Genomic DNA, 72,089 nt, shown 5'->3' with positions numbered 1-72,089 from the left:
GCTCTGTTTGACTCAATGCCCAGGCGTATCAAGGCCGTTATTACGGCCAGAGGTGGTTGTTCTGCGTACTAATTTCTCAGGATCTATGCACCCAAATTGCGTGAAAATGTAATCACACGTCAGTTCTAGTATAATATATTTGTCTAATGAATACCCGTTTATCATCTGCATTTTTTCTTGGTGTAGCAATTTTAATGGCCAGTAGTATATAAATGGGACTAGACTTTACATTTTTACTTCCAAAGACAGTAGCTGGTGACGATCAGTTACTGGTTCCATAATTTTGATGATACCAGTGCTATTGTATTTGACAGATAACTACAATAAGGCAAAACCTGTTCGCTGTAACGCTGCCGCATTACCAGGGAAAATATAATTTTGTAACATTTTAAAAGCAAATAAATCTACTCGGCTCACAGTCAACATTGTTATTACAGTACATGTTTGTGCAGCAGACTCACAACACTGGACTGTAGCCTGGAAGAAGAAAAAGTGGTTCTCTGTATGGCATAGCAAATGTAAGGCTTCCTGTCTTACTAAGATCTGGATGAATATGCATGCAAACTTCAGGTTTTACAACTGAACATTGATGAGGATGAATAAAAATACGATCAGTAGTTGGGGGAAAGTGATGGACAGTAAAGATTCAGTTACCAAGGATGGAGACAAGCTGTTGCTTCGATAGAATATGGAATTGTACGAGTATTGCAAACTCAGAGAAAGATAAGTGGATCAAGATTGGATACTAACGAGGGACAAAGTATAAGACAGTGAATATGAGAGATGGAACACTTCAGCAACAACCACTGAGTTCTGCCAGAGTTACCTTGTTGATTCGCAGCTCCGTATGATAAACAGTTCTACGCGCATAGTCGTTTTCATTGCCTGCAGTGCGAGACAGTCCTATCCTCTATGTTCTGCATCATCTACACAGTATGGTCAAAAGCAATGCGCTGGATTTCACGAGAAGCAGACACTCCAGTAGAAGAGTAGCAGGGAGTGTTGTGTTGATAGGAGATAAGTAGCAACAGCAGGATGGTTTGGTGACGAGAACTCTGACTTTAAACATGGGCTGGTCGTTGGGTATAATCTGAGAAAAAATCCATCAGGGTATTTGAACGCATCTAAAGATGCCAAAATCGGATGATAATATTATTGCGATATGGAAACGAGAAGGATGAGAGACTGCCAAACAAACACCAGTTAGACCTCATGCACTGTCGAGCATTGTGCAGGATGGTTGTAAATAAACGCGTGAAATCGACGGAAGGAACCACTCGCGAGTTTAAAAGCGCTATCAGCAGTCTAGCTAGCAGAGTGACTGGGCTTACAGAACTTAAAATAATGGGGTACAACGGTAGAACAGGTCCTCATAAACCGTAGAAATCTTTAATGAGTGATAAACTGGAGAGCTTCTGTAAAGTTTGGAAGGTAGGAGACGAGGTACTGGCAGAAATAAAGCTGTGAGGAAGGAGCGTGAGTCGTGCCTGGGTAGCTCAGATGGTAGAGCACTTGCCTGCGAAAGGCAAAGGTCCTGAGTTCGAGTCTCGATCCGGCACACAGTTTTAATCTGCCAGGAAGTTTCATATGAACTTGAGGTGGTGTAAAGAGCTTCGCCACTGGGAAGTGTATAACTAGAAACAAGTGATTTGTAGTGGTGATTCATGCTGTACACTGTGGCAAACCGACGGAGGGTTCAAATGACATCACCAATGAGTGACGAGATTTCCCCAGCCGTCCCCACTGTCCAACAAAAGCTAACTGCCCAATAAATAAAATGCGTGAAAATTCGAATTTTGGTGAGAAATTCAAAAACGACGGGAAATTAAAAAAAAAAGCCCCGATATCGCTAGTGTATTTCCTTCCAATCCTGTCGAAAATGTGTGTGAATTCCTAAGGGACCAAACTGCTCAGGTCATCGGTCTCTAGACTTACACACTACTTAACTAACTTACGCTGAGAACATCGCACACACCCATGCCCGAGGGAGGACTTGAACCTCCGGCAGCCGGCCCTAGTGGCCGAGCGGTTCTAGGCACTTCAGTCCGGAACAGCGTCGCTGCGGTCGCAGGTTCGGATCCTGCCTCGGGCATGGATGTGTGTGATGTCCTTAGGTTAATTCTAGGGGACTGATGGCCTCAGGTGTTAAGCCCCATAGTGCTCAGAGCCATTTTTTCAGCCTTGGACGGGAGGGGCCCTGCAATCCGTTACATGGCGCCTCAAACCGCGCGGCCACTCCTGTTGAACTATTGTCCTAAGCATATTTTGTCGGAAAATTGTGTCGATTTCCATAGACTGACGTTTCGTCTCCGGGTCGTAATGGTGAACCCACGTCTCGTTTCCTGTCCTCGTAACGCGAGAGGAATTCCTGGCAAATCTCAAGTCCGTGCGCTTTCATTACAGGAGTCAGCATCCGAGGCACCCATCTTGCACAGATCTTCTGATAGCCAGGCAAAGCCATAATGTTCAAAAATGGTTCAAATGGATCTGAGCACTATGGGACTTAACATCTGAGGTCATCAGTCCCCTAGAACTTAGAACTACTTTAACCTAACTGACCTAAGGACCACACACATCCATGCCCGAGGCAGGATTCAAACCTGCGACCGTAGCGGTCGCGCTTAGAACCGCTCAGCCACAGCGGCCGGCAAAGCCATAATGTGACCCACATGTTCTTGTGAAACGCCGATTGTGCTTGCAATTTCTCTCTGAGTGATGCGATAATCGTCCTGAATCAATCTGTGAACGTTTTGCTTGTCAAACTCGGTGGTTGCTGTCACAGAACGTCCAACTCTTTGTTTGTCACGCAGGTCAGATGTTCCCGCCTCAGTATCTTTAAACATACTCGCCCAACGACGCACAGTACTCACATCAACACATTCACCATAAACTGCTTTCATTCTCTGATGAATCTCCTTTGGGATAACACCTTCTACTGCCAAGAATTCAATGACTGCACGTTGCCTACATCGCATTGACCGATAGTCTGCGCATGGTTCCATACTTTACACTGTAACAACTGAATCATTCAATGCTAAGGCTTCCCGCCATTTAGAGCTGTAGAGAAGACGCTACGGAACACGCCAGTACCTGCCGCATACCAATGCTGCCAACTGTTGAAGAGTTACGAATGTGGAGGCATTACTTTTCAGTCAACCCTCGTAGCAACCAGTTTCAGAGGGATGTAGGTTGCAGTAGTTATTCGGAGATTAAGAGCCTATCACGGGATGGAGTAGCACGGAGAGCTGCATCAAACCATTCTTTCGACGGAAGATCAAAACAATATCAGTAATGAAGGTTCTCGTTAGAATCTGGACAACGGTACGGTCGTAAATCTTTACATTTTGGGGAGATCAACTATGTCAGTAAATGGCCCATGGCACGAGTTTGTCTTGCCACTACACTAGTCACAGCTGTAATGCCTACAGACACATCAGAACTACGTAGAACAGCGTTAGTATGACATCCGAAGCCAAGATGGCGGTCCAAGATCGCTGGCAGACTGGCTCTATGACGTCAGAATCCAAGCTGGCTGATGTAGAATACTGTGACAGGTTCTATGATGACAGAATCGAAGACTTGCAATACTGCAACATACTCTATGGCGTGAGATTTCCTGAGACAAAAGGTGTTTTTGCAAGCCCAGGCCTGTCTGCAGGACAAAGTATGCCAGTCTGCTGACCTACTTCTCATGTTTCCCGACCTAACATCCACTCAGAGATGTGTGTTCACTGCGTACTGCTTTCTCAGCGCGTACGTCATACAACATTGTAAGCCTGCTTCTCCTCTAAGTTTAGACCTTTCCACCTTATGTCCTTAGCACCCCACTGCGGAGGAAAGGATCCTCCTGACCCAACACCATCGCTGGGATCAGTCTGCCTGCACCAGCAGACGCAGGTGGGCTGGGTCCGGTAGCGAACAGAGACCGCACCGCATATGTCAGGGAGGACAAAAATAAGAGTGGCTGATAAGAATGGCTACGTCTTCAAAAAAAGGTTATTTTATCTGATCGATCAGGCTGTGCTAGGATTGCTTGCAGTCTCGAAACAGTAAAAATGGCGTTTAATAAAACAAAATATGTTGATATTGAATATAAATTTAGGATTTAGGACGTCTTTCCCGAACGTACTAGACAGTATTGTTGCCCTCTACGAAAGTGAAACGTGAGAGGTAAACAATTCGGACAAGAAGAGAATAGAAACTTTCTAAGTGCGGCGCTCCAGAAGAATGCTGAAGACTGAGTGGGGCGAGCGGACAACTAATGAAGCCTCCCTATTGAATGGCATCGGACAGAAAAGACATTCATGGAGGAACCTGACAAAAACGAGGGCCCAATAAACAGGAAACATCCTGAGGCAACACGGAATTATGACTTCGGCAATGGAAGGAAGTGTGGGTTGGGGCGAGTGGGTTAAAATTGTAGAGGCAGATCATAGCTTGATTGCTGAAGCAGATCCAAATAGATGTGGGTGGCCGGCCGTTGTGGTCGAACGGTTCTAGGCGCTTCAGTCCGGAACCGCGCTGCTGCTACGGTCGCAGGTTCCTGCCTCGGGCATGGATATGTGTGCTATCCTTAGGTTCGTTAGGTTTAAGTAGTTCTAAGTCTAGGCGACTAATGACCTCAGATGTTAAGTCCCATAGTGCTCAGAGCTATTTAGATGCGGGTCGCATAGGTCACTCAGAGAAGGACAGACTTGCGCAGGATACACATATGCATATGCATAAAGTATGAAGAAGAGCAGATAGAAGAGGTTGACAGTCTTAAATTCCTGGGATTACAACTTGATAATAAATTCAGTTGGGAGGAGCGCACCACAGAACTGCAGAAATGCCTTAACAAATCTGTATTTGCAATTCGAGTGTTAGCAGACATAGGCAACATAAAAATGAAAAAGCTTGCATACTTTGCCTACTTTCATTTCATAATGTCATATGGTATAATATTTTGGGGTAACTCTTCAAGTCAAACAAAAGTTTTCAGAGTCCAAAAGCGTATAATACGTATTATTTGTGGAGGAAATTCACGGACGTCCTGTAGAAACCTCTTCAGAGAACTGGGTATACTAACTACTGCCTCTCAGTATATTTACTCCTTAATGAAATTTGTCCTAAATAATTTATCTCTTTTTCCAACAAAAAGCTCAGTTCATACATACAATACCAGGAACAAAAATGATCTGCTCAAGGACTTAAAAGCACTTATTTTAGTTCAAAAAGGGGTCCACTACTCAGGAACACTCATCTTCAATAATTTGCCAGCAAACATAAAAAATTTAGTTACAAATAAAGATCAGTTTAAAAGGAGCCTGAAAGAGGTGGCCAACTCCTTCTACTCCATTGACGAATTTTTTAATAGAAACAAATGATGTATTGTATACACTCATATTATTGGTTAAAAAAATTGACATATTCTACATCCACGAGGATCTCCTCAACACGGATCTGTGGAACGAAAAACTAATCTAATCTAATCTAAAAGTTGGCTTTCGGGGCTGTAGCAGACAAGTCTTTGGATTGGAGACCACAACAAGACCACTGCTTTCATCTTGCAAAGCTAGCTCAATTACATTTCTGTAAATAATGATCACAAACTAATAAAACTGGCCTTGTATAAAAGTGTCCTGTATCATTACGCGATTAAAAAGTATGTATGAAAGAGCTAAGCACAGAATCACTGTTTGTGTGGGTCTTGGTGCTCGGTTCCTTTCTGACCTAGACACGCGTGCTTTTGGTCTAACCCGAACAACCAGCCATTTGCACAGCCTTTCTGACACCTGTCTTACTATAGCCATGTTACAGTATATTAAGCACGATTTAAATGATGAACCGCAGCTGGTGCCCAGGCAAGCTGTGCGAGTCGATTAATTCCTTTTGAAAAAGATTTTAATTGGGCAGAAATTAATGCTTAGCCAACACCACTATTTGTACGAGCACCATTCGGATTTTATGTGCCAAAACAGTCATTCTTAAACAACTCCGGTCTGTGGATGTTCGTTCTTCTACATTTTCAAGTCGATAATACATCTGGCGTGTGGTGGAAAGGTGATGCTTCTGTTAACGAAATACGGGGTGAACATTGATAAAATCGATAAACTGCAGTGACGGACTCCTGACTGGCAATGGAAGGAAAAAGGACCTCTGAACACGTGTCCGGAAATGCATCGTTGCCTCGGTAGACGTCGCTGACGAATTAAAGTTCCTCTGACCACGTGCCGTGTGTTTCTCATGTGTTGCAGGCTGTGTGATTGAAGCAGCGTACTGTAAGCTGCAGAATGGTCCGGTATTCATGTCGGGAACGAGCCTAAATGGTGTCAGTGTACGACCAAGAAGACGGAAACGGTCGAGAGGCAGCACGGCTATACCGAAACAAGTACGCTCACAATCGCCAACCACATTACACAACATTCAAGTGTTGGGCGTTTGTGTGATCGTCGGAGCACATCAGCAAGGGTTTTAATTCTAGCATGTCGACAGCAGCGGTCTTCTTGGACGTGCAGAATGCTTATGATAAGATTTGGCAGGACAACCTGGTGACGAAAACGACCATCCCTGACATCTACATTAAGATTGTGGATGATTTCCTGCACCAGAGGACCTTCCTCGTTGCTCGGCGGGGAAAGCGCTCCAGTGTACGCCACATGTCGATGGGTACCCCTCAGTGCTCTGTGTTGTCCCCTCTTCTTTTTAATGTCTATGTCAGTGACATCCCCGTCATCAGTCACTGCCATTTGGCACAATACACCGATGACACTGCACTTTATACGACTTGCCACAATCCTGATCGACTCATTGCTCGCCTCTAAAGGCAAGTGGATGCAACGGTCACCTGGTGTCACTCTAATAAGATGGCCCTCAATGCCGCCAAAACTACGGCAGTTTATTTCAATAAACGGCGCCCTATACTCCGCCACAACATTTCAAACGGGAGCGTCTGGGTCGTGGGCCCAAGCTACCAAGTATCTCGGGGTCTGCTTGTATTAGAAACTTTTCTTCCACCGCCACGCAGAATACATCGCCCATAAAAGGTTAAAGTTGACAAAGGCCTTGTACCCGCTCTTCTCCAGCCGAGAGCTGAATTTCGATACCGAGCTCCGGCTATATCACTCCATCATCCTACCCTCACTAACGTATGATTCCTCTGCGTGGGCCACGATTAGTAAGTCCCGGATGCTGACGCTCCAGCTCCTACAGAATAAAGTTCTCAGGTGGAGGCTTCACGCCCCTCCTCCCACCAGGATTGTCACTCTTCATGAGGAGACAAATACGGCCCTTCTCAAGACGGCCATTCTCCGTAAGGCTCGCCAACTATACAGTAAAGTGGATGCCCTGCGTGACACGGTAGCTGCAGTACAAACCATCGGTACCACAGTTCCACGGCGTTGCCACTGAGACCCCTTTCCGCCCACAATCCTGGAGGACTCGGATTCGGGCTATGATAGTCCCAAAACGACCACGTTTTTCGGTCCGTTTTCTTACAGTCACTAGCAGTGACTTGCTGGTCAGAGGAGTGCGAGTCATTGTTAGAGCAGTATGAGAGGAGTGGGGAGGACGAGACTGCAGAACGACTGATCAACACTATGAACGAGGAACGTAGGAACAGGTGGAAGATGGCAATGGAGAATCTGGACTTTACCCATTCTAGCAGGAAGAGCTGGGGTCTACTACGGAAACTGGGTGGTGCCACAACACCACGAAGATCGGCCGTGGGTGTGAGCCCATCCGAATAGCGACTGCCATGAAACAGACCTCCAAAATACGCCTGAAGACTGAGGAGAAGAAAAGGATCTCCAGGAACCTAACCAAGGAATTAGCCAATAATCCAACTAATCTAGATATTGTCAAAGCAGTAGACGTCGAGGAGATTACCCAGGCCCTAACACTAATGAAAACAGGAAAAGCAGCCGGACCCGACGAATCCTCCCAGAATTTCTGAGGGAGCTGGGACCCATTGGGAGGAAATGGATGGCCAAGCTCTTCACGGAATGCTTTAAATCAGGTGCACTCCCGAAGTTACGGAAAGAAGTTAAGGTAATAGCGGTACTGAAACCAGGGGAGGATGGAGATAATCCAAAGGACTATAGACCGATCTCACTGCTTTGTAAATTATTTGAGAGAATATTACTGGCCAGACTAGCACCATACAGTGAGGCGAACCTCCCGGACTATCAACCAGGGTTCCCTGTGGGAAGGAACTGCTGTGAACAAGTTTTGTCCCTTACAATATATATAGAGAAAGGCTATCATAACAAGCTGAAAACGGGCCTGGTATTAATAGATCTTACATCAGCCTATGACACTGTCTGGGCCGAAGGACTACTGCTCAAGCTTACTCGAACTATCAAATGCAATCAGACGTACACATTACTAAAAAATATGCTGACAGGCAGGAAGATCAAGGTCTATATCCATGGAAATAGCAGCAAAACCATGGTCATAAACAATGGCCTGCCACAGGGGTCAGCCCCGACGCCGACCCTTTTTAATTTATACATATCTGATATGCCGAGCGCCAGGTCGCGTAAATTTGCGTATGCGGATGATCTGGCCATCGCATACCAAAGCAAAAATTTCGAAGATCTTGAAAAAACATTGAATGCGGACCTTGAAGCGCTGAACACCTACTACCTTAAGTGGCATTTGCATCCCAACCCCAATAAAACGACCAGTACCATAATGTACCTTAATAACAGAGCTTCAAGCAGGAAACTACAGCTTTCCCTGAATGACCGGCATATCAGACATGAAGATAAGCCCAAATATCTGGGAGTAAAATTAGACCGCACACTAACGTTTAGCTCCCATCTGGAAGACACCAAACAGAAATTAAAATCTCGAAATGCCATTATGTCTAAACTGGCCGGAACATCATGGGGGTGCGGAGCTAATACACTAAGGACGTCAGCATTAGCCCTCGTGTACAGCGTGGCTGAATATTGTTCACCAGTCTGGGCGAAAAGTGCGCATGTAAATAAAGTAGACACCCAATTGAAAGAGACGATGAGAATTATCTCAGGCACACTTAGGGCTACCCCATGTGACTGGCTCGCAGTCCTTGCCAACATAGAACCCCCTGATATAAGGCGCTCTATGGCGACCTCAAGAATATATAGGAAGATCGTACACAATTCAGAACTCCCTATACACCAAGACTTATCACCCATCAACAGGCTAAAATCTAGGTCCCCCTTTTGGAAGATTGGCAGGGAATTACAGGACTTCGACCCAAAGCTAGCCTGGGGGGAATCATGGCGCAAAGGGACACACAAGAACCAAAAGCTTATCGATGACCCCAGCAAGAAGATAAATGGTTTTGATCTCCCTCGGAAGCTCTGGGTTGCCTTAAATCGCCTTAGAACAAGCGTGGGAAGATGCAAACATCTAATGAATAAGTGGGGACTTGCGGAGAGTCCCGTGTGTGAATGTGGTGAAATCCAGACAATGGACCACCTACTGGTGTGTGAAGTGGTAGGATATAGTGGTGAACTGAAGGACATACATTACCTGCCTGACCTAGCCATATATTGGCTCAAAACTATAAGTAGCATTGTGTAGTGTTGTAATTTCCTGGTAGATTGTAATAACACTGTAATATTTGCCTTGTGTATGCCGAACGAATAAATAAATAAACTAGCAGTGGCCTGTTCTTGTCCAGCCACTTTTTTCCTTTACCATAGAGTTGGCGCATTACTGCACCCCTCCTCTGTCCTTCCACCATCGGAGGGTGGTACGGAACTTAAAGTTCCACCGCCACACCCTCAAATTGCTATGCTCAGCTGTTATTCAGCCGTTGTTTTGAGTCTCCTCTCACTTGTCCACCGATACAGTTGGATCGGTGACGCTGTGTATTAGTAAACTGAAACGGAAAAAAGTGTGATCGTATAGCCGTGGTATCTCTCAACCGTCTCCATCTGCTTGGCCGTACACAAACACAGTCTCGGCTTGTTCCCGACATGAATACCGGACCATTCTGCTGCTTGCAGTACGCCGCGCCAATGACACAGCCTGGAGCACACAACGAAGACCGTGGCAACGGTGCGTTTCTCGACAGATGTTCATAGGACGTTTTTTCTCCATTACCAGTCAGGAATCCATCCCTGAACCTTGTCGGTTTCATTAATGTTCGCCCTGATTACACCTGATATGCTGGGTAATGTCAGAAGCTAAGTGAGCCTCTCTGCGAACGATAGTATTATCTATAGAAAGATGACAGCGCCGGCAGTAAGTAGAGAACTGCCGGAGGAGCAGCAAATGTCAGATGATTGGCGCAGTAACTGCAGGGTGGAGGCGGACTGTGCGTACACCATGTCTGGCTCAAATGGCTCTGAGCACTATGGGACTTAACATCTGAAGTCATCAGTCCCCTAGAACTTAGAACTACTTAAACCTAACTAGCCTAAGGACATCACACGCATCCATGCCCGAGACAGGACTCGAACCTGCGACCGTAGCGGTCGCCCGGTTCCAGACTGAAGCCCCTAGAACCGTATCTGGAGCACCGGGTTCGGCAGGGTATTGAGACGAGCCCTAGTACAAACTGCAGGCATGTGGCTCGCTAGCATGGAATAAGCCAAAGTATGATTATGTGTATCCCACATGACGACCGCCACTGTCCCTGTCACTTGTGATCCCATGGAGGCCACTTTGAACATCTACATCCATACTCCGCAAGCCACCTGACGGTGTGTGGCGGAGAGTCCCTTGAGTACCTCTGTCGGTTATCCCTTCTATTACAGTCTCGCATTGTTCGTGGAAAGGAGGATTGTCGGTACGGCTCTGTGTGGGCTCTAATCTCTCTGATTTTATCATGGTCTCTTCGCGAGATATACGTAGGAGGGAGCAATATACTGCTTGACTCCTCGGTGACGGTGTGTTCTTGAAACTTCAACAAAAGCCCGTACCGAGCTACTGAGCGTCTCTCTTGCAGAGTCTTCCAGTGGAGTCTGTCTATCGTCTCCGTAACGCTTTCGCGATTACTAAATGATCCTGTAACGAAGCGTGCTGCTCTACGCTGGATATTCTCTCTCTCTTCTATCAACTCTATCTGGTACGGATCCCACAGTGTTGAGCAGTATTCAAGCAGTGGGCGAACAAGTGTACTGTAACGTACTTCCTTTGTTTTCGGACTGCTTTTCCTTGGGATTGCTCCAATGAATCTCAGTCTGGCATCTGCTTTACCGACGATTAATTTTATATGGTCATTCCATTTTAGATCACTCCTAATATCTACTCCTAGATAATTTATGGAATTAACTGCTTCCAGTTGCCGACCTGCTATATTGTAGCTAAATGATAAAGGATCTTTCTTTCTATGTATTCGCAGCACATTACACTTTTCTACATCGAGATTCAATTGCCATTCCCTGCACCATGCATCAATTCGTTGCAGATCCTCCTGCACGTCAATACAATTTTCCATTGTTACAACCTCTCGATATACTACAGCATCATCCGCAAAAAGCTTCAGTGAACTTCCGATGTTATCCACAAGGTCTTTTATATATATTGTCAATAGCAACGGTTCTACGACACTCCGCTGCGGCACACCTGAAATCACGCTTACTTCGGAAGACTTCTCTCCATTGAGAATGACATGCTGCGTTCTGTTATCTAGGAGCTCTTCAATCCACTCACACAATCGTCTGATAGTCCATATGCTCTTACTTTGTTCATTAAACGTCTGTGGGGAACTGTATCGAGCGCCTTGCGGAAGTCAAGAAACACGGCATCTACCTGGTAACCCGTGTCTATGGCCCTCTGAGTCTCGTGGACGAACAGCGCGAGCTGGGTTTCACAGGATCGTCTTTTTCGAAACCCATGCTGATTCCTACAGAGTAGATTTATAGTCTCCAGAAAAGTCATTATACTCGAACATAATACGTGTTCCAAAATTCTACAACTGATCGACGTTAGAGATGTAGGTCTATAGTTCTGCACATCTGTTCGGCGTCCCTTCTTGAAAACTGGGAATGACCTGTGCCCTTTTCCATTCTTTTGGAACGCTACGCTCTTCTAGATACCTACGGTACACCGCTGCAAGAAGGGGGGTCAAGTTCCTTCGCGTACTCTGTGTAAAATCGAACTGGTATCTCATCAGGCCCAGCGGCCTTTCCTCTTTTGAGCGATTGTAATTGTTTTTCTATCCCTCTGTCATCTATTTCGATATCTACCATTTTGTCATCTGTGCGACAATCTAGAGAAGGAACCACAGTGCAGTCTTCCTCTGTGGAACAGCTTTGGAAAAAGACATTTAGTATTTCGGCCTTTAGTCTGCCACCCTCTGTTTCATTACCATTTTGGTCACAGAGTGTCTGGACATTTTGTTTTGATCCACCTACCGCTTTGACATAAGACCAAAATTTCTTAGGATTTTCTGCCAAGTCAGTACATAGAACTTTACTTTCGAATTCATTGAACGCTTCTCGCATAGTCCATCTCACTGTCGTGACGTGGACGCGATGCAGCTCTGTACTGTGTCCCCGGACGATTTTCTGTATTTGCATCCATAACGTCTGTTTCCGGACACATGTTCATAGAACCTTTTTTCCTCCAACCGTTCCTGCAGTTTGTCGGTTTTATTAACGTTCACCCAATACATGTGGGCGAAACCGACAGTACTTCTATACACTAGTTACAGAACATCAAATAACTACTAACTCCACAAAAAGTGAACTTTAGGGCATTCCGCTCCGGGTGGCGCTGCTAATCGATACATGAATGTTTTTACTAACGTGCAGACGATCATCACTGTAGATATGACATTTGTCAGCCATATTTCGTCATGAAAGTCAATCACACATGCGCAAAAGTGTCATGCTTTGCAGTATACGCAAGTACACAATAAAAATTTCACTCTGGCACGGAACACAAAAGCTTCCAAACGATAGAAAACACAATTACTTTTGTAGGGGAGAGTGGAACAATTTTCGGACTTTCGGCGCTAGGCAGCCCTGATATAAAAGTTTAATATATCTTCCTACTCCATTTTTAAATAATGGCATTCGCTTTGTATTTGCTACAGTTTTCATTGAAATTACAAAACTTGCCCCGCAAAATAAAGGTGTTTGCAAGTGTGAAAAAAGTACAACATTGTCATGTACCTATTAACAAATATTCTACCGAAATTTTTAAAGCGTTTCGACCTACAAAACCTTGTCAATACTGTATTTAGTACCAGAACAAAATTGTCACTCTGCAGTGGAGTGTGTACTCATATGAAACATAGAGGCAGATTAAAACTGTGTGGCGGACTGAGACTCGAGTTCGGACCTTTGTCTTTCTGAGGCAAGAAGTCTACCGACCCAGCTACCCAAGCACGACTCACAACCTGTGCTCACAGCCTTACTTTCGCCAAATCTCGTCTCCTACCTTCCAAACTTCACAGATGCGCTCTTGCCAAAATTTCAAGACTGACACTCCTGAAAGAACTTAAACTGAGCAGAAGCATTATCAAGACCACAATATAATTTGAAACTGATCATGTTGAAAAGTAACACAAATCTTCATTTCAAAGACAGGTAAAATATTAAGTCATTAATTTGTAAACATCACATGTTCCCTGGTAACAGTCCTTCTTCTCTTCCCACCTACAAGGTAGTACATTACCGACGAAATATGATTTAATCAAAAATGGTTCAAATGGCTCTGAGCACTATGGGACTTAACATCTATGGTCATCAGTCCCCTAGAACTTAGAACTACTTAAACCTAACTAACCTAAGGACATCGCACAACACCCAGCCATCACGAGGCAGAGAAAATCGCTGACCCCGCCGGGAATCGAACCCGGGAACCCGGGCGTGGGAAGCGAGAACGCTACCGCACGACCACGAGATGCGGGCTATGATTTAACCGCCCACACGTTATGTAAGTAGTTTCACAAAATTATAGAATTTTATTTGCCACGAAATTCTGTGACTGAAGAACTAATTATATATTACAAATAGCTTTAATACATTATACATCGCTTACGTATATATTTGGTTGCTGCATAAATTTGTAGCGTTTTTCATATGTTGAGAAAACACAACAGAAACACATTACAGAGACTTTAGTCATCAGTAATATATTCTCCTTCAGTATTTACAACAGCCTGCCAACGTTGGAGTAACATTTCGATTACGCTATTGTAGAAATCACGTGGTTGTGAGGTGAAGAACATGTCGACCTATGTTCGGAGCGCGTTTTCATCCGGAAAGGTAGTTCCTTGAAGGTTGTTCTGTACAGAGCGGGAAAGGTGAAAATCTGAGTGCGTCAGATCAGATGAATAAAGTGAGTGTGCAATCACTCCCCAACCCAACGCCCATATGATGTTTTAGAGTGACTTCACGCAGTCTTCCTGGTCATTGTCCTTGGATTGCTCTGCAAGAGATCTGAGTGACTGATCATAAATCTCAGCATTGATGATTACACCTTGGGGAAGCAATCAGTAGTACACCACACTGCTGCTGTTCCACTAGAGGCATAACATTACCTTTTGTGGATCAGTGCAGGTGTTTGTATGGACAGTTTCTGCTTTGTTTGGGCTCAATCATTCCTTTCTTTCTCTTATGATACCATAAAGTTTATTTTCCCTTCTTTCTTTCCTTGGCCCTTATCCTGCACCAACGCGGGGTCGGCCTTGTTACTATTGATGTGGCAGTATTAGTGACAGAGTGTGACCAGATGCCCTTCCTGCAGCCACCCCAAGCCCTCTGGTAAGGAAGTAGTGTACCCCAGCTGTCTGCGTCTAATGTAACCCACGAAATAGGGCCAACGTGTCTAAAGGTCTGTGAGTCGTGTAACTGAGGCGGAACATGGGGACCAGCCCGGTATTCACCTAGCAGGATGTGGAAAACCGCCTAAAACCCACATACAGGCTGGCTGGTATACCGGCCCTCGTCGTTACTCGGCCGGGCGCATTCGACCCGGGGTCGGCGCGCCTACCTGAGTCCAGGGAGCAGTGCATTAGCGCTCTCGGCTACCCTGGTGGGCTATAAAGGTTCTTTTCCTTATGCTGCCATAAAGGCACCATTTCTCGTCAAAAGTGATGGTAAAGGACAGGGATAGTTGGTGTAGTTAACGAGCCAACAGATGACGAGCAAGCAGAGTTGCACATATGCTCACCTCCTTATTTTTGTGATTTTGGCTTCGAACAAGCGGTAACCATACACCCGATTTCTGAACATTTCCCATCGAATGCAGATGTCGCACGACGCTGGAATGGGCACAGTTTGTCACATTTGCCATTTCTCGAGTACGCTGACGTGGATTGGTGCGTTTATGCTATACCCCGAAGGTCTTGCTGAACGTGGAGGGTCACTAATGTCAAAACGATCCTCCTTAAGGCGAGATAATCATTTTCTTGTGTTGCTCTGTCCAATGGCATTATCCCCATATAGGGGGCCAATGTTCCTGGCCCATTTGCTGCTGTCACCCCTCTGCTGAATTGAAACAGAAGAATAAATCGGAAATATTCTGATTTCTCCACTTGGCACTGCATTTTCTAGTTTTCACAGCTCCGCACACTATCTTCAAATGAGAAAATAACGCGTAAACGCACATAGCAACATAGCAACTGACATCGCAACATGGAAAACAAAAATGCTGCGAACTTATACACTAACCTAATAGTACTAGAAATATTTACAAATACTGCACGGAAAGCAACCTCATGTGCAGCAACAACAAACACTGTAGAAAATGGCGAAATCTGTTCACAGCAACTCCAGTATGAGTTCCTTCATAATCAGTCCCTAGACTAAAGTATTGAGCATTAAAATCACGTGTGTTCATATGTACTCTACCCTACTGGTACAGCCATCTAGTCTGCTGTATTTAGACAGGTGCCTCAAAATGACTACGTCAGTACACTTACCGTTGCTGCCAATCAGTCCCCAGCCACTGACCAAAGCAGTCTGTCCAGCGAAGGTGTCATTGACTTCCGAAAAAGAAGGTAGCGCCACCACGTTGATGAAACCTTGAGAACAACAAGTTACAAGTCATGCTCTATTTGGATTCGCTAAATGTGGAATAGCATGTTTAATTAAAGACATTGAATGAAATACCAACTGGCAAAGAAAGGGGAATGGGTACGAATGTACGTCACCACATAAAATGACTCTTTTTTTCTGTGATATGAATGACGCGAGCTGAGGTGATTTCTGTGAATAACTGAGACGACATAAGATGCGCAACACCAGTACAATATTTGCGACAGAGCGCAGCTCCCGACCCAGAGACGATAAATGTTGCAGGTAGACTCTCTGATAGAGTAACACCACGGTGGTAAAAAAAAAAAACGAAGGCAGATGGCGCTATGGACTTTTGCTGTGCGTTGTTTTGAAGCCAGAGTGGACGGGACCTCCCGCCATCTTAAATAGCCCGAAACATTAGCAGACTGCTGTTTACGATTGCTTCTTGATCATTACTTCTGTCGTGTGCACGCAACAACCGTTTTAAATACTGAAAATTACAGTGCTTGTGTCAATAATATAATGCTAGGAAGACAATTTTGAAAGCTTTTCTGTTTTTATATGTGTACTTGCACTAGTAACACGATACATTAGGTCTCGTTAAAGTAACTACTTGTTTGCTGATATATTTCGAGAAACCAGTAAAAGAAGGAAGTGATGATGTGAAAAGGATACTTTCATAGTCCATTTAATTCCACTTTTAGTGTATCTGTATCGAGAACAAATGAATCTAGAACTCCGAAACCAATGCTTATTGGTAGTGCTTCTTGTTCGTTATATTTTCAGTTCTCAACTAGTATGCACAGCCAAAGCGGAGGTTACCATTGAATAATCAACGAAAGGATAACGTTCTACGAATCAGGTCGTGGAATGTCAGAATCTTGAACGTGGTAGGGAAACTAGAAAATCTGGAAAGGGAAATGCAAAGACTCAATCTAGATATAGTAGGGGTCAGTGAAGTGAAGTGCAAAGAAGACAAGGATTTCTGGTCAGGTGATAGGGTAATATCAACAACAGTAGAAAATGGTATAACGGGAGTAGGGTTCGTTATTAATAGGAAGGTAGGGCAGAGAGTATGGTACTGTGAACAGTTCGGTGACAGTGTTGTTCTTATCAGAATCGACAGCAAACCAACACCGACAACTATAGTTTAGGTATACATGCCGACGTCGCAAGCTGAAGATGAAGAGATAGAGAAAGTGTATGAGGATACTGAAAGCGTCGTGCAGTATGTAAAGGTGGATGACAATCTAATTATCATGGGGGACTGGAATGCAGTTTTAGGGGAAGGAGTAGAACAAAAGGTTACAGAAAAATATAGGCTTAGACAGGGAATGTGAGAGGAGAATCACTAATTGAGTTCTTTAACAAGTTTCAGCTAGTAATAGCGAATACTCTGTTCAAGAATCACAAGAGGAGGAGGTACAGTTGGAGAAGGCCGGTTGATACGGGAAGATTTCAGTTAGACAACATCATGGTCAGACAGAGATTACGAAATCAGATACTGGATTGTAAGGCGTACCCAGGAGCAGATATAGACTCAGATCACAATACTGTAGTGATGAAGAGTAGGCTGAAGTTTAAGACATTAGTCAGGAAGGATCAATACACAAAGAAATGGGATCCGGAAGGACTAAGGAATGACGAGATAGGGTTGAAGTTCTCTAAGACTATAGATACAGCAATAAGGAAAGCTCAGGAATACAGAAATACAAGCCGTCGAGGAATGAAATAAATAGCAAGTGCAGTACAGTTGAAGAGGAATGGACATCTCTGAAAACGGCCATCACAGAAGTTGGGAAGAAAAACATAGGTACAAAGAAGGTAACCGCGAAGAAACCGTGGGTAACAAAAGAAATACTTCAATTGTTCGATGAAAGTAGGAAGTACAAAAATGATGCGGAAAGCTCAGGAATACAGAAATACAAGTCGCCGAGGAATGAAATAAATAGCAAGTGCAGGGAAGCTAAGACGAAATTGCTGCAGGAAAAATGTGAAGACATCGAAAAAGAAATGATTGTCGGAAGGACAGACTCAGCATACAGGAAGGTCAAAACAACCTTCGGTGACGTCAAAAGCAAGGGTGATATGTTATTAAGAGTGGAACGAGAATTCCACTGTTAAATGCAGAAGAGAGAGCGGATAGGTGAAAAGAATACATTGAAAGCCTCTATGAGGGGGAAAATTTGATGTCATAGAAGAAGAAAAAGCAGTCGATTTAAAAGGTATGGGGGATCCAGTATTAGAATCAGAATTCAAAAGAACTTTGGAGGACTTAAAATCAAATAAGGCAGAAGGCATAGATGACATTCCATCAGAATTTCTAAAATAATTGGGTGAAGTGAAGTGGCAACAAAAGGACTATTCACATTGCTGTGTAGAATGTATGAGTCTGGCGACATACCATCTGACTTTCGGAAAAAGATGATCCACACAATTCCGAAAACGGCAAGAGCTGACAAGTGCGAGAATTATCGGACAATGAGCTTAAGAGTGCATGCACCCAAGTTGCTTTCGAAAGTAATATACAGAAGAATGGATAAGAAAATTGAGGATGCACTAGATGACGATCAGTTTGGTTTTAGGAAAGGAAAAGGCACGAGTGAGGTAATTCTGACGTTGTGGTTAGTAATGGAAGCATGACTAAAGAAAGACACGTTCATAGGATCTGTCGACCTGGAAAGAGCGTATGTAAAAAGGTGCACGATATTCAAAACTCTGAAGAAAGTAGTGGTAAGCCGTAGGGAGAGACGGGTCATACACAATAAGTACAACAGCCGAGAGGGAATAATAACAGTGGACGACCAAGAACGAAACGCTAGTATGAAAAAGGGTGTAAGACAAGGATGTAGCCTTTCGCCCCTACTTTTCAATCTGTACATCGAGGAAGCAATTATGGAAATAAAAGAAAGGTTCAGGAGTGAAATTAAAATTCAAGGTGAAAGGATATCAATGCTACGATTCGCTGAAGACATTGCCATCGTGAGTGAAAGCGAAGAATTACATGATCTGCTGAACGGAATGAACAGTCTAATGAGTACAGATTATGGATTGAGAGTAAATCGAAGGAAGACGAAGGTAATGACAAGTAGTAGAAATGAGAAGAGCAAGAAACTTAACATCAGGATCGATGGTCACGAAGTAGGAGATAAGGATTTCTGCTACCTAGGCAGTAAAATAACGAGTGACGGACGGTGCAAGGAGGCCATCAAAAGCAGACAAGTAATGGCAAAAAGGGCTGCTCATAAACCACACATCACGCCGATAAATGCCAAACGACGCCTGGCTTGGTGTAAGGAGCGTAAACGTCGGACGATTGAACACTGGAGAAACGTTGTATGGAGTGACGAATCACGGTCCACAATGTGGCGACCCGATGGCAGGGAGTGGTTATAGCGGATGCCCCGTGAACATCATCTGCCAGCGTGTGTAGTGCCAACAGTAAAACTCGGAGGGGATTGTGTTATGGTGTGATCGTGTTTTTCATGGACGAGGCTTGCACCCCTTGTTGTTTTGCGTGGAACCATCACAGCACAGACCTACATTGGTGTTTTAAACACCTTCTTGCTTCCCTCTGTTGAAGATCAATTCGGGGATGGCAATTACATCTTTCAACACGATCGAGCAACTATTCATAATGCACGGCCTGTGGCAGAGTGGTTACACGGCAATAACATCCCTGTAATGGACTGGCCTGCACAAGGTCTGAATCCTATAGAACACCTTTGGGATGTTATGGAACGCCGAGTTCATGCCAGGCCTCACCGACGAACATCGATACCCCTATCAGTGCAGCAAGGCCTCAAGAATGGGCTGCCATTCCCCTAGAAACCTTCCAGCACCTGATTGAACGTATACCGGCGAGAGTGGAAGCTATCATCAAGGCTAAGGGCGGGCCAACACCATATTGAAATCCAGCATTACCGATGGAGGGCGCCACGATCTTGTAAGTCATTTTCAGCCAGGTATCCGGATACTTTTGATCACACGGCGTAAGTCACCTGGTATCTTCAGTCAACCAGGTAACGTAAGTAAAAAACGGCATACAATGTATTAAATTAACCGAGAACAGAAAGAAAAGCAACTATGGTGTATACTAAAAGCAAGCTCTGAATCTCAGACAGCATACATCACTTTCCATAACTGCAATCATGTGACTGTCACTCATTCTCCACGCTCTCTCTCGAGTTCTCTTTCTCTCAGCGGTATCCATCTCTCTCTCTCTCCCTCTCTCTCTCTCTCTCTCTCTCTCTCTCTCTCTGTCTCTGTCTCTGTCTCTCTCATCCCCATCTTTCCCTCTCTCTCTCTCTCTCACACACACACACTCTCGCTCTCTCTCTCTCACTCTTTCCCTCTGTCCATCTCTCTCTCTCCAATTCTTTCTCTCTCTCTCTCTCTGTCTATCTCTTCTCTTTCGCTTTCTGCATCTCCCTCTCTCTCTCTCTCTCTCGCACCCCTCTCTCCCACCCTCTCTCTCTCTTTCTCTCTCTCTCTCTCTCTCTCTCTCTCTCTCTCTCCCTACGTCTCTCTCTCTCCTACCCTCTCTCTCTGTTTCTCTATTTCCCTCCCCCTCCCTGCCTACCTCTCTTTCAATCTTTCTGTGCGTCTCTCTCTCTCTCTCTCTCTCTCTATGTCGTTCTCTCTGAAGCACGAACGCTACGTTAATACTGTTGTGTGACACTCACGGTTTAGAGGAGCTTCCGTGGGCAAGAGTAAAACAGCGACGTTGTAACTGGCATACCACGCGTCGTACTACGGGTGCACTGCGGCCGAACTAGATTCCACGATCCAGGCCGTGGTCTCGGCCGCCGTCGGATGAATGCCTCCCAGGCGGATGGACCACGTCTTTCTCCTGCGGAAGCAAATTTCCTACTTCATTTGCGAAGCAGACTAGCGATGCTACCAATTTTTGTGTGTGCCTCATGTTAGTCACTGCTAGGGACTTTCAAAAGAAGCTTAAAACTTAACTCTCCCTGTCAAGCTGTATTAGGAGTGTTTTTGTATACCCACAGATACGCTCAAACACATAGCAATGTTAACGAACTTAATTAAACTGTATTCTTCTGATTTTAGTAACATATTAACTTTTTTTGTAATCAAGCACTTATCAGTCGCATATTTACGGAGCGGTTCAATTATGCCAAAGATAGCCCTTTGCAAAAGAAAATAAATGAAGGAATACCATTAAATTTCTGTTCAGTTTCATTGTTGCCATCATTCTTGAAAATTTTGGGAATGGTAATATACATCATTTTCTTGACCGCCTACAACATATAATACATTTTCATTGTCACAATTCGGATTTGCAGAGGGTTTAGAAAGTCAGTAGGCTATTTACACAAACAGCGTGAATATATCTAATTCATTTGAATGTAGACTACAGGCTACTGCTATGTATTTTGATCTGTTAAAGGTATTAGACGAAGTGGTTTAGATCATACAGTATAACTCTGATACAAAACAGGGGGTTTCACTGGGAAAGAGACTTGTGCTATCGGCCATCATACAAGTGGGAACTAATTGCATGTGCTTTCCCACATGATTCTACCTTACGTCACTTAAACAGTCCTGTCAGAGGAACATCTGCAACTAAGCATTATAACAGAGGTTGAAAATACCGCTACAGCAATAAGGTTCTTCTATTTAACACACGACTAGTTTCGGTCTCTTATATGCCCATCTTCAGGTGTCGTAACTTGGTTCTGTTACCCCGAGCGATGCGGTGGACGGGTACAACACGCGGTGTGCAGATCTCTGCGCTCGTTGATAGCACACCGCGTGAGTGCGCGAGAGAAAGTAGCGCTCAGTTATTAAACTCTGTCACATGGCGAGTAGCCAATAGTAGGATCTGTGGACTACACGAAAGGACGTTAAATTGAGTATAAGAACGGAACTGGACAATAAGCTTTGTGAAAGTAAAAGCGTACGAAGTTTGAATGTCTATAACGAAGTATAGTAATGGACCCTAGTCCTTGCTCTAATATCTATGAGTCACGAACTATAAAAATCACGGACATTTTAGTTGCCGTAATTGCTGAGAGTAATTGTAGAATCGACCCTCCTTTTCTCTGTATACAAAAAGCAGTCATTCATGATCATTTAATTATTATTAAAAGTTGTTAATAAAAAACTAAAGTGACTTCCACAATAGCGTGTGTATTAGTTAACGATAATCATAGGAAAGTTGCGAAGTGTATCTCTGGTTGATGGAATGTTCGATTATGAAATATCACAAATCGTAAATTGTGACTTAAAAGCTATTTAACATTTCATTTCCAATTCGACAGAAATAATACAAAATCAGAAACAGTGCGGAAACATAGTAATGTCGGAAATAGGAAGCTGAAATAATAACTAACATCCAAAGACGTTATTAACTATCTTGTCTTCGGTAACGCAGCAACAAATGAAGGGTAATCGACTGTGCAAAAAGTCAACATTGATTATTATTATGAGAACCCGAAATTTAGTCGCCGTTACAGTGAAGATGTTTGTGGCTGCTCCATCGGATGTGCATATATAACGAAACGTCGGGAATATACAGCAGATAACAACATCAAAGTCTTACGTCAGAGAAGTCGACAACAGCAAATAGACGGAGCGCGGCTACAGTTTCCTGATCGTAGGTATTATTAAGTATAACATTAATGTTATGTTTTTGTGTGTTCTGATGGTTAAAACAAAAGTTGATGAGAGAAACGTTTGCTCACTGTAAGTTCTGATAATGATGCATGGGAAAATGGCCTACACATGTTTTATGAGAGATATTATTTTTTACGTTAAAACATAGGTTATAATATCGAGTATTATGGAAACATCAACTTAGTAGTAGTTCACACACTATTCAAACATACATATGCGTTCGTATCAGGTTGCTAATCAAACTATTAAAAGTAAGTATTTAAACTGTCCTATCTCAAATATCCATTTTATCCTATGATTTTTATTCCTGAAAATGCCTCAATTACAATTTTCCTCAGACAATGAACAGTGACTGTTACTCACTTGGAAGACGACGAAATTTATGTTGCTTCATGATAATCGACTACAGAGACTGCTTTTATTTACTTAGAAGAACTAAATTACGTCACTGCAAGTACAGTTACTATCTTCTGTGACGTCCAGAAAAGGCTTAATTTTTTTTTATTCTGAACAAACGTATTTTATCCAACCAAGGGTAATAAGCGCTGACTTTAAGTTATTCATTTTTTTTAGCAAAGGAATTTTATCAGAATACAAATTCAGAAAAATGACAACATTACATTTATTAAAAATGACAACAATATATATATTTCATAGTTTCGATATTGTTATTTCATCATGAGAGATGAAAATAATACAAAAAGAGGGAAAATAGCAAGAAATTGAAGAAAACTGGTGTGGCGCAGGGGCAAGAGCACTCAGTGCCAATTCGTTGGCTTGTGTTCACTTCTCACTGCAACTTTTTTCTTAATTTTGTTTCGTTCTCCACTAAGTTAGATTGTTAATTGTAAAATCTTAATATATTTAGATCGTTCAGTTTACATGCATACAATTAATTTATTCACATTAGTTATGATTATTAGAATTTAATTACATAGTGTATTTACACGAATTGTTTTAAATGATACGTTTCTGATAGTTGCGATTTCAACCATTTCCTGACCTTTTTATTTTCATTGACGACTTCACACTGTTGTGTAAATTAACTGTTTAAATAGATTAATTAGAGACGTTAAAGCGATCATAACTAAATAGTACCTACCGATCTTACATATATAAACTGAAGTGTTTATTATTGTTATTGGTGTTTTGCCCTTTAAGAGCGCAGTTGGACTAAACTACATGGCCAATTCCTTTTATTGCCTTCCTTTCTGCCCAAACTTCCCTCATTCGCTCGCTGTGTTTCTGTTTCTGGTCCTCTGTCCATGCTTGTTGTCGGCTTCGTGTCTTCAGCTTAATCTTGATAGCATTTTTGGTTGCCCATATTTCTTTCATCTTCCGGCTGTGATCTTGCTTGTGTTCTTCGGTCCATTTTACGCCTGTTCGTTTATCATAGTGTATCTCATGTAGTTTACTTTTCTTAATGATGTTTCTGGATTTTATTCTGTCGTTTATTGTGTCTGCTGTTATGTTGAGTTGGTTCAGGTCGTTTTACGCCTTTGCCACCCAATTGGTGTATCTAGTGATTACCCAGTCAAATATCTGTTAGGTCAGTCTGTATGATGGCTTTCTGTAAATGTGTCCATACAATTGTAGTCTGCGTTTTCTAATCTTTTCTGTGATTGTTTCCGTATGTTTGTATAGTTCCTCTGTAGGTTTCTTGATCCATATTCCATTGTTGTTAGTTGCCCCAAATATTTTCCTAAGTATTTTCCGTTCTATTTTTTATAGTTGTCTGATACGTGTATGCCCTAGGATTAGTGTGGTCTCTGCTGCATATAGTGCCTCGGGGAGCACCACCGTCTCGTAGTGGTGTAATTTGGCATTTTGTGAGATAGACTTCTTGTTGTAATGATTCCACACTACTTTGTATGGCTTGTCCAGTTTAGTTTTCCTTTATTCGTTTGAGTCTCTATTACGTCCGCTCATTTGTAGTGTTTCACCGAGATATTTGAAGTTTTGTAAATCGTACCGTACTTTGTGCTCATAAACGGTGTCTTTTCGTAAGAGATCTGTAGTCCAGTTTTGGAAGCGATTTCGTGCAGTTTTTCAATAGCGTCTTTTGTTTCGTTTATACCTTTCGTGACAATCGCTAAATCGTCTGCAAAAGCCAGGCATTTAATCTGTAGGTTTCCTAAGGTTATCCCCTGTTGTGATGTTTCCCATTCTTTTATTACATTAGCTAACACTACATTGTAAAGGGGAGGTGAGAGGCCATCGCCTTGTCGGACACCTGTGCGAATTTCAAAGGGCTCTGATAGTTCCCCACAGAACTTTACTTTGGAAGTCGTATTGGTCAGGTTTGCTCTATGATAGTCCGTGTTTTGTTGTCTTCTTTGTATTCTGCTAGAATTTTGAAGAGAGCTTTCCGGTCGATAGAGTCGTTCGCCATTTTGAAGTCGACAAAGGTAATGATCATGTTCTGTTTGTGTTGTAAAATCATTTTCAGGTTCCAAATTAGTTCCGCACAAGACCGCCCTTTACGGAAGCCTACTTGGTATTCCCCAATCAAGTGGTCGGTCTGGCATTCTAGTCTGTTTAGTAAAGCTTTAGAGTGGATCTTGTACGTGACCGGTAGTAGGGATATTCCTCTGCAGTTGTTCAGGTCAGTCTTGTCACCTTTTTTGTGTAGTGGGTGTATCAGGGCAGTTTTCCAGCCGTCAGGAATTTTCATGGTCTTCCAGATATCTTACAAGATCCTGTGGATGATTTTGGTGAGTAACTTGATTATTTCTTTAACTTCTTCTAGCGTTGGAGGTTCACTATCTGGATTGTACGTGATCGTTTCTGCCATCATTTCTTCCATAGGGGGGTCTGTGTTGAGGATTTTTTCAACTTATTTTGCCAGAATGTCACAATGGTTTTTGGTATTGGTTTCTAGGGTTCCAAACTCATCTGTTTATATATATTTATATTATAATTAATAGATTAACGTTGTGAGGACGATTGCAGGACATGACAGACAAGTTAGTTGTTCCAAAATACGCTACTGGCCATTAAAATTGCTACACCACGAAGATGACGTGCTACAGACGCGAAATTTTACCGACAGGAAGCAAATGCTGTGATATGCAAATGGTTAACTTTTCAGAGCATTCACACAAGGTTGTCGCCGGTGGTGACACCTACAACGTGTTGACATGAGGAAAGTTTCCAACCGATTTCTCATACACAAACAGCAGTTGACCGGCGTTGCCTGGGGAAACGTTGTTGTGGTGCCTCGTGTAAGGAGGAGAAATGCGTACCATCACGTTTCCGACTTTGATAAAGGTCGTATCGTATCCTACCGCGATTGCGGTTTATCGTATCGCGACATTGCTGCTCGCGTTGGTCAAGATCCAATGACTGTTAGCAGAATATGGAATCGGTGGGTTCAGGAGGGTAATACGGAACGCCGAGCTGGATCCCAACGGCCTCGTATCACTAGCAGTCGAGGTGACAGGCATCTTTTCTGCATGGCTGTAACGGATCGTACAGCCATGTCTCGATCCCTGAGTCAACAAATGGGGACGTCTGCAAGACAACAACCATCTGCACGAACAGTTCGACGACGTTTGCAGCACCATGGACTATCAGCTCGGAGACCATGGCTGCTGTTATCCTTGACGCTGCATCACAGACAGGAGCGCCTGCGATGGTGTACTCAACAACGAATCTGGGTGCACGAATGGCAAAACGTCATTTTTTCGGATAAATCCAGGGTCTGTTTACAGCATCATGATGGTCGCATCCGTGTTTGGCGACATCGCGCTGAACGCACATTGGAAGCGTGTATTCGTCATCGCCATACTTGCGTATCACCCGGCGTGATGGTATGGGGTGCCATTGGTTACACGTCTCGGTCACTTCTCGTTCGCATTGACGGCACTTTGAACAGTGGACGTTACATTTCAGATGTATTACGAGCCGTGGCTCTACCCTTCATTCGATCCCTGCGAAACCCTACATTTCAGCACGATAATGCACGACCGCATGTTGTAGGTCCTGTACGGGCCTTTCTGGATACAGGAAATGTTCGACTGCTGCCCTGGCCAGCACATTCTCCACATCTCTCACCAATTGGAAACGTCTGGTCAATGGTGGCCGAGCTACGGGCTCATCACAATACACCAGTGACTACTCCTGATGAACTGTGGTAACGTGTTTAAGCTGCACGTGCAGCTATACCTGTACATGACTTCCAATCTCTGTTTGACTCAATGCCCAGACGTATCAAGGCCGTTATTAGGGCCAGAGGTGGTTGTTCTGGGTACTGATTTCTCAGGATCTATGCACCCAAATTGCGTGAAAATGTAATCACATGTCAGTTCTAGTATAATATATTTGTCCAATGATCACCCGTTTATCATCTGCATTTCTTGGTGTAGCAATTTTAGTGGAGAGTACTGTACTTCGTAGGCTACTAGAAAATATTTCGATCAACGTGTTCCCTTCTCCTGGCCAGTTAGGCGAAGTTTTGTAAGAACTTTAAAGGGTCGCCTGTCCGCTTACAGTCACAGAGTTGGAGCCAAATGGGTGAGACGCATCCCCCACACTCCCCTTGTGAGTCGCAAAGCTACGCCACTCTCTGGACGGCCTGTACAGGTGCTCCGGGAGCTGCTGTCTCGACTCACCCCTCCGTGCAGTGCGCCGTGGTGAGCACAGCAGCGCTGGTGACAAGCGAGCCCGCACACACAGACGTGCCGTCGGCGATGACTGAAGCCTGGTGCGGGAACTGGCCGACCCCCGCCTGGTTGCCGTCCACGATGCGGACGTCTCGCTCCTCAGGTGGGGCCACCGTGCCTGAAACAAGACGTGACGCTTTGTTTCAGTTCCGTTGTTCAAAAATGTTCAAATGTGTGTGAAATCTTATGGGACTTAGCTGCTATGGTCATCAGTCCATAAGCTTACACACTACTTAACCTAAATTATCCTAAGGACAAACACACACACCCATGCCAGAGGGAGGACTCGAACCTCCACCGGGACCAGCCGCACAGTCCATGACTGCAGCGGCTGAGACCGCTCGGCTAATACCGTGCGGCAGTTCCGTTGTGCTCTCCGATCTTTACGTCAGTCCGAGACGTATTACGTTGGTGGATAAGTTCGCAGCGATCTTGTTTTGCGTGTTGGTGTTACGGTTGCCGTGGGTTTATCCAGGGTTTACTGTCCTCAGAGTCACTCTTTACAGAATTGCTCGGTGACAAACGTGAAACGCCCGCCAAACCCGCTGGGCAGAACAGGTAATTAGGATTGTCGAAAGCGCCAAATAAGTTTGGTGTCCGGTTGAACTTCTAATTGTAATTTATTGTAAATTAATAACACTGTTACAACCAAACCGGCACATAGCCGCACCTTTACCGAATGAAACTCTTTCACGGCTGAAGGCCTCCAAACGAGAAATCTTAGCAAATCAACAAGATAAAAATCCAATTAAGGTAGCAATAAAATAATTTAAAAATCACAGCCAAGTAGATATAACAAACATATGCAAGATGCCATACCAAAGACTGAAGGCCACCATTAAGATTCAAAATTTTAGAATATATTAAAATACACTTTTAAAGACAGAAGGCCACAATGTTTAAAAACAAGAAATCATCAAGATAAAAATGCAATTATAAAGCAAACAAAAAAAAAACGTATCACGGCTAAGTAGAATGCCTCAAGGCAAAGCAGATAGAACAAACGTATGCAAGGTGCAATAACAATGTCTGAAGGCCACGATTAAGTTTCAATATTTTAAAAAATATCACCATAATCTTTTAAAGGCAGAAGGCCGCAATGTTTAAGCTTGAAAGATAAATTAAAGAATTAATTTTGCAAATTTTTTAAGAAAAAAGAAAAAATAAAACATAAGCCTTACATTTTAAGCAGCTGAAACAGATAAACTCCGGTGGCACTCAGAAGCCTCCAGGGAGGTCAGTTTGCCCTCGTTCACCTAGGATAGACAGGTGGTGAGCCAAACTACACTTGATCCGTCGGAACCCAACCAGGGGACAGCCACGGACCGACCGACACAACGACTTGCATCCCGTCAATCAGTACATGAGAACTCAAACAGAACAGGCTACAAACGTGATAATCCACAATGGAGTATGTATTAGATGTCAAAATTACACACCATTTTGGACAGCGACAACAGGTGACGAAAGAACGCTGCCTGAACTTACGTTAGTGGCCAGGGTAGGTAACCAGAACACTAACGGCCACTAGGCAGAAAATTCCGCTGGTACAGTGGAATTTGAAACACGGTAATATAGTTAACTTCATCCAAAATAACACTGCCTGAATTTACGTCAGTGGCCAGGGCAGGTAACCAGAACACTAACGGCCACAAGGCAGAAAATTCCACTGGTGCACTCGAATTGTAATCAACAAAAATAGTTAATTGCACCGCATGGCGGCTCAATTTCAGCAGTAGAAACACTCAGCGTTGATCACAGGAAAACCTCCCCAACAGCAAACCACCGAAACGAACCACCACAACGCGAATGGACTTGGCTTGGATAGTTGAAACCACAACTTTGACGTCCTGGGCCGGTGAACCACGAAGCTCGTAGCGATCGGACAGCTCCATACACGCTCCGACACTGCGCAGGGGCTGCCAGCGGCCCCAGCCGACTGCACCGCGTGGACGTAACTTTCCTCATCCGCAACAACCGACCGACTCACTCCAGACCCCGTAACCGGAAACTGTATGCACCAAACCAAAGATGGTACACGGCCCAAATATCGATACACTTCAGTGCTGCCACACGGAGAAGGAAGAAGAACCACGATGTACCCGCGACAAGGGCGGGAAACCAAACACAGATAGACAGCGAAGTTCACGAAAACGCATAGTTGGGAGTGAACACGGCTCAAAACGTAATGATGCCACACTAAAAACTTTGAGAAAGAGGCATCTAAAGATGATGGTTGCAGACATAGGTTGGGCTCCTATGAGAACGTAGCAATAACAGTTATTTCTATGTGAAGAGTTTCTTTGTAAAGAGCACACTGCTTGTAATCAGTCATAAATGAAGATTCATCTCTTGTGATTAACATTATTTCTGACTAAAGATCAAAGTCACATGACAATAAATACTGTATTATACTATAAAAGTTGTCCGTAGTAAGCCACTTCTGTTGGATTTGAATCATGATTTATTATTTTGTAATTAAACCGGGTTTTCAAAACTAAGAGAAATTTAAAAATTGCTGCTTTTCCTATGAGATACAAATTTGTAAAGGTAATTTGAGTTCACATATAATTATGAATTTTTTGGCCAGAAGTAGTTGCTGGCATTAACATGTGTGATGTGTGTTTCTGGGGATATAGGGAGTGAGACAGGGTTGTAGCTTATCCCCGATCTTATTCTATCTGTATATTGAGCTAGCAGTAAAGGAAACAAAAGAAAAATGCAGAGTAGGAATTAAAATCTACGGAGAAGAAATAAGAACTTTGAGGATTGCTGATGTCATTGTAATTATGCCAGAGACAGCAAAGGACCTGGAAGAACAGCTGTACGGAATGGACAGTGTCTTGAAAGGAGGATATAAGATGAACATCAACAAAAGCAAAACGAGGATAATGGGATGTAGTCGAGTTAAATCGGTTAATGCTGAGGGAATTAGATTAGGAAATGAGACGCTTCCAGTAGTAAATGAGTTTTGCTCTTTGGGGAGCAAAATAACTGATGATGGTCGAAGTAGAGAGGATATAAAATGTAGACTGACAATGACAAGGAAAGCGTTTCTGAAGAAGAGAAATTTGTTAACATGGAGTATAGATTTAAGTGTCAGGAAGTCGTTTCTGAAAGTATTTGTATGGAGTGTAGCCATGTATGGAAGTGAAACGTGGACGATAAGTAGTTTAGACAAGAAGAGAATAGAGGCTTTCGAAATGTGGTGCTACAGAATAATGCTGAAGATTAGACGGATAGATCACGTAACCAATGAGGAGGCACTGAATAGAACTGAGGAAAAGAGAAATTTGTGGCACAACTTGACTAGAAGAAGGGATCGGTTGGTAGGACACATTCTGAGGCATCAAGGGATGACCAATTTAGTATTGGAGGGCAACGTGGAGGGTAAAAATCTTAGAGAGAGACCAATAGATGAATACACTAAACAGATTCAGAAGGATGTAGCTTGCAATAGGTACTGGGAATGGAAGAAGCTTGGAGAGCTGCATCAAACCAGTCTCTGGACTGAACACCACAACAACAACAACCGCTCTAATGTTACTGCCGTAGTAACTATTATCTACGGCATTTTATTTCAGTTTGACAATGTGCACCAGATTACTTTTAAGCCCCGTGCCGTTTGCAGTAAAACAGTCACCTTGATATCTGAAGTAGTGAGGGTGATGGAATACGACATACAGAAACCAGCACGTTTCATATGTGATCAATCATTTAAACAAACAAGTCCCCCTGCAGCGACAGTTATGTCACAAGGGCATACATGTTCTGCCTCACCCTACGTCATATTGTACGCAAAAGGTTGCTTGCCAGTTGGACACAGAGGAATTTCTGATGTCGCAGTGGCTAACAGTGTCTCTCCCAGGCGAGAAATCGAAAAGACAAGTGCGAGCCGGAGCCATACAGGTAAGGAGCCTTGAAAATGCACACGAATCAAGTCCAGAAAAAAGTGCTGCATCTTCATGCCTCAAGTATGTGGTCCGAGATGTATAAAATATAATAAAGAAAAAGTACTCTTCAAACATTATACGGATCAAGTAAATAAAACTTCTAGGAAAAAAGTAACTGTAAATGACCTCAAACAAAACTCGAGTAAATAATGTTATAACGTAAAATGGGATTAATCAAATATTAATTTTAACTCAAAGAACTGCGCAGTGTTAGACTGGTCAATGGGAAGGTCAGATTGTATACCAATTACGTTCCTGATGCAGTAACTCCTTACTAAACAATTATGCAGGGTGGTCCATTGATCGTGACCGGGCGAAATATCTCACGAAATAAGCGTCAAACGAAAAAACTACAAAGAACGAAACTTGTCTAGCTTGAAGGGGGAAACCAGATGGCGCTATGGTTGGCCCGCTAGATGGCGCTGCCATAGTTCAAGCGGATATCAACTGCATTTTTTAAAAGTAGGAACCCCCATATTTATTACATATCCGTGTAGTACGTAAAGAAATATGAATGTTTTAGTTGGACCACTTTTTTCGATTTGATGGCGCTGTAATAGTCGCAAACGTATAAGTACGTGGTATCACGCAACATTCCGCCAGCACGGACGGTATTTGCTTCGTGATATATTACCCGTGTTAAAATGGACCGTTTACCAATTACGGAAAAGGTCTATATCGTGTTGATGTATGGCTGTTGTGATCAAAATGCCCAACGGGCATGTGCTATGTATGCTGATCGGTATCCTGGACATCATCCAAGTGTCCGGACCGTTCGCCGGATAGTTGCATTATTTACGGAATTCAGCCACGTGTGAAACATCAACCACGAACTGCGACAAATGATAATGTCCAAGTATGTCTTTCAGCTGCTGTCGCGGCTAATCCGCACATCAGTAGCAGAGAAATTGCGCGAGTATCGGGAATCTCAAAAACATCGGTGTCGAGCATGCTACATCAACATCGTTTGCACCCGTACCACATTTCTGTGCACCAGGAAATACATGGCGACGACTCTGAACTTCGTGTACAGTTCTGCCACTGGGCACAAGAGATATGAAGGGATGATGACACATTTTTTGCACGCGTTCTATTTAGCGACGAAGCGTCATTCACCAACAGCGGTAACGTAAACCGACATAATATGCACTCTTGGGCAACGGAAAATCCATGATGGCTGCAACAAGTGGAACATCAGCGATCTTGGCGGGTTAATGTATGGTGCGGCATTATGGTAGGAAGGATAATTGGCCCCCATTTCAACGATGGCAATCTAAATGGTGTAATGTATGCTGATTTCCTACGTAATGTTCTGCCGATGTTACTACAACGTTTCACTGCATGACAGAATGGCGATGTTGAAGGATATTGGTATCGTGAACCACCGACAACGCCTGACAACAAGCGTCAACACATTGTCAGTGCATGTGCGAACATTACGGAAGGCGAACTACTCGCTGTTGAGAGGAATGTCGTTACACGTATTGCCAAATGCATTAAGGTTGACGAACATCATTTTGAACATTTATTGCATTAATGTGGTATTTACAGGTAATCACGCTGTAAAAGCATGCGTTCTCAGAATTATGTTCACAAAGGTACATGTATCACATTGGAACAACCGAAATAAAATGTTCAAACGTACCTACGTTCTGTATTTTAATTTAAAAACTATACCTGTTACCAACTGTTCGTCTAAAATTGTGAGCCATATGTTTGTGACTATTACAGCGCCATTTATCACAATCACAAAGCGAAAAAAAAGTGGTTCAACTAAAACATTCACATTTCTTTACGTACTACACGAATATGTAATAAAAACAGCGGCTCCTATTTAAACATAAAAACCCAGTTAATATCCGTTTGACCTATGGCAGCGTCATCTAGCGGGCCAACCATAGCGCCATCTGGTTTCCCCCTTCAAGCTAGACAAGTTTCGTTTATTGTAGTTTTTTCGTTTGACGCTTATTTCGTGAGATATTTGGCCCGGTCACACTCAATGGATCACCCTGTATACAACCGCTAGCTCGACGTAGCATCCGTCGCCAAAAATTCGAAATGTACACAGGTGACATCAATACTCAAGAAGCGAGTAACCACTAAACTACCGGCCCATATCATTAACGTGGATATGCAGCATGATTTGGAATATACATCGTGTTCGAACACAATGAATTACCTCTAAAAGAGTGGTTTGCTGATTTAGGAAACGAAATTACCTCTTCACTCACACGAAGTATTGAGTGCTAGTGACAAGGCATTTCAGTTTCATTCCGTATTTCTAGATTTCCAGAAGGCTTTTGACACTGCATCACACAAACGACTTGTAGCAAAATTACGTGCTTATGGCATATCGTCTCAGTTACGCGACTGGATTCGTGATTTCCTGTCAAAGAGATCATAGTTCGTAGTAATTGGCGGGAAGCTATCGACTTTACCAGAAATGATTTCTGGTGCTCCCCAATCTTGTGTTATAAGCCCTCTGCTGTTCCTTATCCAAACGATTCAGGGGAGAATCTGAACAGACGTCTTAGGTTGTTTATAGAAGATGCTGCTGTTTATCGTCTAGTAAAGTCACCAGAAGGCCAAAAACATTGCGAAACGATTTAGATATCATTACGATGAGAAAATAGGCAGTTGACCATAAATTATGAGAAGTGCGAGGTCATCCACATGACTGCTAAAACGAATCCGTTAAACTACGGTTACATGATGCATCAATCAAATCTAAAGGCCACAAACTCAACTGAACAAATCTAAAGACCACAAACTCAACAAAACACCTAGAAATTACAATCATGAACAACTTCAATTGGAAAAAAATACGTAGAAAGTATTGTGAGGAAGGCAAACCAAACACTGCGTTTTATTGGCAGAAGGCTTAGAAAATGCAACAGAACTACTGGACAGACTCCCTACACTACGATTGTCCTTCCTCATTTAGAATACTGCCGCGATGCGGTGTTCTTACCAAATAGGTCTGACGGAATACATTGGGAATGTTCAAAGAAGACCAGCACCTTTTGTTTTACCGAAGAATAGGCGAGAGAGTGAGTGCACGGACATGATACAGAATTTGGGATGGACATCACTATTTCTAGTTGCGGCGGAATCTTCCCACGAAATTTCAATCACGAACTTTCTCCTCCGAATCCGAAAATATTTTGTTGACTTCGGCCTACATAGGGAGAAATAATCATAGTAATAAAATAAGGGAAATCAGAGTTTGCACGGGAAGATATAGGAGTTCGGATTTTCCACCCGCTTCGAAAGTGGAATAACAGAGAATTATTGCGAAGGTGGTTCGGTGAACCGTCTGCCGGGCACTCAAGCGTGATTTGTAGAGTAGCCATGTAGATGTAGACATAGATGACACTGGTCGATGTTGAAGCAAAGTCTAATCCAGAAGCAACTCTGGCAGAGGCCGACGTGACGTCATCGTCTCAACGGAGGAGGGCGGCGTACATTTGACTGGTGGCCTTGAATACTGCGATACTGTTGAGCGCAATGACTGTGTTGCGAAAGTACGCCAAACAACTTATAACAGTGCCATGCAAATGCAACTCTGCAGCCACAGTATCTTATCTTTTCTGCCCAAAGCCGGCCGGAGTGGCCGAGCGGTTCTACGCGCTTCAGTCAGGAGCCGCACGACAGATACGGTCGCAGGTTCGAATCCTGCCTCGGGCATGGATGTGTGTGATGTCCTTTGGTTAGTTAGGTTTAAGTAGTTCTAAGTTCTAGGGGACTGATGACCTCAGAAGTTAAGTCCCATAGTGCTCAGAGCCATTTGAACCATTTTTTTTTCTGCCCAAATAACTGCTCAGGAAATGAGTTAGCCAAATCTAAATGCGGGCATCACTATTTGAGACCGTGTGGGGCGGTAATGATAAGCAGTGGCTGTTTGGGCACCCCCATTAATACCGCATTTCATCTGGGACATCACATCAAGATCGATATAGCTAGCAGCTATATCTGAGCCAGCAAATTAATTTCGCACCGTATTACACAACAGCGATAAAGGAATCTTTCCTCGATTTCTCACAAATTCCGCCATAAACAATCGAGCTTGTTCAGGAATGTAGGTGATATGGAAACCATCAGTTAACTTTGTGATTGTAAACACAAATAAGGCAATTTATTGCTATAAATTTGATGAACGTTTTTCCGTAACAACCATATTTTTTCTCTTATCTTTCAAGATTATTTAGAGTATTTTGTTGTTCATGTGTAAGATTCTCCTGCGTGTGAAGCTTTCCAGACGATAAGTTTTGTCTTAAAGATGCACGTGTTCTGGGCACTGAATGACTTTCTCGAAAAGTCAGTTAAATTCCTTATTAAATAAGAAGAGTTTCTTGGAAAAAGTACTTTTTAAATAAATAATTTGATGTTGACATATTGTCTTATTTGTTCTTTCAGTGAATTTTTTTTTCCCATATTTCATCATCTTTGAAGTGAAACATCTGTCGATTCCGAGATAATATTTAGAGAATCCAAGTTAACCTACCAAATGTAGTGTAATAACAGAGTTGTTTTCTGTTTTGCGCCTCCTTCAGCTGTAGTGGTATGTTGCACGTCGAGCATTGTGAAAAGTCGACCAATCAGCCTATTTAGAATATTGTATGTTCTGCGAATTAGCCTAAATCTTCATCGGCCTTCACATTTAACTCAGTGTCACGTTATCCGTTTTAATTTATTGAAATAAAACAGGTCGATAATGAGCACGCCGCAAAAAGGGGTCACATGGCAGGGAGAAGGTGGAAATGAGACGTCACTCCCTGGGATGCGCCCTGCCTCTTGTGTTTACTTGCGAATCTCAGCTCGGAGAAAGGTTTCTAACTGTAGCATGATTTCGGAACAACAGGCGGACATCATTAAAGCACCACTGTTAATGTTTAAGACCGAGTCACGTTCAATTATGTATCAGTTCTCAGCATTATACGCTGCTTACACCAACCACTCAACAATAGAGCACGAAAATCACTCGACAGAACATGTTCGCATCAATGAACAAGATCGTTCAAGAAATAATAATGTGCGTACAGTTTTCTGAGCCATTTTTGAACTAAATTTTCTGCCAGATTAAAGCTGACAGCTGTGCGAAGGAAACGGACCAAATATGAATTCATCCTTACGGTGCAGTTTGTTGACGACGTACCTGTCTAACTAAACCTAACAAGATCGAATTTGTGTTTTTAAGGAATCTAAAATATGTCCATTGATGGCCTTAATATGCACATAAACCATAGGACAATCTATGTATTGGTATGTGTAGGAGGTGGAAATGGTAAATTTGCACAAGAGCCTCCAGAGGAAAAGCCTGAATTTTACTTTCTCGAAAGTAGAATAGATCAAGAAGGAAGGGTCAGGAAAGACACAGTAACAATAAATCCACAAGCAAAGCATCCTCCGTTCAGACTTGATGCATATGCAGATATTACAATTTTTTTTTATTCAAGTAAGTGCCGGTTTTCAAATATTTTTAAAATCGTAAATTCTGTCCGCAATTTTATTCTTAAAAATATGTAAGTGGGTACTTAACATTGTTTACTTGCAAACTACATGCACTTAACATGCGTTACCACTGACTCATCACCGTTTACTTGCTGGGCGAGTTACGGAATATTGCTGTGAAGCCTTCCAAAAACAGAAATTTAGAAAGTCCAATAATTATAGTAAGGTTTGGATTACGACGTTATGAAATAAAAAAGCACTCCATCATCAGGCCACATGTGGTCCACCGCGACCACCCGACCGCCGTGTCATCCTCAGCAGAGGATGCGGATAGGAGGGGCGTGTGGTCAGCACACCGCTCTTCCGGTCGTTATGATGGTTTTCTTTGACTGGAGCCGCTACTATTCGGTCGAGTAGCTCCTCAATTAGCATCACGAGGCTGAGTGCACCCACAAAATTGGAACAGCGCATGGCGGCCCGGTTGGTCATCCATCCAAGTGCTGGCCACGCCCGATAGCGCTTAACTTCGGTGATCTTACGGGAACCGGTGTATTCACTGCGGCAAGGCCGTTGCCTTCGTTATGAAATAACGAATTAATCTCACAAAGTAACCTGTTATATTAAGAATGTCCCTTAATATTTCTGCCATTTCAGCTGAAGTTATACTCATCATCCCCCAATTTGCCCAAATCGTCCCTGAAATGCGTTTCCCTGGCACAAAAACCGCACAAGTTACTAGTACAAACTCTACTACCAACAGGTTTTTGACACTTACGACTGTTCACATGCACACATCCTGACAAATTTAATCGGAAGTTGGAGACAGAGCTACCATATCCCGGGTTATCATGGAGCTGTCTGCTAGTACGAGTAATACACATCACGTTCAACGTTTTGCGTACAAGAACTCTCTTTCTCACCGAACGTCCATTGTTTACAGCCTAGGTCTTCATATTTCGCCCACATATTTGTTGATACAGCATGTAGGGGACGGAGATGACGACAATGCGCCGATTAAAAGCCCTCTGTCATGTGATGTAAAGTAAGTGTTGGATACCAAGTGGAATGGTCGAGCAATAACTGAAGAAACTTTCAACCAGCCAATAAGAAAAAAAAATGCCTCCTGAAGAACGTTATAGGCAGAATGGTACTAGCAATGCAATGCTGACTCGAAATCGACTTGACTGACCTCGTACCCTGGTGAGATCGACAGTGAGTAACCAAAAGTCAACGATTATAAAAAGATTGTAGTAGTTAAGTAAGTTTTTTACACATCTTTCATCTTAATGGAGCAATCTGTGTTGTATCAAGTTGGTTCACCTCTTCCTCACAGTCAGATCGAAGATGTTCGTGTACAGCGAGTAGATAGCGCGGAGAGAATTTGTACTGGTCACGCGCTGGTCTGATCATTGCTCAAAGTTAGAGCGAGACACGCGAGCAAAGAACGTCGCTATGGCTCGACAGCGACTAAGCGTCTCCACCTGCAGTTAAACGGTCGTTTAAACGCTATGGCGTCGCGGTGTGGCGGTCTTTTGGAGGGCTAAGAAGAAACGGAGCCACCCACGATGATAACACGCGGGAACAATTGAAAGAAACTGAAGAGAAATATCATTCCCTTACATTCTGTTCTGTTCCGTTCTGTTCACTTCGAATATGTTGTTCTGAGTAATAAGAGATTGCTCACCTACCGCCGTAAACGTTAAATACGAGAATAACCAAATACAGAAGAGTTCTGCAGAAGTGGTTACGTCATTTCGTAGCTGGTTTATATAGTTCTAAGCTCTCTTACATGGCTCAACACTCTGCAACCGCCAAAGAAGTACCACGGTACAATTCGTGGCACAGCATGACAAGTCCATGGCATCAATAAAACGCGAGAAGACGACTAAAATTCTTAAATAAGATAAAAGTGTTCGCGAACAACATCGCTGTAACAGATCTTTAGTGAAGTTGTTGGTTCAGTTTTTTATATACGAGGGTCGTTCAATACGTAATTCCGCACTTTTTTTTAAGTCATTAATATACATGGACAAACCTCCTTAGTGCTTCACATTAGACGGTTGTTCTGTGCGCCAGTGAAGTTTCAAACCGTTCTGGCAGATTGCAGATCCGTAGTACAGCGTCAAAATGGCGTCTACGAGGGCTATTCGGAAAATAAGGAACGATAGGTCGCGAAATGGAAACCACATCGAAAATCAAAACTGTTTTATTTCCAACGGTTAGCTACACCTTCCAGCTACTTCTCTACACAGTCACCGCTCAGACTTAGACATCTGTCGTAGCGTTGTACCAACTTTTCAATTCCCTCGTTATAGAAGACAGCCGCTAGTGCGTTTCGACAATTTTCTACTCTGGACTGCAGCTCGTTGTGTGTGTCAAAATATTGTTCATAGCCAGAGGTTCATTTGAGCAGAGATGAGCCTCAGGGGTAGACAATTACGGGCTGTATTGTGAGTGATCAAACACTTCCCATCTAAAACGCTGCAGGAGCATCTTCATTGCCCCTGCAGAGTGCGGCCGAGAATTGTCGCGTAAAATGAACCGCATGACTTATTTTATGTGGATTGCATAGCTTCAGACGAAATCTTTCGCCAGGCCCTCATACTTGGCGGGAGACGCTAATTTCTAGCCATCTTTACGTTCTCACTGTGAGCTCAGAACTAAAAAGAGCGACATGATGCGATCGACGGGCACACTAGACACAGTGCCCAATGCATCTGTTCAAAGCTTCTTCACATTTTCAATGTATTTTTCATTTCGCGACTGATCGTTCCTCACTTTCCGAAATACCCTTGTACATTTTATTGTGTGCAGAAAAAGAAATTCTGGTGAATGTGCAGAAAAAGAAATTCTGGTGAACATCCATAAATGTTTGTGTACATTGTATGGCGATGCTGCAGTTGATAGGAGTATAGTTGAGCGCTGCGCGGGATTAGCCGAGCGGTCAGGGGCGCTGCAGACATGGACTGTGCGGCTGGTCCTGGCGGAGGTTCGAGTCCTCCCTCGGGCATGGGTGTGTGTGTTTGTCCTTAGGATAATTTAGGTTAAGTAGTATGTAAGCTTAGGGACTGATGACATTAGCAGTTAAGTCCCATAAGATTTCACACACATTTGAACATTTTTACAGTTGGGCGGAGAGTAAAGAAAGTTACAGCTTCAGGAAATGCAGAAACAGAGTTCCATGATCAGCCACGTTCGGGATACCCTCTCATAGCCACTGCTCCAGACGTGCTGAATCTTGCAGATTCCATTATTCGTCCTGACCTTCACATCAGAACTCAACAACTGGCTCTGCAGTTGTAGGTCAGCATTGGAAGTGTGCCTGCAATGATTGAGACTCTCAGATATTCAAAGAGGTGCTCACGATGGGTTCCACGAATGCTCACAGTGTACCACAGGATTCAAAGAAAGGCCATTTCATCTGAATTGTCAGACCGTTTTGAGACCGACGAAGAGGCGTTTCTGTCACGAATAGTCACGGAGGACGAAAACTGGGTGCACCACTTGGCCCCGGAAACAAAGAGGATGTCCATGGAGTGGCATCATCCTCATTCACCATAGAAGAAGACATTCAAGACAACCCCCTCTGCCGGAAAAGGCAGTCTTCTGGGATTGTGATGGCGTCATTCTCGTGTTCTCGTGGATGTGATGCCAAGAGGGTCAACCATCAGTTTAGAGGCATACGTGAAGACTCTGATTAAACTCAACAAACGTTTCCTAAATATTCGATCGGACAAGAATCCAGCAGATATCTTGCTCCAACTCCATAATGCACGCCCACACACAAGTCTGAGAACTCGGGAACACATCGCCAGGTTGCACATCACTGCCTCATCGACGCTACAGTCCAGATCTGACACCCTCGGACTTCCAGCTCTGTTGGCACTTAAAGATTCTCTGTGGTGAACGCACTTTGAAGATGACGACAGTGTCAGTCATGCAGTGGAAACATGGCTATGCTTACAGGACAAGGGCTTTTACCAGTAGAGAATACATGCTCTTCCACAACGTTGGCGTACCGCCACAGAACATGATGGAAAAATGTGACATACACAAGTCTTGTTGATGTATGATGTCACCAAATTCTGACTCTTAACAACAAATATATTCTGTGAAAAACAAGTGGGGCATTACTTATTGAACGACCCTCGTATTACTTGAGCTCCCTTTTAACATTTCACGGTGGCTTAATCCTGCGACAAGATTGACCCTTTTAACACTCCTGTACGACTACATAAATGGTGTGGCGGTCAATGTGAATCAAGATGTCAGATGGCGGGAAATTTAAAAATTAAAGATGGCGTATGGATGGAAATTTAAAAATAAAAGATGGAAATGGTGGGAAACTTAAAAATTAAAAAAAAGGTGTTAAAATTAAAAATTAAAGAATGAAGATGGCAGGAAATTTCAAAATCAGAGATGGTAGATGGTAGAAAGTTTAACAATCGAAGATGGGGATGGCAGTAAATTTAAAAAATGCGAGGTTCTGTTGGCGGAAAAAATATATTTCAGTTACCAAAATTGCAAAAAAATGCAAGATGTAAGGGACAGGAATGATTTTCATTGCAGTGAAACAGCCAATGACAGAGCGGTATGTTTTTTGCCAAAACCAACCATATTCAGAAGCATCCAAATATATAGCAATAACTACACAAAGATTCTTCAGGCACGTTTTGAAACGTATTCGATGATTTATCAAATTTTTCATAATCACCCAAATCACACCAACATACACACACACTCAGACGCACACACACACACTGTTTTGTCGAATACTGTACTCTCATTTATAAATGAGACTGCTTTTATGCTTTGCTTGTTTCTAAATTTGATTTTTATGTAAAATGTTGTACTGTGATGACAGTAAACATCATCTCTTTCTCTCTCTCTCTCTCTCTGTCGTTTCATACTCCAACAACGTTAATCTCAAAATATTGCACAGCCTCATCATCGGAATAGATAATCTATATACAAAATTCGCTATAAAGAAAGATTACATTCCATAGAAAGTGATGTACATACTTCGTTAACTGCTTAATTTTATATGTACCATTCAGCATAGACTATTATACACATTGTATGTAAGACATTCTAAAGGTGTTAATGACTGCCAGCTATAATTTTACAGCCGGCCGGAGTGGCCGAGCGGTTCTAGGCGCTCCAGTCTGGAACCGTGCGACCGCTACGGACGCAGGTTCGAATCCTGCCTCGGGCATGGATGTGTGTGATGTCCTTAGGTTAGGTAGGTTTAAGTATTTCTAAGTTCTATGGGACTGATGACCTCAGAAGTTAAGTCCCATAGTGCTCAGAGCCATTTGAACCATTTTTTTTTTTTATAATTTTGCATGTAACATTACAATCTACAATTTACAATTCTTCATACACAATAAAGTTAATCATCATCATTATCATCACTCTTCTTCAGGTTGTAGTGACCGCAAGCAAACGATATCCAGAACTATAAAACGCTAGTGAAGCTTAGAATTTATTATGTACTGCACAGCTGATTTTTCAGCATCATTCAACACGCATTCCCGCTAGTCATCAATGCTATTTTCTGCTGCTGGTGAGCATTTCACTCATTTTTCTCTGTGGGTTATGTGTTGTGACTCTGTTTTGAGAGCATACAACTTTGCTGTCAGTTTCAGACCACAGAAATAATATCTCCAGAGAACTCATCTTTGATTGAACGAAATTTCTTTTCCTAACAGGTGGGATTTTTACAAATATTTTTAGCTTGGTAAGGTGATCTGTCATATCACCTATACATCTCACTTTTAATAATATCACAAATATTTAATGTGACTATATGATATATATGATTATCTATGTCTGCATAGCACACTCTAACATTTTTTTGTTTCAGACTATTCAGTGTGTAGCCATAATGAAAATCTGAAAACATCATCTTGAAAAAAAATTAAAGCCGGTAGTTTCTACAGGTATACCTTTTCAAAAACAATGTTTAATCCTACTCAATTCGTTTAAAACTACATTTTCATTAAATACAAGTCTGCACCTGAAATTGGATCTTGCAAGTAACACAGCAGATCTATATCGAACCATCCAGTTCATTACTAGATTAAAATTACCAATTTTTCTCACATTTTGCATAGTTTGACAGAAAGCACTATTAAGTACGAGTTTGAAGAATTTTTTGTAGAAACGGTTTTCTGTCTTCATACAATTCTCAGCATCATTTTAACTGTAGAGGCTATTAAAGTAGTGATATATAATATAAAACTCATTATATGTACACAAGAACCTGCTGTTTGCAACAGCATGGATGGCTATGTGAGCATTGAACAATACAACTCCTGATGCCACACTCAACAAATTGTAATTGCTCTAAGTCAGAAATAAGTTGCAGTTACATGTTAGCTATTCTGAGCAATGCGTTCCTTGCCAAGCCAAGTAAGAGGCGAGATAGAAATTATTTGATTTAAGGCATAGCGTGTGGCAAGTTTCAAACGCATCTGTTGAAGCAAGACGATGTACGTCCCAGTAATCACAAAAGGTCTCGAATTCAGGTAGATTCCATAGTTTGGTAACCGAATGCTTTGATACAACGCTCCTTCAACAAAACGGATTCATCTACTATGTGCTCGTAGGGGAAGATGCCTCTCTTGTTGTTAGAATTAAACTGATCGCTGGAGGGGAAATACTGTCTTGTTATTTTTAATTCTTAAGACTTTAAATGTGAGACTCATTTTGTCAGATATTATGCCAGGAACTTGAAGGAATTACTAAACCGAAATTTATTGCCTCTCTGTAATCTGACTGAGATAAATTTAGCGGATGTTCTGTACTTTTCCACACAACCCGCAATTTACAAATCGAAATTTTTGGTCTCTCTTCCTTACAGATGTGGCAAATTCCTACGATCGGAATGCTTCTTCCTTTTCCACAACAATAATCGTGTGCTTGTTTTTCATCAAGTAATTTTTTATCTGCTCAGTAATGTGATACAGCAGTCTGGTTAATCACTTGATGAAATCTGTACCTCAGTTCAGATGAATCTGTGTTTTCTTCACTGTAACTGCGATGCACATAGACTGCCGTACTATGTAGTTCGTGTGCATGTATCTCGTTACTAAGAACTGGTAGCCGCAAGCTTTCGATGTCCGCACCAATGAAAAATGTATCATTTAATTTTTTCTTATACAAACGAATTTTTTTAACTGTTTCTCTTCTTTGCAATTGTAACTGTGTAATGGCTTAAACTGTGCACAGTCAACTGAGTTTATATCTGATTTTTCCTTAGAATGAAAACCGTACAGGAAACGTTTACATACAACTGAATGCTGATAGCCAGTTATGCTACTATTTTCTAGTGTCGACAAGTTTTTTATGTTTGGGGTTGGAATTATTATACTCTTCTTAAAGTCTGAAGGTATTTCGCCTGTCTCATACATCTTACTTACCAGGTGGAAGAGTTTTGTCATGGCGCCTCTCCCAAGGCTACCAGTTGTTCTAATGGAATTTTGTCTACTCCCAAAGCCTTGTTTCGACTTTGCTCTTTTAGTGCTCTATCAAATTCTTCTCGCACTGTCATATCTCCTCTATATACTCATTCCATCTTTCTGCTTTCCCTTCTTTGCTTAGCACTACTTCTCCATCTGAGCTCTTGATATTCATACAGAGGGTCCTCTTTTCTCCAAAGGTCTCTCTAATTTTCCTGTGGGGAATATCTATCTTGCCACTAGTGACACATGTTTCTACATCCCTACATTTGTCCTCCAACCATTTTGCACTTCCTGTCGATCTCATTATTGAGACGCTTGTATTCGTTTTCGCCTGTTTCATTTGCTGCATTTTTATATTTTCTCCGTTCATCAGTTAAATTCAATATCTCTTCTGTTACCCAAGGATTTCTATTAGCCCTCGCCTTTTTACCTACTTGATCTTCTGCCGCCTTTACTATTTCATGTCTCAAAGCTGCCCATGCTTCTTTTACTGTATTTCTATTCCCTGTTCTTATCAAGCATTCCCTAATGCTCTCTCTGAGCCTCTCTACAACCTCTGCTTGTTTCAGTTTACCCAGGTCCCGTCTCCTTAAATTTCTACCTTTTTCTAGTTTCTTCCATCTACAGTTCATAACCAATAAATTGTGCTCAGAGTCCACATCTGCCCCTGGATATGTCTTACAATTTAAAACCTGGTTCTTAAATACCTGTCTTACCATTATATAATCTACCTGAAATCTTCCAGTGTCTCCAAGCCTCTTCCGCATCTACAACCTTCTTTCATGATGAGATTTTCACTCTGCAGTCGCGTGTGCGCTGATATGAAACTTCCTGGCAGATAAAAACTGTGTGCCCGACCGAGACTCGAACTCGGGACCTTTCCCTATCACGGGTAAGTGCTCTACCAACTGAGCTACCCAAGCACGACTCACGCCCCGTCCTCACAGCTTTACTTCTGCCAGGTCCCGAGTTCGAGTCTCGGTCCGGCACACAGTTTCAGTCTGCCAGGAAGTTTCTTTCATGATTCTTAAACTAGGTGTTAGCTGTGATTAAGTAATGCTATGTACAAAATTCTACCAGGCGGCTTCCTTTTACATTATTTACCCCAGTCCATATTCACCTACTGCTTATCCTTCTCTTCCTTTTCCTACAACCGAATTCCAGTTACTATCACTCTGGCATTTTTGTGGCTAGTCCTGCATAAAATCCCATATTTTTATTTACATGAACGTGTAGTTACACCATTTACTTCAACTCCGAGCAGGAGTCCTTAAGAAATTCAAGTTTATTTAACAGCTTACCAAAAGAATTAGTCGAGAACCAACCATCACTAATTTTAAAGGGCATTAAACTCTAATTATTGGTATTGAGATAGACTTCTCATGGACAAGAGAAAGTAGCAGACTAACGAAAAATTGAGGTTAAGACGTTCGTTAATTAGACGAACCATGTTCTCAAAATCGTGAAATGAGCATGTCTAGGCTCTTTAAATCCGACTCTACTAGTTATCGTACGTGTACATATTCCACTCAGAAATGTGGAGTCGGCAGTAGCCTAGTCAACATCATTGGCTGCATGTAATTTCAAGTGATTTGGTGTTGTTTCACCCATTAATGCTAATAGTATTACTAGAGCCGAAGTCGCAAACAATGATGTACACAGGGTTCAGCCTATAGAGAGACTTCTCCATTGTAGATCTTCCCTGATGATCGAGTCCTAGCCGCTGCTTCTTCGTACAACTACTTTGTAGAGTTACAGTGTTCGACTGCGTTAACAGATTTTATTTGTGAGAGATGACACGCTCATAACAGTGAATGAGGAAAAGCATGCTTAGGAAAGCCTATTTAGTTGGATTCATAGATATTACAAGGTCTGAATGAACCGGAAACTGCCAGACGGAAATAGAAACACTTAAAACAAACGCCTGCAGTAGAAAAGAGGAGCTTGAGAATCTGTTTGTGACTGATTTACATAAACAGAAAGTTTTCAGGGAGAAGAAAAATCAGAAGGCAGGAGATGAACACTAATATAGTTGACATTAACATATATGTCACACTTATAAGTTTTTGGAGAGTTTCCTCACAATTTGGTATTTTGACAACTGCCACTGCAGTTCCTCAACCACGCCTAGATACGTAGATTCTGCAGCACCCAATGAGAAAAAAGAAACATGTCTGGTTACAGTAACTAATTATTAGGTAAAAGATATAAGATTGTTAATAGTAATGTCACATTAGATTAAAATTTTTTAAGAGTTGTGTGCATATTCAAAGAAGAAGAAGGTAGTGAATGACAGCTATGGTAGTTCAGCAACAATAATTCACCAGAACTGTCTGCCCCTTAATTTGAATCAGCACTCGATGATACCTGTGCGTGTACACTAATGCAGTCTCACGCCTTACAATATATCTCTGACTCAACAAGTCAAGTCAACTCGAGGCTTGTTTCCACAAGCAAAATATTTCATTATCAAGTTCAGGCTTGCAGATGCCTGATCGGCATGAGTGACATATTACACCAAGCTGAGAGTCGTATAGATAGGATACCAGCATGAAGAGCCTTTTAAGGACAAGAAAGCCCTTAGTCAGCTCTTGATGATGTCTCCATGTTCACCTAAAGGATTCAGCATGTGCGTCATGTTACGCCAACCTGAGTCAAAGGCGTCACTTGAAAACAGCGTAACAAAAGTGATGTCAAGCATTATCTCGTTAGTAATTTATGCAAATTTAGATCGTTCAGATACTTTTGATCAAGATGTTAATGTGCACGAAATTCGTATCATTGAGAAATACTTTGAACAAAGCACTAAGCTACACAATACAGACTGATCAGATGCTTTTGAACATAACGTTAATTTATGCGAAATTCGTGTAGGATGGATACTTGTGATAATGACATGAAATTATGGCAATTCAGATGCTTTTGACCATGATACAAAATTTGTGTCGTTTGGATACTTTTGAACATAATAATAATTAACACAAATTCAGGTTGTTTGGATACTTGTAGTCATGAGTCAAAATTGAGATCATTCAGATAGAATTTAACATGACGTTAAATTCAAGTCGTTCAGAAACTTTTGATCATGATGCAAAATTCAGATCATTTCGATGCTCTTTGGACATTACAGTAATTACGAAAATTCAGATCAATTAGGTAATTTTGAGCATGATTCTAATTTATGCAAAACTCAGAGCTTTCAGGTACTTTTGAACATGATCCCAATTTTTGCAAATTCTGCTATAACATGGAGGGAAATTTGTTACAGTTTTGTCATAATATGGCTGTCAATTTTTTACAGTTTTCCTGTAACATAGAGGGCACTTTGTTACACTTTTGCTGTAACACAGAGGGCCGTTTGTTACAGTATTGTTGTAACATGAACAACTTGTTACAGTTTTATTGCAACATGGAGGTCAATTTTTTACACCTTTGCACAACACAGAAAGAAACTTGATGCATTTCTACTGAAACATGGATCAATTTGTTACCATTATGTTACAGGTCTGGTGAGTTCTAGTGTAACATGGAGGACAGTGTGTTACGATTCTACTGTAACACTGAAGAAATCTGTTACAGTTTCACTATAAAATGGTTATGTGTAAATCAATTTATTACAATTTTGCTGTAACATGGTGATGTATGGAAGTGAAATATCGTGCAGTTTCTAGTGTATGACAGTATAAGATAAAATTTTGAGTACAACATGTCAAATATTGTGTACTGCGGGATAGAGTTAATGCCCTAGAATTACTCCTTTTAAATTTAGAAGGCTGCTTGGGATTGTACAACTATTGAGAGTATTAGGGAAATGTAGGGAAAATATGTGATAACAATCATGTCTCTATGTTTTCTTGTTGGCTAAGCGTTTTTATTAGTCATAGGTCTGAGAGGCAAAATGTAAGCACTCGAGACCGATGTAGGGTGCATAATTTACAGAGCTAATTCGGTGTCATCATTTGGATGCCACTGCTGTGACCACTGTGTGGATGTGCTGACAATTCTGTGTTGCCAAGAGCTGTGCGTCTGCGAAACAGAAATTCAGTCCTGTGTAGAAGGGTGATAGACCTTACTGACAGCCGTCGAGGAAAACAGACCCTAGAGAAGGGAGCAGTGCTGAGCCGTAAGTAGCTTGGACACAACAGCAGTGAACTGCAACGTCAGCAGGGGGTGTGGCCAGCTGTAACTTGGACATCATCAAGCTAGGGTAGCTCACGGTATCCAGAAGAAACGAGGGAGTAAGTGTGATGGAGAGTCTGGCTACGGCAAGGAAAAGCAGAGGATAAAGTTACGTGTGGTTTCGTGCTCTATATTTGTTATCGGCAGTCAGTTCTGGTTGTAAGAGTTTGGCTGATTATATTACTGTGTGGCAATGTGCTCCGGGATAGAAGACATTGGTTTCGCTCAGTTCGAGTTGCAAGGAAGCACAGTGAGTGTGATTGCGCCAAATCTGTGGTTGACTTTGTCTGCACGGTGTGGCAGTGATGTCATATAGTGCCCATTTCAATTTTGATTTTGAAAACATGTTGCAGCCATTGTACAGCGATTGTTATTACTGATACGTTATTATATTTTTCCTTGTTTGTACTTTTCTTGCGGATGGTAGTGCAGAACAGTTGCGTACGGCTGTGTTCTCTTGTTGGGATTGTGAATGACACAGTGACATTTGGTAGTAGTGGATTGTAGTTAACCGTAGTCAGTCATTCTACTGTGTTATTTTAGTTTGCACTCCTTTCTTAAGCTGTTTGTGAGCAGAAGTAAGTTGTCATTTGATTTTGGTACTCTCCTATAAAGTTACTAACGAGTACAAGCAAGCTGTATTGCTTCGGTACTCTTTTGTGAAAATTCTTTGTCGGCAGAAGCAATGTTTCCTTTTACCTGCATGATGTATGCATGTATTTTACAGTAATTTTTTCGGTATATTATTCTTGCCCAATTTTGACATAATGTTTCTGTATTACTGTTGAATCGAAATATTGTCTGTCTCATCAAGTTATTGAATTGATATTTCAAGTGGTTGAGGCCAAAAGCTTAGGAAATCGTATGTGTGCTGGTCTCGTAATTTACTATTTAGTAAGGTCCACATTATTTATGAGCCCATGTTTGCACAACTCCCAGCCAAGCGACCACTCCCATCCAAATCCTGCACCAGAATTCAAAAGCTGGTAATCGGCATGATACTGAACAATAAACCAGAAAAACACATTCAGGCACAAGATCGAAATGATCTACAAACCGCCAGGCACTATCAAGAAGAGTCTGCACAGAGCAAATTTACTTCAAATCCACAATGGCTACCCATTCCACCCAACAACGATGGTTAAAACCTCAGCCAAACGTCAGCATCAGTTGAAGTAATTTATGATGTTATTGATTTCGAAGTACTTCATTTAGCACTTGTTATGCCACATGCTGTGACAGTGGATGCCAACATAGAAGTAACATAACAATAAGGTGACAAAAATCGTAGGATAGCGATACGCACTTATACAGATGGTGCTACAAGGCATGAAACGGCAGTGCATTGAGGAAGCTATCATTTGTACTCAGGTGATCCGTTTGAAATGGTTTCTGACGTGATTATGGCAGCAAGACGGGAATCAACAGTGTTTCAATGCGGAATGGTAGTTGGGCCTAGACGCTTGGGAAATTCCATTTCGGAAATCGTTGGGAAATTCAATATTCAGAGATACACAGTGTCAAGTGTCTGTCAACAATACAAAATTTCAGGCATTATCTGTCACCACGGACACGGCCTTCGCTTAACGACCGAGAGTAGTGGTTTTTGTGAAGAGTTGTAAGTGCTAACAGACAAGCAACACTGCTCGAAATAACCACATAAATCAAAGTAGGACGTACGACGAGCGTGTCCGTTAGGACAGTGCGGCGGAATATGGCGTTAATGCGCTATGGCAGCAGACGACCGACGGGAATGTCTTTGTTAACAGCACGACATCGCCCTCAGTGCCTTTCCTGGGCTCGTGACCAAATCGGTTGGACCCAAGACGACTGGACACCCATGACCTAGTCAGATGAGTCACGATTTCAATACGTGAGAGTTAATGGAAGAGTTCAGTTGTGGTGTTTACCAAACGAAGCTGTGAACCCGAGTTGTCAACAAGGCCCTGCACAAGCTAATGGTGGCTCCATAACGTTGTGGGCTTTATTCACATGGAATGGAGTGCTCGTCTGGGCCAATTGTACCGATCATTGAGTGGGAATAGTTATGTTCTGTTATTTGGGGTTCATTTGCAGCCATTCATGGACTTGATGTCCCCAAAGAACGATGGAATTTTTATGGATGACAACGCACCATGTCACCAGACCACAATGGACGAGATTGCTTTGAAAAATATTTTGGACAATTCAAGCAAATGATTTGGCCACCCAGATAGACCGACGTAATCGAGTTGTCAATTCGTATGCAAAATCCTGTCCCGGGAACACTTTCACAGCTGTGGATGGCTTTAGAGACAGCATGCCCCCATACTTCTGCGTGGGACTTCCAACACTTACAAGTCAATGTCATGTCGAGTTGAAGCACTACACCGGCCAAAAGGAGGCCCAAAACGATATTAGGAGGTATCCAATGATTGTTGTTACCTCATTTTATTTACTGCATATGAACTATAAACTGATGTTCATTCCTTACGCGCTGAACATTGTTTACGAGAAATGTCATTGTAAACAAAAACATTGATGATGTTAAGGCGATTGTATGTTGTTTGTTGTTATTGTTGTGGTCTCCAGTCCTGAGAATGACTTGATGCAGCTCTCCATTCTACCCTATCCTGTGCAAGCTTCTTCATCTCCCAGTACCTACTGCTACCTACATCTTTCTGAACCTGCTTAGTGTATTCATCTCTTGGTCTCCCTCTACGATTTTTACCCTTCACGCTGCCCTCCAGTGCTAAATTGGTGATCCCTTGACGCGTCAGAGTATGTCCTTCCAATCGATCCCTTCTTCTAGTCAAGTTTAGCCGCAAATTTCTCTTCTCTACAATTTTGTTCACTACCTCCTCATTAGTTATGTGATCTACCCATCTAATCTTCAGCATTCTTCTGCAGCACCACATTTCGAAAGCTTCTATTCTCTTCTTGTCTATGCTATTTATCGTCCACGTTTCACTTCCATAGATGGCTACACTCCATACAAATACTTTCAGAAACGACTTCTTGACACTTAAATCTATACTCGATGTTAACAAATTTCTCTTCTTCAGAAGCGCTTTCTTCGTCATTGCTAGTCGACATTTTATATCCTCTCTACTTCGACCATCATCAGTTATTTTGCTCCACAAATAGCAAAACTAATTTACTACTTTAAGTGTCTCATTTCCTAATCTAATTCCCTCAGCATCACCCAATTTAATTTGACTAAATTCCATTTGGATTTTGTTGATGTTCATCTTATATCCTCCTTTCAGACACTGTCCATTCCGTTCAACTGCTCTTCCAGGTCCTTCGCTGTCTCTGACAGAAATACAATGTCATCCGCAAACCTCAAACTTTTTATTTCTTCTCCATAGATTTTAATTCCTACTCCTCATTTTTCTTTTGTTTCCTCTACTGCTTGCTCAATATACAGATTGAATAACATCAGGGACAGGTTACAACCCTGTCTCACTCCCTTCCCAACCACTGCTTCCGTTTCATGTACCTCGACTCTTATAACTGCCATCTGGTTTCTGTACAAATTGTAAATATCCTTTCGTTCAATGTATTTTACCTCTGCCACCTTCAGAATTTGAAAGAGAGTATTCCAGTCAACTTTGTCAAAAGCTTTCTCAAATGATAGAAACGTAGGTTTTCCTTTCCTTAATCTATTTTCTAAGATAAGTCGTAGGGTCAGTATTGCCTCACGTATTCCAACATTTCTACGGAATCCAAACTGATCTTCCCAGAGGTCGGCTTCTACCAGTTTTTCTATTCGTCTGTAACGAATTTTTGTTAGTATTTTGCAGCCGTGACTTATTAAACTGATAGTTCGGTAGATTTCACATCTGTCAACACCTGCTTCCTTTGGGTTTGGAATTATTATATTGTTCTTGAAGTCTGAAGGTATTTCGCTTCACTAACTGTGTATGGCAATTTAGGATGTTCCGCGTAAATGATATCGTGAGATGAAGAGATTAGGAGAGGAATGTAAATTGTAGCAGACCATTACAAACTAGTGAGACGAAAGTAGCAGTAGCTAAATAATGCACAGTTAAGGAGGTGGGGATGAAAACGAAAACTATGAAAATTCTAGTAAACCAAACAGCCATTTTACGCGTTTCGCTCTGAAACGTGAGGTAGGTGAAAGGGAATACAAACGTCTAAAAAATTAGATTGACAAGAAGCGCAATAAGACTAAACAGGAAAGGCTAGAGGACAAACGTAAGGATGTAGAAGCACATATCACTAATGGTAAGATAGATGTTGCATACAGGAAAATTAAAGAGACCTTTGGAGAAAAAAGAACCAACTGTATGAAATCAAGAGCTCAGATGGAAAACCAGTTCTAAGCAAAGAAGGGAAAGCAGAAAGTTGGAAGGGGTATATAGAGGGTTTGTACTAGTAGTTCAGGGCAGTATTGTGGAAATGGAAGAGGACGTAGATGAAGATGAGAGACAAGGCACAAAACTGCATGAAGAACTTGACAAAGCACTGAAAGACTTAAGTTGAAATAAGGCTCAGAGAGTAGACAACACTCCGTGCTACTGATAACACTGGGAGAGCCAGCCATAACAAAATTCTTCCATCTGGTGATCAAGATGTGTGAGACAGGTGAAATACCCACAGACTTCAAGAAGAACATAGTAATTCCAATTCCAAAGAAAGCAGATGCTGACAGGTCTGAACATTACTGAACTATCCGTTTAATAAGTCATGGTTGCAAAATACTAACATTAATCCTTTACAGAAGAATGGAGAAACTGGTAGAAATCTCAGAGAAGATCAGTTTGGGTTCTGGAGAAAGGTAGCAACGCAGGAGGCAATACGTACCCTACGACTTCTCATAGAAGATAGGATAAGGAAAAATAAACCTATGTTTGTAGCACTTGTAGACTTAGAGAAATCTTTTGATAATGTCGACAGTAATACTCTCTTTCAAATTCTAAAGGTGGCAGGGGTAATATACAGGGAACGAAAGGCTATTTACAATTTGTACAGAAACCAGATTGCAGTTGTAAGAGTCGAGGGGCATGAAAGGGAAGCAGTGAGTGAGAAGGGAGTGAGACTGGGTTTCAGCATATCCCCAATGTTATTCAATCTGTATATTCAGGAAGCAGGAAAGGAAAGAAAAGAAAAATTTGGAGGAGGAAGGGACTAGTTGTGATAAAGGGTACCCTCCGCCATGCACTGTGCGGTGGTTTGCGGAAAATGTATGTATGTAAATATTGGTGTAGAAATTTCATCTTTCCTAGAGGTACACTCACCCCGTTTGATAACACTGGCATTCGCCACAGCTACCAACATGGCAGACACCAGCAAGTAGACAACGCGCCCAGCCATTGTTCCCGCTCCAAGTGCTGACCATGCAACGCCGTCGCCAGCCACCGCTCAGCCTTATATATCGCCAGCACCAGTTGCTTGGCGTACTCAACAATTTTTTACGTGTCCGTCTTAGATGCATTGTGAACTCGGTACCGCTATCTGCTACTATCTGCTGCTATCTGCCGCTATCGCCGTGTGACGATGCAGTTTACCACAACACATGGTGCAGTTCCTGTAACGTCAAATATCCCTACGTCCCGCTATCATAGCTATACAACGTAACTTGGAAACTATTAGACGTAAAGAATCGTCGTCTGCTCTAACACATTAAGCAGCTCTCGAAATTATTTTCCTTTCATTTGAGTTAGATAGCACCAAGAGGATGACAGATTAGGAGGCGGAGCAATGCCACCGTGGTCTCGCGTTCGCCTCCTCACTTCCCGAGCACGGGGTCCCGGGTTCGATTCCCTGTGGGACCAGGGATTTTCACCTGCCTCGGGATGACTGGGTGTTTGTGTTGTCCTCATCATTTCATCATCATTCATGAAAGAGGAGAGATTGTACTGAGCAATGGTTGGGAATTTGTACGGTCGCTGATAACCGCGCAGTTGAACGCCCCACATACCAAACATCATCATCGCCTCGCCGTGGCGGTGTACTGCGATCGCCGACTAGCAGATATGAGTGTCCTCTGGCGCACGAGGGACGTACAGGCAGCGCTGACGCTGCAGCTAGGCCCTTGTTAACAGCTACTTTGGTAGGCGTGTTTCTAGATCTGGATGATGACCTCTACCACATACTGTGGTATGAATGGGACAGTTCTCAAATGGTTTAAATCATACCTAACTGGAAGAGTGCAGAAAGTTGAAATAAACAGTTCACATAACATCCAAAAAACTGGTGATTTCTCAAACTGGGGAACAATCAAGAAATGGGGTGCCACGAGGCTCAATCTTGGGTCCTCTGCTGTTAATACATATTAATGACTTGCCATTCTATTTTCACGAAGATGCAAAGCTGGTATTTTTGCCGATGATACAAGTATAGCTATCACAACCAACAGACAAGAATTAACTGATGAAATTGTAAACGATGTTTTTCAGAAAATCATTAAGTGGTTCTCTGCAAATGGGCTCTCATTAAACTTTGACAAAACGCAGTATATACAGTTCCACACAGTAAATGCAATGACCCCATTAATAAATATAGACTTCGATCAGAAATCGGTAGCTAAGGTAGAATATTCAAAATTTCTAGGCGTATGCATTGATGTGGGGCTGAACTGCAAAAAAGACACTGAGGATCTGCTGAAACGTTTAAGTTCAGCTACTTATGCTATTAGGGTCATTGCAAATTTTGGCGATATACATCTGAGTAAATTAGCTTACCAAGCCTACTTTCATTCTCTGCTTTTGTATAGCATCATATTCTGGGGTAACTCATCATTGAGTAAGAGTGTTCATTGCACAAAGCGTGTAATCAGAATAATTGCTGGAGCTCATCCAAGATCATCCTGCACACACTTATTTAAAGAGCTAGAAATCCTCACTGTAGGCTCACAATATATATATTCACTTATGAAATTCGTTGTTAACAATCCGAACGAATTCAACAGTAATAGCAGTGTACATGGCTACAACACTAGGATAAAGGATGATCTTCACTACTCAAGGTTAAATCTAACTTTGCCCATAAAGGAGTAAATTATGCTGCCACAAAGTCTTTGGTCACTTCCCTAATAGCATCAAAAGTCTGACAGATAGCCACATAGCATTTAAAAGGAAATTAAAATAATTTCTTAATGGCAACTCCTTCTACTCATTAGATTAATTTTTAGATGTAGTAAGTGGGTAATTTCCCCAACACCCACAAAAAAATTAGAAATATTAAGTTCAAATAGTACAAATGGCTCTGAGCACTATACGACTTAACTTCTGAGGTCATCAGTCGCCTAGAACTCAGAACTAATTAAACCTACCTAACCTAAGGACATCACACACATCCATGCCCGAGGCCGGATTCGAACCTGCGACCGAAGCGGTCGCTCGGCTCCAGACTGCAGCGCCTATAACCGCACGGCCACTCCGGCCGGGGAAACATTAAGTGTCACGTAATATTTTGTGTAATGTAATATCTTGTATAGACACCTTTTATTAACCTGACAAGTTCCACATCATTACGAAGTGTCGTATTCAAGATCTATGGAACAAATACTAATCTAATCTAATCTAATCCACTTAATATGCAGAATTCAAATACACTGCCGGCAGAAGAAAGTGGTTCACCTGGAAACATGACGTCGATTTTAATTCCATTACGGGATATGTCACCTGAGAGGTAGTAGATGTACTCATAAGGGTTTCAACGTCGTCCGACAACAGATAGCATAGTGACGTAGCTCCCAGAGCCCCAGCTGTGTCTGTACCTCAATAGGGAATGCTCGCAACCTGAAGACCCGACGTGGTGTAAACGTGTGAAGCAAGGAGGCAGCCATGCCACAGAGACGTACTCCTGCTTCCTACCGCCAACTGTGCGAGATTATAAGGGGTCAACTTGTGGCCTTACGAGTGGCGGGATGGTTTTTCGGAGAATTTCCGCACACGTTAGCTGTGCTGCATCAGTTGTGATACGATGCTGGTACCGGTGGCACGTGACTATTCTCACACCCGTAGACGAGTTTGTGGACGCCCGCCAGAGTCGTCGTAATGTTAGATGAGCAATGTGAGATCGTACAGTTGCCACAGCACAAATGGTTCAAATGGCTCTAAGCACCATGCGGCTTAACATCTGAGGTCATCAGTCCCATAGACCCAGAACTACACTACTGGTCATTAAAATTGCTACACCACGAAAATGACGCGCTACAGACGCGAAATTTAACCGACAGGAAGAAGACGCTGTGAAATGGAAATCATTGGCTTTTTATAGCATTCACACAAGAGGGCGCCGGTGGCGACACCTACAACATGCTGACATGAGGAAAGTTTCCAATCGATTTCTCATACACAAACAGTAGTTGACCGGCGTTGCCTGGTGAAACGAGGTTGTGATGCCTCGTGTAAGGAGGAGAAATGCGTACCATCACCTCTCCGACTTGATAAAGGTCGGATTGTAGCCTACCGCGATTGCGGTTTATCGTATCGTGACATTGACGCTCGGGTTGGTACAGATCCAAAGACTGTTAGCAGAATATGGAATCGGTGGGTTCAGGAGGGTAATACTGAACGCCGTGCTGGATCCCAACAACCTCGTATCACTAGCAGTCGAGGTGACAGGCATCTTATCCGCATGGCTGTAACGGATCGTGCAGCCACGTCTCGATCCCTGAGTCAACAGATGGGGACGTTTGCAAGTCAACAACCATCTGCACGAACAGTTCGACGACGTTTGCAACAGCATGGACTATCAGCTCTGAGACCATGGCTGTGGTTACCCTTGACGCTGCATCACAGACAGGAGCGCCTGCGATGGTGTACTCGACGACGAACCTGGTTCTGATACAGCATCATGATGGTCGCATCCGTGTTTGGCGACAGCGCGGTGAACGCACATTGGAAGCGTGTATTCGTCATCGCCGTACTGGCGTATCACCCGGCGTGATGGTATGTGGTGCCATTGGTTACACGTCTCCGTCACCTCTTGTTCGCATTGACGGCACTTTGAACAGCGGACGTTACGTTTCAGATGTGTTACGACCCGTGGCTCTACCCTTCATTCGATCCCTGAGAAACCCTACATTTCAGCAGGATAATGCACGACCGCATGTTACAGGTCCTGTACGGGCCTTTCTGGATACAGAAAATGTTCGACTGCTGCCCTGCCCAGCACATTCTCTAGATCTCTCACTCTCTGAAAACGTCTGGTCAATGGTGGCCGAGCAACTGGCTCGTCACAATACGCCGGTCACTACTCTTGATGAACTGTGGTATCGTGTTGAAGCTGGACGGGCAGCTGTACCTGTACACGCCATCCAAGCTCTGTTTGACTCATTGTCCAGGCGTATCAAGGCCGTTATTACGGCCAGAGGTGGTTGTTCTGGGAACTGATTTCTTAGGATCTATGCACCCAAATTGCGTGAAAATGTAATAAAAAAATGGTTCAAATGGCTCTGAGGACTATGGGACTTAACATCTATGGACATCAGTCCGCTAGAACTTAGAACTACTTAAACCTAACTAACCTGAGGACATCACACAATACCCTGTCGTCACGAGGCAGAGAAAATCCCTGACCCCGCCGGGAATCGAACTCGGGAACAAAATGTAATCACATGTCAGTTTTAGTATAATGTATTTGTCCAATGAATACCCGTTGATCATCTGCATTTCTTCTTGGTGTAGCAAATTTAATGGTCAGTAGCGTACTCAAACCTAACTAACCTAAGGACATCACACACATCCATGCCCGAGGCTGGATTCGAACCTGCGACCACAGCAGCAGCGCAGCTCCGGACTGAAGCGCCTAGGGCCGCGCGGGATTAGCCGAGTGGTCACGGGCGCTGCAGTCATGGACTGTGCGGCTGGTCCCGGCGGACGTTCAAGTCCTACCTCGGGCATGGGTGTGTGTGTTTGTCCTAAGGATAATTTAGGTTAAATAGTGTGTAAGCTTAGGGACTGATGCCCTTAGCAGTTAAGGCCCATAAGATTTCATACACATTTGAACATCTTTTGAAGCGCCTAGAACCGCTCGGTCACAGCGGTCGGCTACCACAGTACAGTTAAGAGGGCTTATTAGCCTACATTTGTCAACATGAACTGTTGAGGACCGTTATTAGCAGTGTGACTACGGGCACGCACACCTCCAGCCAATCTTCGACTCACGCCACAGCATCAACGTCCACAGCTCGACTGGTGCTGTCGGAGGGTGACTTGGAAAATGGAACGGCGCTCCGTAGTCTTCAACGATAAACGCAGATTCTCCCTGTGCACAAGTGATGATCATAAGACGTAGACCTGATCAGCGCTATCTCGCAGAGTGCATTCGTGCAGGAGACTCTAGTGCCGGCCCCTGTGACCGAGCGGTTCTAGGCGATTCAGTCCGGAACCATGCTGCTGCTACAGTCGCAGGTTCGAATCCTGCCTAGGGCATGGATGTGTGTGATGTCCTTAGGTTAGTCAGGTTTAAGTAGTTATAAGTCTATGTGACTGATTACCTGAGATATCAAGTCCCATAGTGCTTCGAGCCATTTGAACACTCTATCGCCACCCTAGATCTTATTGTCTAGGGTGCTATAAGCCACTGAGGTGTCGTCGACTATCGAGAACGGCGCAAGAAGTATCGACCACCGCTGAGCTGGCCGGAATGGCCGAGCGGTTCTAGGCGCTTCAGTCTGGAACCGCGCGACCGCTACGGTCGCAGATTCGAATCCCTCTTCGGGCATGGATGTGTGTGATGTCCTTAGTTAGCTTTAAGTAGTTCTACGTTCTAGGGGACTGATGACCTCAGACGTTAAGTCCCATAGTGCTCAGAGCCATTTGAACCAGAATCATAGACGTCAGCACAGGATGGCATCACCAGAAAAAACAGGCTTCAAAAACCTTAAAAGGGCAGCCAATACCAAAGAGCTTCGTCGAAATGGAGCCATCCCCCTCCCCCAATCCCCCTCGAACACGTTTTGATAGAGTACAACCTACTACGATGATCGTCCACCCCCACATTGGAGTCTGAATGTGTGAGACATCTCCTGAGGAAGGGATGGATCGTCATGGTCCCATGGCCAAGCCCCTGTGCTTTACCGATGTCACGCCATTCGACTTCTTTTTGTGGGGCTACATCTAGGATCGCAGGCACACAGCACCAATCCATTACATTACTACCTTTCGTGCACGGATCACTGAAGCAATCACAACTGTTGTATCTGTAATGCTGACCAGTATATGGCAAAGCTCTAACTTCGCCTTGATGTTCTGCGAACGACGAGCTGGGGAGACAGTGAAATTCAGACAGCAGAGGAAAAAGACCTATAAAAGGATGATAAAAGCTTTACAGCATACCACGATGCTCTGTCTCTAACACTTTCCAAGTTACGACTTTTTCAGATCATACCAGGACAAAATGAACTTCCCGTATTTTATCGATACTGCTAGACGTTGTTGTAACATATCAGAACATTGTAGGGCATCAGAACGCCATGACGAATAAGAGTGTGTAACGAAGCAGGGTTGCCCACTGCTATCCTGTTTTGGTTTTACACTCCTTCAGTAACTTAGTTAAGCAAGGAACTTTTATTTTTTTCCTTTTCATTACTCGTATTCCGACTACAGATTCTGTGGCCTTGAGCCTCATAGCACAGAATTCAGAAATAGTTTGAATAAAATTCCCATAGTAAAATCTAATATTTCAGTACATTCTAATGTCCGTTCTGAAAGTAATGAGCTAATTAGTTTTATCGGAAATGCATCCTATTAAAAGTTATGAAGAATGACATATATTGTGCAACACATATTAAGTAAAAGTCGAGTGAGCTAATAGATCGAATTCAGCTATAAAACTGCATCCAAAAGAAAGCCTAAATTTCACTGATTCCAGCAAAGTGTTTAAATTAACCTAACCCCTATTAGTTAAATAGCTATTAAGACTTGAAATCTGTAGCCTGTATGACTTTCAGTGCCAATTGTGACCAAACTACTGAATAATTCCGAGATCTGTTTTGATATTTTTGCTACCTATATTTTTCTACGTAAAATGACTCAAGTCTCAACTTTGTAAGTGCATTAATTAAGAATTAAGTAAATTTGAATAAGTAAAAATTATTGTTCAAGAGGGCTGCCATGGTTTTAAGTCGGGAATTCCCACTGCAGATGCATAAGTTAGTTCTGCGTATTTAAATTGATACAGCTCACTCATGTTATGTAAGTTATAAAACCCAATAGTTAACTTCAAAACCAATTATAAAAGATCATTTTAAGCCTGGGAAATTATAAACTATAATATATTAACAGAAGTAGTCAAATATTGAAGCACTCGTCTATATAAGGTCCGAGCTGGTGCTGTTCTCAGTTAGTTCTCGGTCAGATTCTCATGGAGCAAAACTGTCGGTGCCGGAATGTGATCTGATAATACGTGAAACAGAAGCTTAACTTTTCCGGTCGGTACCAAAAAAGTGTAATTGTATTCGCTTTGAACATTTAACGCGTATTGTGAGCATTGTTAAAGACTGGAAGTTTTTGACCTACCTAATGTGGCGATTATTAAGTGTAAGAGGCCTGGTCACATGAGTACTGTGTGTGTGAGTGATAACAAATAAATCGCACTGTGGTTCTCATAAGTGCTCAACAATGAATACGGTCTTGACTTTTGATTTTGGAAAACATAATCTAGGATCCTGGTTTCTTAATTGCAGTGTGATTTAGGTGAGACGGACGCAGCTACCGAGAAGACAATATTGAATAAGCAAAGCAAGGTAGGTCAGGAACACTGCGCACTATCTACTGGGTGAGGAAATGTTTCACTACATCCGGTTGTGACGTGATCTTTAAGTGGCACTCATACAAGGATTCAGCCCGGCACGTTACAAGTGGTCATGTTGCTTTCCCATCATATGGTGCTGGTGCCGCGCCGTATGATTTAAGTAGAGTGAAACTTAAGTCCCACTGTCATGTAAGCGGTACTTCACTATTCAGATCTGGTGTGTCTTCCTCTCGGTTTTTGAGAAAAGAAGCAGAATCAAATCTATGGCAAAATGTTCAGCATGTAAACTGATCAACCTGAGCATTACGACCACGGACCAGCTATTGATATAAACCCATCCAGGAGTTAACAGTGTCACCTGACGAGAATCGACTAGTAGTCAGACAAACGCATGGTGCATGTAGTATCAGTAAGCGCGCTGTCCATGTGTAGAATGGGGAAGGTGCAAAGCCGGCCGGAGTGGCCGTGCGGTTCTAGGCGCTACAGTCTCGAGCTGCGCGACCGCTACGGTCGCAGGTTCGAATCCTGCCTCGAGCATGGATGTGTGTGTTGTCCTTAGGTTAGTTAGGTTTAAGTCGTTCTAAGTTCTAGGGGACTGATGACCTCAGCAGTTAAGTCCCATAGTGCTCAGAGCCATTTTTTTGGGAAGATGCGTGATCTATCTGGTTTTGCTGAAGGCAAATTGTGATGGCCTGGGGGCTCAGCACGAGCTTTTCGGAAACTGCACGACTTTTCGGGAGTTGGAAGAGTGCTGTGGTGAGTGTTTTGGTTCAAAAATGGCTCAGAGCACTATGCGACTTAACTTCTGAGGTCATCAGTCCCCTATAACTTAGAACTACTTAAACCTAATTAACCTAAGGACATCACACACATCAATGCCCGAGGCAGGATTCGAACCTGCAACCGTAGCGGTCGCACGGTTCCAGACTGAAGCCGGCTCGGCAACTGGTATGCTACGTTCTCACCACTCATATTTCCGTTACTCAATGTTCCCTGTAGTTCAAAAAGGTTCAAATGGCTCTGAGCACTATGGGACTTAACATGTGAGGTCATCAGTCCCCTAGAACTTAGAACTACTTAAACCTAACTAACCTAAGGACATCACACACACCCATGCCCGAGGCAGGATTCGAACCTGCGACCGTAGCGGTCGCGCGGTTCCAGACTGAAGCGCCTAGAACCGCACGGCCACACCGGACGGCGGTGAGTGTTTTCAACAAGTGGCGGAACCAAGGTGAAACCACGGCAGGAGGTCATGGGGTTGGGCGGCCACCCCTCGTCGTAGGCCGGCCCGACTGGTGAAACAGACAGGCGGCGACCTGTGGTGTAACTACCATCAGACATTAATGCTGGGCAGAGTACAAAAGTGTCTGAACACACAGTGCAACAAACATTCCTAACAACGCGCCTCTGCAGCCGACGACCCATTCATCTCCCAATGTTAACACCACGACATCGGCAGTGGACTTTGCCACAGTGGCAGAGCGTTGCATGGTCTGATGAAGCACCATGCCTTCTTTATCGTGCCATTGGAGAGGGCGATTCGTCGTCTTCCAGGCGTGCAGCCGCTTGACACCTGCACTTCCAGGATGGAAGCTCGTGGCGGCTTCACTATGCTCTGGGGAACATTCACATGGACATCCATGGTTCCAGTGGAGCTCGTGCATGGTACCATAGCGGCCAAGGAGTATCGTACACTTGTTGCAGACCACGTACAGCCCTCTGCAACGATCTTGTTTCCTGAGGGCAGTGGCACATTTCAACAGTTAAATGTGCCATGTCGCAAGGGCAGGTGTGTGATGGAGTGCTTCGAGGAAAACAGTGGCGATTTACAATGTGCTGGTCCCCCTACCTGCCGGATCTATCGATCCAACACATCTGGGATGTGACTGAACGTCACGTCAGAGCTCATCGCTCCCCTCCTCGGAAATTACGGGAATTAGGTGGCTTCTGTGTGTAGCTATGTATGGAAGTGAAACGCGGACGATAAATAGTTTAGACAAGAAGAAAATAGAAGCTTTCGAAACGTGGTGTTACAGAAGAATGCTGAAGATTAGATGGGTGGATCACATAACTAACGAGGAGGTATTGAATAGAATTGGAGAAAAGATAAATATGTGGCACAACTTGACTAGAACAGGGGATCGGTTGGTAGGACATATTCTGAGGCATCAAGGGATCACCAGTTTGGTATTGGAGTGCAGCGTGGAGGGTAAAAATCGTAGAAGGAGACTAAGAGGTGAATACACTAAACAGATTCAGAAGGATGTAGGTTGCAGTAGGTACTGGGAGATGAAGAAGCTTGCACAGGATAGAGTAGAATGGAGAGCAGCATCAAACCAGAGTCTGGACTGAAGACCACAACAACAACACGTGTTGTTCATGCCAATTCCGCGTTAACGTTGCTTATTAAATTACTGCCCTATATCTTACTTGCAAAACAGAATTTCAGTGTCAACTAAATTCAATCCCAATAGTTAACTTACTTTACGAACAGTACTAGTATTTGGTACATTCTTGCCAAAGTAGACTGTGCGACGGTTTCCTTTCATATAACAGCAGTTTACTCATAACTAATACAATATTGGTTCGAACCCCATTCGTTATGCTATTGCTACCTTTCAGTAATAGTCCGACACCTTAACCATTATCCACAGAAACAGTCAAATCTAATTCCTTTCGTAGGAGTAACATTATCGTTGCCGCTGTGTTCAGTGCCGCCTGTGTTGTCGACCTGGCCTGTTCCGTTCAAGTGCTGTGATTGTTTTTGCTTGCGCTGTTTTGTTCTTGTTTTTCCTTTTTTATGATGGCAAGTTGAAATGAAAATCGTGTAGCTGCGAAATTTTGTTTTACACTCCGTAAAAAATGCTGCTGAAACAATGTTGAAAAGAGCTTGTCAAGATGACGCTACGAGGAAAACTCAAGTATACGAGTGGTCTGCTCGATGTAAAAATTTCGACATATCGACTGATAATAAACCTCGTGCTGCATATCTATCAACTGCCCGAATCGACGAAAAGATGTAAAAAAAAATCTAGGGCTTCTGCTCACAGAACGTCGACGGACAATTGATCGACCGTCAGAGATTAACTGATTATCTTGAAGTTCGGTTCAGCGAATTTTAACGGAAAAGGTGCGAATGAAAAGGTTTGCTGTCAAGTTTGTTCCTCGAATTCTCACTGAAAATCAAAATGAACGTCAAGTAGAAACATGTCGTGTTTTGATACAACAGCTTGAAACTGATCCATATTTTCTGTCAAAGGTCATTACCGATGATGTCCGCCCCGATTTCTGAATGGTCAGCGTGACGGACTGCCGTCCTAAGGGGCCCGGGTTCGATTCCCGGCTGGGTCTGCGATTTTCTCCGCTCAGGGACTGGGTGTTGGCATCGAAAGTAATAAGACCTGCACCAAGGCGGCCGGACCTGCCCCGTAAGGGACCTCCCGGCCAATGACGCCAAACGCTCATGATTCGTGGTGCTATAGTTACGACCCAGAAACAAAGCAACAGTCAAGCCAATGGAAAACGTCGTCGTCACCCCGTTCAAAAAAAGTCAAAACAAACATCAAAACAATGCTGATTTGGTTTTTTGATGCCAAGGGTGTAATTCATTCAGAATTGGTTCCCCCAGAACAGACCATCAATCAAACATTTTATTTGAAAGTTTTAAGACTGCGGAAAAGAGTTCGTCAAAAAAGGCCGTATTTGTGTCAGACAGGAGACCGGTTCTTCCACTACGACAACGCACCTGCAAACACAGCCACCTCTGTTAGTTTTTGGCTGTAAATGAGATAGTTCCGTGTCCCACGTATCTCACGCGGCTGACCTGGCTCTGTGCAAATTTTTCTTATTTCCACGCATGAGAATGGGCATGAAAGGACACCGATTTGACAACTTTGAAGAAGCCAAGAAAAAAAAACGAGGGAAGAGCTGTCAACCGTTCCTAAAGATGACTGCAAAAAATTGTTTCGAACAGCACCTTTGGGAGAAAAGCATTAGTTGCAACGGAGAATATTTTGAAGGGGATCACAAATTTAGTATTGGAGGGCAGCGTGGAGGGTAAAAATCGTAGAGGGAGACCAAGAGATGAATACACTAAGCAGATTCAGAAGGATGTAGGTTGCAGTAGGTACTGGGAGATGAAGAAGCTTGCACAGGATAGGGTAGAATGGAGAGCTGCATCAAACCAGTCTCTGTACTGAAGACAACAACAACAACTGTGTGCAGACGTTGTGCCAACTTCCTCCAGCGACCTACCAAGGCCTCATAGCTTCCATACGACGACGCATCGCCACGGTTATCTGTGCCAAAGGTGGCACACCAGCTATTAGGTAGGTAGTCATAATGTTTTGCCTGAATAATGTAAAACATAAAACAGTTGAACTTGAAGAAATTGAATCGAGTGATTCAATGTTTTCCAATGTTGAGAAAGCTCAAGTCTTTGCAGGAAAAGAAAGGGATATTTTTCTCTTAAGGAAAAATCGGTTGCTGTGAAAAATACTGGATTACTTTCAATCATTACTAGTATTGGGAATATGATAACAGCGCTGCAAATTGATAAATGTAATATTGTACTAATTATTTCGGAATTGAATGAGAGCACATGTTCTATGGAGGACATATATATGGGGATCGTGCTGACCACAGAAATACCTCGAGATCTTGTTGTCACTTCATAGAGATATGTGCCGTGTGTGGACGAGCATTGTCCTATTGGAAACAGGCGCCATGAAACTGTCGCATGATACGCAAGATGTCCGAGACGTGACGTTGTGCTGTCACAGATGCCTCAGTCGCTACCAGTTGTGGCTTGAAATCACACTCCATGACGCCAGGTATAACACCGCTGTGCCCTCAAAATCATTTGAAGAAGAGAAGTTCTCCCCATATTGCCCCCAAACTCGCCAACGACGGTCATCTGAAGTAGTGAACAAACGGTGTTCATCAATGAACACAAAACGACACGTTTCGTCAGCTTTCCACGCTTTTGGTCACAGAAACCGTTTGTGTTGTGTTAATGCAAGCCTACGGATGGAATGGTAATTCCCTAGCACAGCTGCCTCCAGTAGTGCTGGATGACGCATAATGTTTCAAGGAGTCCATTACTTGGCAGGCACAGATGTGAAGTGCTTGGCTTACAAATGGTTCAAATGGCTCTGAGCACTATGGGACTTAACATCTGAGGTCATCAGTCCCCTATAACTTAGAACTGCTTAAACCTTACTAACCTAAGGGCATCACACACATCCGTGCCCGAGGCAGGATTCTAACCTGCGACCGTAGCAGTCCAGCGGTTCCGGACTGAGCGCCTAGAACCGCTAGACCACCGGGGCCGGCTAACTTCTAGTCAGCCAGACTATATTATATTAAGGCAAGGAGGGGTTTGAAACTATCTAAAAAATTTTTGTTTCTAAGCTGCACCTGTTCATTAAGAACAAAACCATCTTTTAGAGACAGATGCATGAAAATCTCTAATTCTTCGAGCAAGTCCAGTTTGTAACCTTTATTAGCTTCATGAAGCAACTCTACGTCGTCCAGTTCACGTGGCGTATGCTGTAAGAGCCATAGATGTTCAGCAAACGTGGAATTATGTACGTTTTCCCCATTTTTACCTAACATGTGTTCTTTATACCTAACCTTAATGGGTCTACCTGTCTGTCCATTGTAATAGTTTGGGCAGTCGTTACAAGTAATTTTGTATACACCGGACTTAGTGCCGAGTTCTTCCCGTGCTCCAATGGTATGAATTACTCTTTGTTTCAGGCTATTATTTACGGAAAATGCCACTCTGTAACCGTATTGTTTCTGTAAAAGTCTTCTTATCTTATATGAAACGTTCCCCAAAAATGGAATAGAAATAAAGTTATTACCCTCATTCTTTTTCACCCTGTTATCTCCTAAAGTTGAACATTTTACAGCTGTTTTTTCTTAACAATTTGGTCAATTAATTTAGGATCGTATCCATTGTTAGTAGCCATTGACTTTAATAAAGATATTTCTTTTTCGAAACAATTCTGTGCTAAAGGTGTGCTCACAGCACGATGAACAGCAGACTGAAAGAAGGCGATTTTGTGAGTTTGAGGATGACAAGAATCTACTGGAATAATATTATCAGAAAAAATTTCTTTACGAAAAATGTCGAAGCTAATAGTGTTACCCGATAACTTAAGTTTCAAGTCGAGAAAATGGAGTTCTCTCTCATTGTTTTGTATCTCTTTTGTGAATTCCATTTTCTCGTGAAAACTGTTGAAAACATGAAACAGTTGTTGTAGATCTTGGTCTCTCCCTTGAAATATTATGAGTATATCATCAACATAACGAGCATAGAAAGGAATCATATTACCCAACGCAGGACTGTTTTTGAAGAAATTTTCTTCTAACGCATTCACACTCTTGTCTCGATAGTTCATAGGCGAAGTAATGGTGCTAAACTATTCGCTTTGACCCTGTGCCTATAGTCGTGTTGTACAAATGGAGAAGATGTCTTAATTATTGACGACACCTTTGGCACAATTGTTTTATTAATCTCCATTGCATGATGTAATTTTAGTAAGTAACTAAAGATTTTATGCCTGTATTACTCTGGTAATTTCACTATTACTTAAGCTTTTGTGTTTCTCACTTCCGATGCTAAGGCTTTTCTAATGAAAGTGTCTTCCTGTTCAGGATTTTTTACTTCTGATGAAGGTATATTTATATGTACCGAAACCTTGGTCAAGAATTTTAATAAATTTGTATCCTGCAACTGTTTTTGGCTGTCATCCATTATCGTGAAGAATTTCAACAGTTGCTGCTGCAGCCATGCTTAAAATCTTTCTGTTGTGTGCTACATAATGTTTTGGGCTACAGAATGTTGCAACAGATGTCGTCGTAGGGAAGCTGGACAGGAGCAGAAATGATTAGCGAACATGCAAATAAACAGCAATGGAGGCCAGCTATTACAAGTAGCAAAGAAAGGCACGTCGTCCGGCGCGAGGCTCCCGCTACTAACGCACAAGTGAACTGTCGAAGGCTGACTAAGGCTGAAGACTGCTGAAGACTTTGACTGAGACTAGGACATGTAGCTGCCGCTGGCCATGCTGTATCGCAGCGGTAGAGGGCGCTCGTAGTCGGAGCTGCTAGGCGTGGCTCAGCAGGTGCGGATCATTGGATCCACAAGGTCTCTGCTCGAGCACCGTCGAAGTCAGTCGGAGACGTGCGTTTCTGTTTCCAACTGTGAGACACCTATGGGCGTGGTATCAATCAATGATACCACAGTCTGAATTATTGAAACCACAGACAATAAAACCTCTGGCAAGTGGGAATGTCGAGTGTGTGCTGGTGTTTCAGCTCAACACTATGAAGGGGCCGTGATCTGGAGCACCATCATGCAGCAGCCTCATTACACTTCACAACACCAAAGGTATGTCTTCAGCATAGGAGGGAAGATCGTCTGAAGCAAGTGACAGTGTAGAAGGATGACTGGTCCCACAAGGTAGTCACCAACAACAACTGCCCATACATCAAGGCTGAACCGGTGTTGACATTTCGATGCCACCATACCATGGGAATTCATGGGTAGTTAGTTATATGTTTCGTGGTTAATTTCAGCGATTCTTTTATCGAAATGATACGTTACTGTTCAGTTCACAGGATTTGTTCTCATGATTAGTGATAACCTTAACTAACGCATTTTCAGTCCTACTCGTGCTGTTGCACTAAAAAAGTCGATTTCTTTTTTGAAGTTACCAGTTTTTAAACAGGAATTCGTTCGTGGAACAGAAAGAGTTTCCCAGGAGAAGTATATCCAGGTTAGATATAAACTTTCTTTGCTACCTGTCACGTTTTTATGTTATTGAACAAACGATTTATCATCTATGTTTCTGCATATTGAACTCCTTTCAGCTCTAATAGTCGCTAATAAAGATCAGTTTTTCCTCTATTGTTGTAGATATGAGTATTACTCTCGTTCCCAAACTGTCATGGATTATTTATAACGAATTTCATTACCGAGCATATGTATTATTATGGTGCAGTTATAACGCCAGACTCTTTGAGCAGGTACCTATACGACGACCCCACGTAAAGATCACGCATTATTCTTACTGCTCGCTTCTGTGAAATCTGTACTGTCCTCCTAAGTGATAAGTTACTACACAAAATTATTGCATAATACATTATTCAAAGAGTAAGAGTAACTAACCATAACTGTTTGAGAAGCTCAGTATTCTGCTTCTTCCAGTTCAAAGTTTCATCAATATGTACACCCAAAATTTACGGTGTTCTACGCTTGCTATGGTGCGAGTTGACAACCGTTGCGTTCTGGGGAGATGAATGTTATGTCCTGGTTGCTAACGATAAACTGGAGGAAGGAGGTCAAAGGGATTTGTCGCCTTAGGAATCTGAGCAGGTAAGCAAAAGATTAGTTGATATAAGTGCACTTTAAATAAATACACTGGGTGAACACTAATAAAACCGAGGAACTGCAGGGGCGGAAAAAGGTCCTATGAACGTGTGTCCGGAAACGCACCGTTGCCACGGTAGATGGCGCTGACGAATAAAAGTTCCTCTGACCACGTGCCGTGTGTTCTTTGCGTGTTGCACGTGGTGTGGTTGGCGCAGCATACTGTAAACAGCAGAATGGTGTGGTATTCATGTTAGGAACAAAGCGAGACGGTGTTTGTGTACGGCCAAGCTTATGGAAAAAAAATGGTTCAAATGGCTCTGAGCACTATGGGACTTAACATCTTAGGTCATCAGTCCCCTAGAACTTAGAACTACTTAAACCTAACTAACCTAAGGACAGCACACAACACCCAGCCATCACGAGGCAGAGAAAATCCCTGACCCCGCCGGGAATCGAACCCGGGAACCCGGGCGTGGGAAGCGAGAACGCTACCGCACGACCACGAAATGCGGGCCCAAGCTTATGGAAACGATGGAGAGGCAATACGGCAATACAAAACAAGTACCAAAAATCAAACAATGGAAAATCCAGGATGGAATGTAACAATATTATGAAAAGGAAAGTTGCTATTCACCATATAGCGAAGATGCGGAGTCGCAGATAGGCACAACAAAAAGACTCTCACAAAAATAAAGCTTTCGGCCAGTAAGGCATTCGTCAAAAATAGACGACACACACACACACGACTGCAGTCTCGGGCAACTGAAACCACACTGGCAGTGTGGTCATCTGTTTTTGACGAAGGCCTTACTGGCCGAATGCTTTATTTTTCTGACCGTTTATTTGTTGTGCCTATCTGCGACTCAGCATCTCCAAAATAAGTACCGTTTGAGACACGAACCACATCACACTAGCCTTCAACAATTTTTCGGCGTTTGTCTGATCGTGGGTCCATTCAGACAGATGAACATGCAGGAAGGCGGGCGGACTGCGCGAACACCAGATTTGGAGGACCGGGTTTTACAGGATACTAAGATGAACCCTAGAATAAGCTCCACCCAAGTGACCCACAAATATGGCGCAAGCCAAGGTACGATTTCGTGTACCCTACATGACAACTATTAATACCACTAAGACTCGCAATCCCTTGAACACCATTTTGAACATCTGTTATGACGTGAATGCGATGCAGCTCTGTACTGTGTTCTGGGACGATTTGTTGTCATTGAACGCACATCATCCTTTGCTGGACACATGTTTATAGAACTTGAATATAGACAACATTGTCTGTGGAGCGCAGCGATCTGGTGCTAACTCTGATTAGAACAACAGTCGAGATTCCAGTAACATTTGTTTATTATTACCAGTTTCGGTTTATGTTAGAGCCACCCTTAGCTTTTTGGGCCCTGCGAGAGTAGGAACAGCAAAGTTGCAAACAGTACTACTAAATTTTGCGCTAACAGAAAATAGAAAAGTGCTGTAGCGTTTATCACTAGGACTGGCGTTGGTGGCTCATCGGTTTTCCATGCGATACCACCATCCTACAGTGTGACTGACGGCTATGGAGCCCCGGGTTAAATATCAGACAAATAGTCATTTATGTTAAAATAAAATAAACCAACATACGGAACGAGAGAAAAAGCAGTATCATCAAGTGATAAACACATCGTTGTTACTGATGTTTTGTCGAAACAAAACGAATAAATTGGAGAATAAATTGCATAAAGAGATTGATGAAAAATATTATTTAAAGGCAAGAAAACATTTTACTAGCTTTGTAATTACACCCTGGATACGAAAAAAAAAAACACATTTACTGTAAGAAAAAAAAACACAGAAGTTACACACAAGCCAAGAATAAAGATACTGACAGCAGAGTCATGGAGCAGTACATAAATATAGACGTCAAAGAATTTTTTCTTTTCTTTTAACACTTCCTCCAAAAGAAAAAATCATGAAATTATTGCTTTGTCTCTTGCATGCCAATTTCTGAACATAGAAAATTAAATCGAACTCGTTCAAGAGGTTTCGTCAAAATATCTGCCAACTGATTGTGTCCATCAATGTGTTCCAAGAAAATCTCACCGTTCAGATATCTTTCACGAACATAGAAATGTCGGACCTCTATATGTTTAGAACGTCGATGATATTCTGGATTTTTTGCCAACCTCAATGCACTAGCATTGTCAATGTAAAGAACTGGAGGCTGCCCCGACATTTCCACTAATTCTGATAGCAGACGACGTAACCAAACTAACTCTTTTGCTCCTTCACTAGCTGCAATTATTTCCGCCTCGGTTGTAGATGTGGCCACTACTTTCTGCAACTGACTTGTCCATGGCACTGCACCACCTGACTACTTTGCAAGAATTCCAGTTGTTGAGCACCTTGTCCGGTTATCACCTACGAAATCTGCATCAGCGTAAATCTTTAACTCTTCTTTTTTATTATATACAATTCCAAAATTTAAGGTCCCTTTCAAATACCGGAAAATGCGCTTTACTCTATTCCAGTCTTCAGTGGTTGGTTTCTCCATAGCTCGAGCAGCTTTATTGACTGCATAAGTGATGTCTGGACGAGTTACTGTTGAAAGGTACATGAGACAACCAATTGCTTCACGGTAGGGTACAGATGACGAAACTTCTTCGTTTTGATTATTGTCCTCACGTCCAATAGGAGTTGAGATT

General features: G+C 42.8%; 1 protein-coding gene across 1 annotated transcript; it reads right to left on the bottom strand.

Annotated features, from left to right (window-relative positions):
• Positions 1-20,702: 20,702 nt before the first annotated feature.
• Positions 20,703-53,624, bottom strand: LOC124550628 (serine protease 53-like). Its single transcript, XM_047125351.1, has 3 exons — positions 53,549-53,624; positions 27,206-27,374; positions 20,703-20,802 (listed from the first exon to the last, which is right to left on the bottom strand). The coding sequence occupies exons 1-3, from the start codon at positions 53,622-53,624 to the stop codon at positions 20,703-20,705; spliced, it is 345 nt and encodes a 114-aa protein (XP_046981307.1).
• Between the last annotated feature and the right edge of the window lie 18,465 nt (positions 53,625-72,089).

This window comes from Schistocerca americana, chromosome 9 (assembly GCF_021461395.2).
Source record: "Schistocerca americana isolate TAMUIC-IGC-003095 chromosome 9, iqSchAmer2.1, whole genome shotgun sequence".
Taxonomy (NCBI): domain Eukaryota; kingdom Metazoa; phylum Arthropoda; class Insecta; order Orthoptera; family Acrididae; genus Schistocerca; species Schistocerca americana.
The sequence above is the reverse complement of the archived record's forward strand: the minus strand, read 5'-3'. Positions and strand labels throughout refer to the sequence as shown.

Excerpts from the sequence above, each read along its gene's own strand:
- LOC124550628 (XM_047125351.1), bottom strand. The coding sequence starts at position 53,624 with ATGGCTGGGCGCGTTGTCTACTTGCTGGTGTCTGCCATGTTGGTAGCT. Across the intron at positions 27,375-53,548 it reads TGCCAGTGTTATCAAACGGG|GCACGGTGGCCCCACCTGAG; the intron begins GTGAGTGTACCT and ends GTCTTGTTTCAG. Across the intron at positions 20,803-27,205 it reads ACGGCGCACTGCACGGAGGG|GAGAAAGACGTGGTCCATCC; the intron begins GTGAGTCGAGAC and ends TTGCTTCCGCAG.